The 72,089-nt window shown below is 38.4% G+C and overlaps 3 protein-coding genes across 4 annotated transcripts; all 3 read left to right on the plus strand.

Moving 5' to 3' along the window:
• The first annotated feature begins 6,114 nt into the window (after positions 1 to 6,114).
• LOC120112863 (putative serine/threonine-protein kinase PBL7) lies at positions 6,115 to 10,717 on the plus strand. The gene is made up of 6 exons (XM_039132835.3): positions 6,115 to 7,176; positions 7,305 to 7,546; positions 8,562 to 8,953; positions 9,039 to 9,171; positions 9,667 to 9,756; positions 9,887 to 10,717. The coding sequence occupies exons 1-6, from the start codon at positions 6,873 to 6,875 to the stop codon at positions 10,046 to 10,048; spliced, it is 1,323 nt and encodes a 440-aa protein (XP_038988763.3). The 5' UTR covers positions 6,115 to 6,872; the 3' UTR covers positions 10,049 to 10,717.
• A 4,068-nt stretch (positions 10,718 to 14,785) lies between these two features.
• On the plus strand, positions 14,786 to 55,412 carry LOC103699094 (endo-1,3;1,4-beta-D-glucanase-like). 2 transcript variants are annotated; one of them, XM_039132834.3, is made up of 7 exons: positions 14,786 to 15,014; positions 35,043 to 35,064; positions 38,254 to 38,374; positions 47,600 to 47,690; positions 47,811 to 47,900; positions 48,046 to 48,146; positions 51,145 to 55,412. In XM_039132834.3, exons 1-7 carry the CDS (start codon positions 14,864 to 14,866, stop codon positions 51,283 to 51,285), a joined length of 717 nt encoding a protein of 238 aa, XP_038988762.1. In that variant the 5' UTR covers positions 14,786 to 14,863; the 3' UTR covers positions 51,286 to 55,412. The 2 variants fall into 2 exon arrangements, with proteins under 2 accessions (XP_038988762.1, XP_089784430.1); XM_089928304.1 differs by lacking the exons at positions 35,043 to 35,064; positions 38,254 to 38,374; positions 47,600 to 47,690; ... (1 more) ...; positions 48,046 to 48,146; positions 51,145 to 55,412 and adding an exon at positions 21,360 to 33,841 and having other exon boundaries at positions 14,819 to 15,014.
• Positions 38,414 to 45,908, plus strand: LOC120112928 (putative serine/threonine-protein kinase). The gene is made up of 7 exons (XM_089928305.1): positions 38,414 to 39,100; positions 42,473 to 42,589; positions 43,940 to 44,101; positions 44,281 to 44,491; positions 44,588 to 44,825; positions 44,947 to 45,271; positions 45,386 to 45,908. Exons 1-6 carry the CDS (start codon positions 38,780 to 38,782, stop codon positions 44,966 to 44,968), a joined length of 1,071 nt encoding a protein of 356 aa, XP_089784431.1. The 5' UTR covers positions 38,414 to 38,779; the 3' UTR covers positions 44,969 to 45,271; positions 45,386 to 45,908.
• Positions 55,413 to 72,089: the final 16,677 nt, after the last annotated feature.

The following is a 72,089-nucleotide window of genomic DNA, read 5'->3' on the forward strand; positions in this document are numbered from 1 at the left end:
TGGGAAAACAGTACCAATTTTTGCTGTCTGTGACTTGTGAGAGCAGCCATCCCTCCTTTCCAACCAACCTTGACCATCTCAGGCGATGTCCATTTTATCAAGCAATCTGCGTTCACATGGCTACCCAGACCTCGTACCCGCAAAAGGTTGCCCTCCCTTTTTCTTTTTCTTCTTCTTTTTATTCTTTTTTCCCCCTCCCTGCGAAAAAAAGTAAAGAAATACTACCTACCGTATGGTTACTTAGATCCAAATACTTGAAATATATCATTCAAGGGTCAAATATAAAGGTGTTACTAAACAGAGAGATGTGACCACTAGAGTAAGCCTTAATTCATAGAGATTGTTCGTTTTTATCCGCTTTCTAACAAACTTCAACTGTAACGAAATTAATTGCTCTTTGATTGTCAAACTTAAATAAGACATGTTTACACAAAATCAAATATGAATGAGTTTTAATAAATCATTCATTTGGTTGCTTATCACATAAAATTGCATGGAAGAGTTAAGAATTTCTAGTTTCGAGGTTCCAATTCAATCATTCATAGCCCTTATCTTGATCAGCAGTTGGAGATTGAATAGAACTGGTGAACTGGTGGCAGTTGCCCGATCATCAACTGCTGAACAATCGAGTCTAGTAGTGGCCTCTAGTTAGAAATGTTGTGGGATGGGGTTTCCAGTTTAGTCCCACATCGGCTAATCAGTGGAAAGGTCTGCGCCTTATAATGAGGAGGTGCAAACCTTTCCTCCAGAGGGCCCTTTGTGGGGCAAAACCGTGAAGGGGGGGCGGCAGCCGCTGGGCCGGTTCACCCGATCCCTGGAGCGGGCCCTGACGGGGACAAAACCGTGGAAGGGACGCAGATGCTTTCCCTGCTCGGCCGGTGTGCGGGCTGGTGTCGGGGTGCAAATCCCGCATCAAGAAACATGATCTAAAATACCTTAATTATGATGACCGATCGGTAATAAGCTATACATCGAGGTAGGCCTATCAATAGATTTTATTGGATTGATAAGCTACCACGTTCATGATCTAAATGTATGTTAATGCAAAACCGATTTCATATAAAATGAGGTGTTAATAAAATTATGAGGACCCATGCGGACGTGTGTTTAGTCCCACATTGGTTATTCACTGGGTAGATTTTGAATACTTATACAGGATCAAGAAATCTAAATAATACCTTCTCGCTAGCCATTTTGGATAAGGTCGCGGGTTGTTACAAATGGTATCAAAGCGAATCCGGCCCATAATCTATATGAACTAGGGGATACTGCAGTATGGATCTATTAGGACTGACCACAGGTCAATCATGGTTTTTGTGATTAGATTTGAATGTATTTGAACTCTTAGCCTGATGAGGACATCAAGCCTTGAATGGGAAGAGTATGTGAGGATCCGTGCGGGTGTGTGTTTAGTCCTACATCGATTATTCGCTGGTTAGATCTTGGGTACTTATATATGATCAAGAAATTCAAATAATATTTTTCGACTAGCCATTTTAAATGAAATCTAGAGTTGTTACAAAAATATGTGTTAATTATAATATGTTAATAACACTCATAGGCAACCAAATGGTTCCCACCATTGTGCCTTAAAAAGGTGTGCCACAGCTCTTTATTCACAATTTGTTTTTTTTTATTGCTCTCAGGTTCATCCAGAATTAGAAGGCAGCACAAGGGGACCAAAGGGTTCAATGCATTGGAGAGGACCAGTTGCTCTGCAACGTGCACTCTGCCCTCCCCTTTGGGGTACTCAAGGTGGGGACTGCGAGAATGACTCGCAGAACAATGAATTGCGTCAATACTGACAGGTAGGCTGGCAAAGCGTTCCAAAGAATCGAACAAGTGGTAGGAGATGAGATGAATGCGGTCTAAGGGATCGTCCTCCTTGAGGACTGCTCTTGGATGCAATTCTCCCACTAGGAGGGGTATGAGGTGGCTCCGTCTGGATGTCCTTATGAGGCACGGGAGCACGCTTGGATGATGGCTGAATTTTTTAAATCCTAGCAGGTATTTTGCAAAAATAGCCATTTTGATTATCTATTTTTACAAAAAAAATTTTCTTTTGATTTTGAGGAGATAGTTTGTGGTAGCAGCCGGTGGTCGAGATATGTTGATAATGGTGGATGGTGGTGGAGATCATAGATAGTAGCAGACAATGATAGAAGTTAGTGAAGATGGAAGTATTTGGTAGCAATAAAGATCGTCGATGATGATCGGTAGTGGTAGAGATCATTAGCTATCGTAAGTAGTGATGGAGATCATTGATGATGGTGGGTGATGGTGGAATCATTTGTGATTGTGGGCAATGATAGATATTAGAAATGGTAGTGAGCGGTGGTAGAGATTGTTCATGACGGCAGATGGTGATGAGGACTATTGGCGATAGTGGACGATAGTGAGGATCATCGACGGTGGTGGATGGCGGTGAAATAGTGAGTGATAATGGGTGGCGGTGCAAGGTAAGTAAAATGGAAGTCCATTTTTTGCAAAATGCCCAATGCTAATCTTTGGAAATCTTGTCATCTTAGAGGTTAGATCTCGGAAAATTTGCAAGAAAAAAAATTCATTTTCTTGTTTTTGAAAAATATTCTCTCTTGCACATGTTCTCTTCATGAGGCCTAATGTACTCGGCATGACTCTTCAGCAGATAAATAAAGAAAGAGAGTGTCTTAACCTACGAATGGACACCTGCTGCTCACTGGAATTCGCAGGATAGTGAGAGATTGCAGTTCCTTTCAGGCTGTGCATGTATTCCGAAAGACGAATAGGGCTACAGACTAAGTCGCCTTTTTTACTGTTTAATACTTGAGAGAGGCCCTTTAGATATGTTATATAACTTCCCCTTCACCCCTGCGCTACATCCTCTCTGCAGACTCTTTTAGCTGTACTCACGCTAAAGCTGTGTGAGTAGCTGTTGTACCAAAAAAAAAAAAAAATTCTCACTTTTGTCTAGAAATGTTCCACTCTGGACTTTAGCGATCATTTTACTCCTCTGTTCGTAATTAAAATAAGAATAATTTACGTTTGCATTGACCATTGGATCATAAGCTAATGTGCATTCATTTGCATATAGAGCATAGTGGTTTGTGAAGCTAAAATGGACAATTTTGCCAAACAAGAAAAGAGATAAAAGAAGGGAAAAGTGACTTGTTTTGTAAAAATGAAATTATACTGGATTTTCTTGAAAAACTGAAAATGCCATTGTATCTTTTCACTCTTGCCAAATTTTTCTCTTGAAGTTGGATGGGGACCGGGCCAAATTGATCAGTTGGATGCGATGATTTGGATGGTTCCTAAAGCTCGCTTGCATTTGGTTGGACGAAGCCAATTACAATGAAACATATGCTTGCAATGTACACTTTGCATCATCTAAAATGTTTATCAGGGAACAAGTCTTTTGAATGGAGACAAGAAAATGACAACATGCAAATGGGCAAACTTGTCTCATGACACCACATTACTTGATAATCCATGTCTGGAGCAAAGAGTCATCTCTACCTGAGTGGTGGCCCATGCACACAGGTGGATTTCCATTTAGTTGGTGAAGAATTTCCAATTCAAGGGTGACTATTGGTGAGGAAAATTGAAGCAAATGGAACCAAGATATAGTTTAAAATGGCATTGGGGTTACTAAATCCACTTAACCAATAGAATATTTACACTAACAACAATATAGAGTCTTTTTAACTCTTGGTCTGGCATGGCCAAATTTCTTGTCATTTAAATATTTAATTTATTTAAATAAGCATATACCCTAAGGAGAGGAAAAATTGAACCAAGTGGCCTTAGGAAGATATCAAGACTAAATTGATTTTTTTACTTATCATTTGTAAAACTGAAAATTTGATGTTTTTTACTTAAAATATCAAATGAAAGTTTTTGTAATAAGCCTCAAGTTATATCTACTATGTTTTTCTTTTACCCTTCTTTTAATTGAGTAAGAAATAAAGTACCTTGAATAATCTCTTTCATACAGTTATAAAGAATGATACTCAGTTTCTTAGGCAACAAATTCTCATGTTTCTGATAGGTGGTGCTGCTTTTGGCTTTAGTGGCTTTATTAAAATAGATTTGTTTTTTTTTTCTTTTTTTCTTTCAAATGAAAAGTTAGGCACAGCATTTCAAAAAAACACCTAGGCATACAATGCCTAACCAAATCCAACCATGACCATAAATACTTTGTAAATACATAATAAGAATCTAGCATGAGAATGATTGGTAGTAGGTGTGTGCCATCTCACATTGGGACCATCCCAAATACAGCTTAAAAAAGTCAGTCATATAAAACCAGTCACAGACTGGGATTCTGAACTTTTGTGTCAAGCTTTTTGTGTGTTATCAAACCAGCTCTGGCATCCATTACTGACCTTCTTATGTACTTCGATTTACTAGAAACCCTTGGAAGATGGTAAATTTTATAGAGACTCCTTTGGGTAAAATGAGGCAGTATAAGACTTCCAAAGATTATACATAATAAACAGATGACTGGTTTTCTACATAATTTAACCAAATTATATATGAAGCTGTCCCTGTTGGTAAAAATGACTCTTTCTCCATTTCAGGACTCTCAGTAAGTTCCTAGGACCACATCTCTAACATCATAAAATTGCATTGGTAACTGTAGGTCCAACATCTTGTTCAATTGAAGTAAATTGGCTTCCTAGGAACAAAAGTTTGCAAAGGTAGCAGGCTCCGTTGGAGAAGTGAACCGATAGCATAGTTCGTTGGGAGGTGCTAGTTTAGGCCATTGAAAGATGTCTCTCCTCCAACTAGGAACTAAATGAAAGCAATGATTCGGAAAATTTGTTTAAAAGATGTTTTTGTGTCTTTATATTTAATGAATGACATGAAGTAGATCTTGGTCTCCTATGCAGCCTGGCATACAAGATAAATGCGAAAAGAGAGTACTGGGTGGGTCTCTTCCTTCTATCATAGATGTTGCCAAATTGATTTAATTGGTTTGTCTGCAAGCATACATCAGAGAGAGGGATGGAAGGAGGGAGGGAGGAAACTCTCCAAATCTTCTAATGATGCAATAGATTTCTTCCCAAGCTTTTTCTTTGCTTAATTTTTTTATGTTGGCATGGTAGGGTGTGATTGGAAGTAGATCAAGTTTTAAAAAATATTTCAGATAGAAACTGCTACATCAGTACATTTTTTAGAAGAGAGACAACTTCCCCTCTAAAGGTAAGACTTGAACCAAGGTCTCTTACATGAACACTAAGAGACTTTACCTATTTGATCATCGCTCGAATATTATTTTACCAATGTGATTCTTTCCCGAGTGGCATGCTATTCTCTTGGTCGAAGATGCTACAAATTACTTGTGACATCAGAAAGTGATTTCTTTTCTTAAAACTGTTCTTCAAGCATATTTTGCTCATTGTGATTTTTAATTAGCATAGTTGCAGCCTTTGGCTAAGCATCTTGCTATTGAGCAAGTTAGTTCTTTTGGATCTGCCTTCTGCTTGTGCTCTCTCATCAAATGACCAATTGAATGCTTTTTTCTCACTCTATTCATGGTTCAACAAACTTATCCGTTAGATCTAGGGATTTGACATTTCTAAGAACTCCAACATTTAAATGCCCTTTCCAACATGTTTGGCAAAGAGTGGCAATTGGGGAATCCCTCCAAGAGCTGCACATACCATAGGGACTATATTCATTTCAATTACACAAAAGATTCAATCTTTTTGGCCTAAAGACAAATGAAAATATAACAAAACAACCAATGTAATATAGCCATTGAACTACTTCATAGAATGGCAACTGATACAGATCGGATTTACCATCCCTAAAATCTGACTTGACAACTCAACCTGCCGAATCAAACAATAATAAATGTCCAGGCAAACCAATGGCCCATTAAATCTCCGAATAATCAGCGATCAGTTACAACTCAGCGCGATCTCAATTCACCTAAAAATGAATATCATAATCGACCGACTGATAAGGAAAACACTCAATTATAACACACACGAAAAGGAATATTCTTACCATCCCAATCAATGAATATAGAAAGAGCTCAATTGCTTGTCTACCAATCTCATGACTCTAATCGTGCAAATTCGTATCCTCTCCTCTATAAATACCAAGTATGGAGATCTCTCATGTATGACAAAGAAAACTTCCATCACTATATTCTAAAACTTTTTTCTCTCTTTTATCTTTCCTATTTCTTCTCGAAACTCTGCCTGACTAAGGCATCGGAAAGTTCCTAGTCAGGTACGCTCCGGTGATCTTTGATCATTTTTTGTGGTTGCAGACCTTCACTTGGCGAAACAACTCACCAGTCAACCTGTTTATCTGTTAAGTCAAATTTTGAGCAGCAGCAGCAGCAAAGGGATAAGTCATCCATTTTGTAATCACTAAGACATCAACAGTAAAGTTCCATTAATTTGGTTGATGTGGTTGCCTATCCAGAAATCAGCTGGAACTGGGAAGTTATTATGGTCCCAAGTCCTAACCATCAAAAAATCAGCAGCAGCACTAGCATGGCAGGGGTAGCGCATTTACTGCCCCAGCTGAACAAAGGCATTTCACATTAATGGAAACCGTTGAATAGGTGGAGGGAGGAGCCACCAGCACCCACATTTCAAAGGAAGGGACAAATTAATGGATCGAGTAAACTCCAAAAATTAAAGATCACGAGAATGAGCGAGGGGCAAGAACATTTCAGGGAAGGTGGGCGCAATGCATGTGAAAGAAGCTTGGATTCATGTGTGACTTTGTACAGGTTGACCCCCCAGTTGAGGAAGCCAAGCTCCTCCCAAATCCAACGCACTACATGCTTCCAACCTTAAATTATCAGTACACGTTTCCCCTTCCCTAATCTCTCTTCTCCAACTCTAGTCTTTCCTTCGTGGGAGTTGATGGCAATCCAACCTATTGCTCCTCCTCCACAGCCTCCTTCTTTCCATGCTAGTAGCCACCATGGCTCCCAACACAGCCACCACCATGGGATCTTTGCCTTGAATTCCACCATACTTATTGCTGCACCCATTGTTGTAGTTCTTGTACTACTTGTAGCCTTCTCACTTCTGCTAGTATTTCATAGAGCAAAGGCTAAGAACAGCAGCAGCTACAATAGCAGCTTCAGGAAGAACAGCTTTGACAGGAAGCAGCTTTCCAAGTGTGGTTTTCATATCAATGCCAACGCCATCGGTTATAGCCCTGGTAACTGAAATACTTGGTTTAAATTTTGGATGGTGTGAATTATGGTTGTAAGGCGAGTATATTTTCTGATCTCATGGGGTTGTCTTGTTGGTTTTGTTGTTGTGATTTGTGTTTGATTTGTAAATCAGATGTTAGGAGTTGCATTTATGGCGGGAGGTTGGGATTTCCATTGCAAGATAGGGAAAGAGAAGCCCAGGTTTTCACCTATAAGGAGCTTGAGTTGGCCACAGATGGATTCAGTGAGAGCAATGTCATTGGGAATGGAGGGTTTGGTGTGGTGTACAGAGGAACTTTGAGTGATGGGACTGTTGCAGCAATCAAGCTGTTGCATAGGGAGGGAAAGCAGGGGGAGAGGGAATTCAGGATGGAGGTAAGTATCACCACTCACTCCTTTACGCTTTAAACTGTTTTTTTCTTTACTTTTTTTTCTTTTGGTTGCCAACCTTTTGAGCCTTCTGATATATTCATTTCCTTCTTTTATGTGAAATTTGGGTACTTTGGCTGGACTTCTCCTAGAGAATAGATTTGATACCATTTCTGCTAATCTTTGGGTATAAAAAAAATCAGTCCTCATTACAAATGATTGAAGAAGAAATACAGATAAAATGCTGCATCTACAGTGCTCCACTTCCACTTCTTTTTTCTTCTTCTTCTTGTTCTTCTTCTCTTTCTGCATCTCCTTTTGGATCCTCAATATAGTTTCTTTTACTCCTGACTTTATCACCTAGAACTCGTTATCGCAAAACGATGAATGCATAAGCATAGCACAAATTCTATCATATTAGTTAGAATTTTTTGGATAAATCCCAGTGGATTATTCTATTTTATTTTTTTTTGGGTCAAAATTCTTGATTCTAATTGTTATGAGCTGAGCTACATCCCACCAACTCCCCTGCTTTCAGAACCTTACTACACTTTCTTCCACTCCAACCACCACCAATTGTTACCATGATTTCACCATATAGCACGGTATGCACTTCCCTTTGTCAATAATCTTTCCCTTTTGAGCCAAAACAATGAAATCTCTGTAAAAACATTGTATATAACAACTTCAAGGTTCAAAGGACCAAGAAAATTATGATATCCATTAAAAATTAATCCTAAGTTGGAAAATCATATTCTCCTCTTATTTTCTCTAATTGGACAAGACTAATTGGCGATAAACTTTGGTGCGTCCTCGAGAAAAAAAGATTGTGTCATACCATCAATGTCCATTGGTAGCATGCCCTTTTGCCAACCATGGTTTCTTCTAGTGGATGACTACATTTGCAACTTTCACTGCTGCTTGCAGCTAATTGTGCTAATGATCAGCTCTACAAGCTATTCTCTTGAGAGTATCATCATGATGAATGACCAAAATAACACTATGATTTTGATCAATGCAGGTCGACCTTTTAAGCGGATTAACCTCTAGATACTTGGTCAGGCTACTTGGTTACTGTGCTGATCAACACCATCGGCTCCTTGTGTTTGAATTCATGAGTAACAGCAGCCTGCAACACCACCTCCACTCAGCTTCAAAAAACAAGAATCACCAGCCTCTTGATTGGAGCACCAGGCTGAGGATTGCCTTGGACTGCGCTCGAGGCCTTGAGTTCCTCCATGAGCACACTGTCCCAGCAGTTATTCACAGAGGTTTTAAATGCAGCAACATCTTGTTGGACCAGAATTATAGAGCCAAGGTCTCTGATTTTGGCATGGCTAGAGTAGGCTCTGATAAGATTAATGGTCAGGTCCTGACCCGTGTTCTGGGGACTTCTGGATATGTCGCACCCGAGTGAGTGATCAGCAAATCATCCTTATTGTCTTTGTCAGTCCATACGGTTTAATTTGCACTCATGGAGATTATTTCGTCGGTGTAGGTATGCATCAACTGGCAGGTTGACTACAAAATCAGATGTTTACAGTTATGGCGTGGTGCTTCTTGAGCTTCTGACCGGCCGTGGACCAGTTGATACAACAAGGCCTCCTGGAGAACATGTTCTTGTCTCATGGGTATGTGAAATTCTGTGCTCTCTTTCTGCTCCTCTAAAGTTTCCAGCAGCTATTCGCTACTACAAGTAAGGTTACAGGTATAGTTATTCAAGTAGAGCTTTGATGCTTAAATTGTGCTCCATTTTGCTAAGATGCCACATGGTTAATTCTACTAAACTTCAAAGGTTCAAAGTTGTCATATAACTAGTTTACGACTCTAAGGACCAGATTTACCAAAAGTATCTTTTTCAACTCATCCATGCCATCATAGAAGTGAACAACTCAACTGTCAAAGGAGAGGACATTTTGTATGACAGAAAGTTATTAACTTGTTGCCTGCTTGCATATCAGAGCTTCATGAGATTGCCTTGTAACAAAGTTCCAAAGAAAATGCCATTTCGAGAAAGTATTTGGCATAGCACCGTTGGTGACCGAAGAATTCATACTTCTCCTTTTTTTTTCATAGTTTATGGACCAAGTAATATTTCTATTAGTTAACTATGTTTAATATCTTAGGCTCTTCCTCGACTTACCAACCGAGAGAAAGTTGTGGAAATGGTGGATCCAGCTCTGCAAGGCCAATTTTCAAAGAAAGAGTTAATTCAGGTTAGTTCAGTAGATTTGTGAACATAAGCGCCATCAGCTCATAGGCGATAACAACCACAGTTATTTTTATAGGTTCTGCAACTTTCACAAGACCTTCAGTTTATAATCATGTCATATTTTTATGTGATAGATTGCTGCAATTGCTGCTGTATGCGTGCAATCAGAAGCTGATTACCGGCCTCTCATGGTGGATGTGGTTCAATCTTTAATCCCTCTAGTTAAAAACCCGGTCACATCTTGCCCTACTACTCCTTCAAGATGTCACCACCAAATTGCCATTCCTATATCATAATCCAGATTGAGTTACCACTGGCTATTGTACAATCAATCATGTGAATCTTTGTGAGATAACTGCACACTGTAAGAGCTTTTTTTTAAAAAAAATGAAAAAAAAAATCCAACCTTGATATCATTTGACAGACGAAAGCTTTATCATCAAAATGTGCTATGTAGCATTTGCAAGTATTACTTTTTTCTTTTTTGATCTTATCAAGGATTCCATGTATTATATGCAAAATGGATAACAATTTGAAAAGTTAAGTTTAGAAGAATCAGAGAACCAATGTTGTTCTTGCAGCACTGCAACATTCCATTATATGTTCGGCTATTTGAATGCTCAAAAATATGTTCAACTAGTTGTATCATATATATCTGCTTTCTTAGTCAAACAACTACAAGCATTAAATGAAAAAGGAGGGGAGGGAAAAAAAAAGGTAAGAATTGTATGTTCATATCTGATGCCAAGAGCTTCTCCAAATGACCCAGATCAGGTGAGATGTTGGTGATTTAAGGCTCTTGAGAGTTGATCTTGCAATCAATCAGTCTCATAAATATCATGACTTCATAATGCAATATCAAGCAGAGATAAGCTTTAAGAATTATCCGACAAACATATAGCCAGAGGAGAACTTGTGAATTAACCTCAGAATTTACACATCCCTACCATCTTTTGCATAAGATTGCCAACATTAAAAAGATGTCTGGTATTATTCATTCTCTAGTTCTATCCTTTTTCTGCCATGTAGTTCCTACTGGCTGTGCAGAATTACTACAATTATGTAAGGTTAATCAATTATCTCTTAAGACATTCAACCTAGCTAGTTGCACCAAATGAGCTTGTCCAGGCACTGAGCATAGCTTCATGAAAAGAAATAGGCTTCACGATGCTTAGATATATGAATCCTCATGGAAAGAAATAGGCTGTGCAGAATTACTACATACTAAGAAATATGTATCCTCAACATGATGATCAAAGAACAGAATACTTGATCAAAACAACTAATAGATTTATGGTCTCGACATGATGCTTAGATAAAAGTCTCCTTTGATTCCTCTTTGGTGATTCAAGTGATGATTCAATAGTCTTCGCATTAGAGAAGCAAGGTTAACTAAGAAGAATGACAACATCTGGCATCTGCACTGTAGCAGTAATATTATAAACCAAATGATATCTATGTCGTTTTGGATGAAGCTTGTAGCTTCGAAGGCCTTCATGGATTGCCGTTTGGAAGGAAAATAATCAGTATTCAGTGGAGCAAGTATTCTCTTTGATCCCTGTGTAAGAAAATTCCTAAGATATCCGAACATGATGCTTGGCTCGCTTATTGAATTCCCTTTTTCTGAATTTTTGGAAATTCAGCCTCAAGTACACGATGCAGCTGAATCTTTTATAGAACACTAGCTCACCAGTAACCATACCTTTATATAAGAACATGACCTATAGAATTCTTAATAAGATGTCATCTATGTGAGACTAGCTATTCTAGTACTCTTTGAATATGCTTGGAATTTTTTAGGATTTGTTCAAAGACAAACGCTTGTTAAGGCTTGCTTTGGACTGCAAGTTGCACATTTTAGCCTATGCACCATACCATGGCATCAAAGGTCATGTTTATTGATGATAGTTGACTTCCTCTATGGTTTCAAAATTGACCATCCTAACTCATTTCGACTTGTCTAGTGAATTTTCTGAGAGCAGTATAGAAAACCAACACTTCCCTTAGTGTATAATGGAAAGCTTCCCGAATTATCATCCACGATGGTTTAACAAAGATGAATCAATAAGCTTACATTTGTCTTATATCCAAACACCAACATGGATATCCTACGGTTGACATCTCGGGAAGGGCATCTGATAACATTTGCAAATGCTTCTTTAAACTTTCAAGATCAAATTGTGGGTGTAATTTTGCCCCAAAACCCTTCAATATGGTGCATGTCAAATCGCGTTCTCTTGTAAAGCCTTAATACAGCAATGCAATCCTCTTAGAGCTCATGTATGCCAGATTATATCTCGTATCTGCAACAATCAAGGATTTTATCAGTACACAGGTGGCTATTTAATCCAAGGTTTCCTTGTGCTTTAAGTGAATTGAGAAGACCTGCACTCTCTAGATTGACTAGCTTGTCGCATAATTTGCAGAACATAACAACTACAAGTCTACAACATCCGATTACTGTTTTCCAATATTCAAGAGCTTTTGGTCCAAGAATCAGAAGAATGAATGGGATAATTGAGAATATGAAATCAAGCTTTATATGCAATGAAAATTGCCCCATGTGTTACGCGCGATGAGACAAAAAAGACCAGGGTAACGATGAACTGGTTTTCAGCACCTTGTATTAGAATACTACTAACGAAGAGTACGATAGACAATTTGATTGTTTTAATTTTCTATACTGCAGTATCTTCCCAAATAATCACATTAGAATGGTGTCATTCAGAAAACCATCAAGCAGAAAACTGAAGTCAGAAAGAGTAATGAAGAACATGAGACATTTCAAGTACTGGTTTGGTGAAAGCCTTTAAAATTTAAAAGTCATTTTATCCATTAAAATACAAGATACAGGGAATGGCATAACAAGTTCTTATGTAATACCAGAAGTTGCATATGCAATAAAAACAAAAATAACTCACCCTAAGTAGGTTCTTGTGAGGTTCTTCAATGATTGGCACTTCCTATTTGTCTTCAAAAGTGGAACGTATTTGGTTGTATCGCTGTAGATTGACCCAAGAATCAAGAGTAAGACGTAGTGAAACATATACATATACAGATATACATGATTGTGATTATGTAGATATATACATATGCAGATATAGATTTGCAAACAATACGAAATTTGGACATGAAGTTTGTCAATGAGAACTCAAACCATTTGACATAATTTATGTGGCCTAGAATGCATACAAGCAAAAAAATCATATACTTTAGAGACAACTTGTCTATCCATCAAATTGTTTTGAGCTATTACTTTTCATTCTCTGATACAACATTACGATTTTGGGACCTCTTGACTTATAGACAAGGATCTAAAACTCATAAGTATCCCAACACCAAAACATTGTACCTTGGAATCAAAGCACATGTTTGGGCATGCTTAGGATGACTTGATGGATATGCAAGGGGTCTCCAAAACATATCATTTTTTTATTTATATACATGTAAGGCTTTATAGATCATATCCAGTAATTCGAAATACATAACTATACACATGCGCGCGCGCGCATATATACACACACACACACACACACACACACACACACATATATATATATATATATATATATATATATATATATATATATATATATATATATATATATATATATATATATCAAAGCAACATAAACATGACTTATGATGCATGCCATAGAAAATTAATAAAGTTATCCCTTCTAATAATTTTTTTTGTCTCCATCATTCAGTCATGAATAAAGTGGGAGGATAATTTTTTTTAATAAATTCAACAAAAATAAAATCTTTTGCATTTATCCCCCAACCTTGACACCTCAACTAAACACCAAAAACCCTTAGTTCCATGGAATAACACCCATCATTTCAATAGCGCTAAAATAAGTTTTCGTTATCCCTTCAAAATTTATTCGGCAAGCTAACGCAGACTACCCACTACTCTACTGCATATCATATTCCACCTAAATTTTATTACAACTAACTTTGAGAATCGGGTATGCTATATCTGACCTCTCCTCCTGTTAAGCCTTTTGGGGCTTATAAGCGTTGTTTGTTATAACTCACGATACAAAACAAAAGCATTGTAAAGTTGTTTTTCCAGGATAGCATTGCTAACACTTTTGCGACGCTTTAGCAAATCTATTAAAAAGTGTCAGCAATGCCAGATGTTTCTGTAGTGTCTAGGATTTCTTTTTGGCCTCATTCTTATCATTTGACCTATTTTGTTTGCAGAATTTGAAGCTATTTATAAAATAAAAATATATATTTTTTTAGACTGTACAATAAGACATAAGTAAAAAAGATAATCGTTATTATGTGTTACAACAGGCCGTGTTATAACATTAAATAATATGTTATAATGGCCATTATTTGATCAAATAATGTGTTAAAACTGTTATAATTGAATGTCATTATCCAAACTTTGTCAGGTCTAAAAATCTGGTCTTGGCCTCTATCCTGCCTAAGATTTTGAATATTTACGACTGTTATCCATTTTAAAAATAGTAGATCAATTTTTTAACGTTGAGTAAAATTGCTATAATGCTTATTATAATGTATAAAAAAAACAGAAAATAAAAAAAAGAGAAACTGTGCAATATTTCCATTCACCCACTTTTTTCTAAATTAAAAATATTATTTATTTGGACTGTAAATCATTTTTGAAAGAAAATTGAATAAAAAATTTTAAACCTTGAAAAGATAATATTTTATATTGAAGAAGGTGTAAAAGACGTCAGCAGGCATCATCTCTTTTGACGTAGACCTTGTTCTGAGCCGCCTGTGACTTCTGGCTCGACGTAGGAGACGTAAGCGAACGGCTTCTGAGATAACAATTATTATTATTATTATTTTTATAATGGACCGGTATACGGTTGTCATATTCCTGTTATTTTATAGATGATGTAATGGAGGAGACCCATTCTAATGGCTGCTATTTTAAATATTACTATTTCTACTTCTAAACTGATGAATTAATGTTTCCATGAAATTATTTTATTATTGTGATTTTAACAATAAGCGAACGGCCTCTGAGATGGTGATCTCAGCCGTGATGTCACAGCCTCTAAAGCCTCCCGGTTTGGCCCTCTATAGATGAGCTCAGCTGCGTCGTTTCCACCAAGCGATCTCAAAAGATGGCGAGCTCCCAGTGCTGCGCGAACCCGCCCACCCTGAACCCGGCCAGCGGCCAAGGGTGCGTGGTGGACGACCTGGGGGGCCTCAAGGCCTACACCGCCGGCCCATCAGACTCCAAACTCGCCATCTTCCTTCTCTCCGATGTCTTTGGTAATTCCTCCCTCACCTATTCCTTCTTTTTGCCTTCTGTTTCTGGGATGAAGGTTAGAGAATTTGGCATGGTGGTTTGTGAAGTATAGCACGTGCATCACTGTCTTCTTTTTTTACTCTATATTTGGTATGCTTTTTTTCTTTCTTTCTTCCTTCATTCCTTCCTTCCTTTCTTTCTTTTTTTTAAGTTTGTTTGACCTCACCCAAAATAACTAGCCAGATAGCTGGTCACAGTGTCTCTTAGTTTACATAAGTTATACCATCTGCGACAATTCATAACTTCATTCAAAATAGCTAGTCAGAAGGTATTATTTACGTTTTTATTTTATTTTATGTGAGTATTCAAAATTTATCCAACGAATAATCGATGTGAAACTAAACACATGCCCGCATGAGCCTTCATATACTCTCTCTCTCTCTCTCTCTCTCTCTCTCTCTCTTAAAGGAACTGGGCTAAAGACTTGATCATGAGTCCTCCTTATTCCTTTCCTGAACACAGTTTAGTCTGGTCTACTAAACAAAAGCTATCCCCTGCATCTTCTTTACCTCTATACACAAACATCTTCTTCTCATTTTATCAATTCCTTTCATCACCCAGGTTGGTATCCATAATACTGACATCCAGTAGGTAGGAATGGCTGAAAGGACTGCATTAGCTAACACCAACGTTCCCTCTAATGACAAGGAAGCATCCTTCCACCCTGCCAGTCTCTATTCCATCTTATCTTTAGGAGGGCATTGTGATGCAGAGGTTAGACCCAAATAAGTTATTGGAAAGGAACCCAAACTGCAGTTCAACAGCCCAGCTAGCCTGCTCTCTCTGCCCTGCCTGTTACCCAGCCATCACCAACAAGCTTTTTTTTTTCCCCTTTCCCTAGAGTTAATTCAAAACTAGAAATGATCTCCCACCCATACGAAATGATCTTGAGGTTATGGATCTGCAATTCTTCAGCCTTCGAAAATTAAGATATAATCCCATATACTAATAGGTAGGTGAGACCTCCCACTACATGTGCATGTCTCAGTCCTCTGATTATTCCTTCGATTTTAGCTTTCAATAGAATCTTGCTGAAGACATCCATGATCAAAACAAAAAGGTAGGGGGAAAAGCAGATCCCGTTGCCTAAAGACCTTGCGACATACAATTGTTCTCCCTCGTTGTCCATTAAGAAGAATAGAGGTCTTACTGAACCTCAAATAGAGCCCCAAATTCCCTCACCGGAAGCACCTCAAGCAAAAAGTTAAAGTCTATCATAGGACTCTGTAAAGTCTTGCTTCAAAATAGTGCCTTCTCTTCTCGGCTGCTTGGAGGAAGAAAAGACCTCATTGGAATGAACGTAGCTATTTAGGATGTTGGTTACGACTTTGGAAAAAATTCTAACATACCTTCTTCTTCTTCTTCTTCTTCTTCTTCTTCTTCTTTTTTTTTTTTTTTTTTTTTTTTTTTTTTTTTTTTTTTTTTTTCTGTACAACGGTAGCTCACGTCAGTCTAGCATGAATAGTACCAGCAGAGTAGGGACATAGGTTTGTAATTCATCTAAGAGGAATCACTTTTCCTTAGGGATAAGAGTGGTGAGGGAATAAGAAATCTATTTGGAGTGATTTTATTAAGCTAAATACTTGAATAAAGCCCTGTGACAGATCTAATGGTTAAAAGATTGTTCATTTCTTACTGGGTGATTCAAATTTACTAATTGATTCACTAATATAAAAAAACCTACACTAAATTTAATGGTCCATATTCTGCTTATTGCTCGATGGTCTGAATTATTGTGTAATTGATTGATTGATATAAAGTTATGGTAGATCTAATGGCTGGCAAGTCATTGGTTACTTGATGTACGATGGCTGTTCGAATGGCCCTCAATATAATCTTAATGAAAAATTCCACTCTCATGGATATTTTTCATGTAGGCTCATTGCTCGGTAATGAAGCATTGCTTATAGAAGAGCACTGCTCCATAAGCGAAGTACTAGTTTAGTTCTTCTGATACTACTCTCATTTCAATATAGGAGTATTGCTCCATATATGAAATACAACAAAATTTTATGGGATGTCAATCTCATTCAATCAAAATTCTTAGGACAAAACATTATTTAAGTTTTGCTTTTTATATCTTCATGGGATTCTTGTTCAAAATTATCACTTAAATTCTAGAGTGAAATTTCATTTTTATTCACTCTAAGAAATTTTACTAATTTGAATAAAATTTAGAAAAAATATATTAAGTATAATTTATTGAAAAATTATCTAATATGGATTCATATATTTGTTGGATTTCATATAAGGATTACTCCAAAAAATTTTATTGAAGTTGAAGATATAAAACTTCATTTAAGTGTGCAGGATATTATTCCTTGAATATAAAGTTCTATTCCTTGAAACTAAAATTATCCTTGTGAATTTCAAGGACTTCATTAATAAAACTTATGCATACCAAATCAAAAATTATGATATCAAATCAAACTTGCAAACTAGGACAGTTGTTTCTAACAATGATAATGAATTCTTAAAATATTAAGAAGAATTAATAGAGTGCAATATGTATTCAGTTCTAATCTAAGTCCATAGTGTTAAAAGTTATGTCTAACTTAGTTTAAATCACAATAACCTGATTGAAATTATACAAAGTTATATTTATTTTAATATTCTGATTATATTTAATCTTAGCTAGTACTTATATAAAACCTCTTAATCAAAAGTTCCCTTGTCTAAAAGGAGTAATTAAAAATAGATTCCGGAATCTTTTGGATGTCTCGAACCTAATTATCAGTAAAACCCTGTTATGGGCGAATTTGAAAAGATCTTACCAATTTATTTGTATTATATATCTATCCTAAGGTTAAAAACCAAGGAATAGATTTGTGATCCTACAAGATCTTATCCATCTCCACTTTTCTGTTGCACAAATCAAGCATAGGCCGGTAAATGTTATCTTGTAAGAGGTGCCAGTGCTTCTGATAAAAGAAAGGGAACCCATATGGGCCAGTCACCTTGTCTGGATTAACAGCAAACAAAGCTCCCTTAAACTCTTTCATGAAAAATATTATTAAGAGCAAAAATATTCACTACCATCTATGTGTACAAGGAAACCCAGTCTACAGTGATGCAGCTACCCTCTAATTTTTCAAGAAGGTTGCTGTAGAAAGAATGAAACTGATCAGCAATAGCTTTCTGGTTTTCCAATAGGTACCCATCTACTTCCAAAGCATTTATAGTGTTCTTCCTTGTTCCTAAGCACAATGGTGGAAGAATGATGTCTTTTGGTATCCTGAAAAGTGCCTAAAAATTGAAGACTCACATTGTTGATCATGACCTACACTATTAAAAAGGCCTAAAAATTAGAAATCTTATGTTTTGGGATGGTCACTACTTATCACATGTGTGCAAATTATTGGTATTAATTGTGCTAGTGTGCTAACATACATGTTAGGGAAATACAAAGTGATAAGACATGTACACAAAGATACATATACTCATGTATGAGTATAAAGACACATACCTAGATACACACGCAACTAATAAACCTTATGTGAAGATACAGAGATATCAGGGAATATTTGAGATTTGCAAGGCATCACACATAGCCAAGTAAGAATAGTCTTTAACAAACAAAACATAGTACCAATGCCTTCTTGAGGCTTTTTAGCTTGGATTTACTTCACTACAAAGAAATTTGTTTTTCAAATTTTGTAAGAAATCTGGAAGGGCAAAATAGTTAATGGAGTATACATATTAGTGCAACCACTTCTTACATTTAACATACATCAAAACCTAATTGATGACCCAAAGATTGATTCATAGATTGATTTTGATGATCACAAAACCTTGAAGTATAGATACTAATGTTTATGTTGCAAGGAGAAAGATATTTATTTTGCAAGGAACATAGCAAGTTGGGAGAACACAAGAAGGCCTCCAAAGCTCTCAAGTTGGAAGAAAGCTACAATTTATTGGCCCAAGCTTAAAGTTCAAAGGATTCAAATTGGAGGAGTAAAATCAAAGAAAAAAATTCAAAAGAATAGTCTTCGAGTCGACTCCTGAGGAATTCGAGTCGACTCCAATGTTTACCGAGTCGACTCCGGGGAAGTATGAGTCGACTCCTAGGAGTCACAGGCAGAAAAGTCAGAGAGCAGTTTTCGGGTCTGAAATTCGAGTCGACTCCAGTGGAACGCGAGTCGACTCCGATGGTTGGTAGGTCGACTCCAAAGAAAGCAAGAGTCGACTCTCAGCGGAACACAAAGAAAAAGTCAGAGAGCATTTTTGGGACTCTGAGATTCGAGTCGACTCCCGCATTGCACGAGTCGACTCCGAGACTGCGCGACCATCAACAGACAGAAGATCAAGTTACTGCCTCTGAGATTCGAGTCGACTCCCAGACAGCTCGAGTCGACTCCACGATAGCTTCACGTCAAAAGGGAGAAGACCAACTTTCAGAAACTGAGAGCCGAGTCGACTCCGAGGAAGTTCGAGTCGACTCCAAGACTGGATGAGCCAAAAGATAGAGGATCGGGAGTTCGGGCTCTGAGATTCGAGTCGACTCCCAGGACAGTCGAGTCGACTCGAGTGGATCAAATTCAAAATTGGATCCACGGACTTCAGTGGATAAGCCGACTCCGAAATTGCCAAGTCAGCTCCAGAAGTTGGCGAGTCGACTCCAGGTTAAGACGAGTCGACTCCCAGTCAAGGCATGCACTTTAATTCAAATTTGGAACAGTGGCCGAGTCGTCTCCAGTAAAGCACGAGCCAACTCCTGCAACAGGCGAGTCGACTCCTGATCGCGCGAGTCGACTCCAATCCCAACGGTAATATTGTCAGAAAGTGCAGACTGTGTCCAACGGCTCTATTTTTGTCTCTAACGGCTATATTCTTGTTTACACGCCATCTAAAGCTATAAAAACAAGAAGAGAGCTAGGAGAGAACTGATGGAAGTGGGAGAGATCATTTAGGAAAGAGATTCCAAAGAGATTACAAGGGAAATCTCCCATAAGCACAAAAGGGCCATTCAAAGTAAAATAGAGAGAAGAAGAGCATCCAAGTGAATCCCAAAGCTTCCTCTCCATCCGTGTGCTGCCTCGGTGATCCTCTACTTCGTGCCAAATCAGAAGAGGGTCAAGTAAAGAAGAAGCCGAGCTCCTTCATCTTCAAAACTCGTTTGAGGGCTTCTCTTTACTCTATTTGTTTATATTGTCATATTTGCTTGTTTAAGAAGCTTTGTTTTGTTTTATACTTTGTTTTAATATCTTGTAACTTGATTCAATCAAGGGATTGAATCAAGGGGTTAAGGTTTGTTGGTGAGCCAAAGGGAAAACCAACTGTGTAAGGTTTGTTGGTGAGCCAAAGGGAAAACCAACTGTGTAAGGTTTGTTGGTGAGCCAAAGGGAAAACCAACTGTGTTAGGTTTGTTGGTGAGCCGAGGGTAAAACCAACGAGTAGGGTTCGATTGTGATCCCGGGAAAACAATCGGAGTGGTTCTAGTCGGTGAGCCTGGGAAAACCGACCGAGTTCGTTGTGCGCTCGTAAAACAACAAGTTGGGTTGTGAGCTTGTAAAACAACCGGCTGTAATCGGTAGGATTATAGTGAAATTCCCAAGAGGTCTTGGGGAGTGGATGTAGGTGCTGGGGTGCACCGAACCACTATATGTCCTTTGTGTTTGTAATGCCTCTAGTTATTGTCTAACTAACACACTTACTTACTTAGATAAATTGCTTGCTTAATTCTTATCCGCACTTCCTTTAGTTGCAAGCATATTTAATCAAGTCGAAGTCTATACATCAAACCCTTGCTAAGTTTAACTTTCACTGTGCATCTATACAACTTAGCATAGCTAATCAAAAAGTTTTAGAAGTAGCATAAAAGTTTTGAAAGACCCAATTCACCCCCCCTCTTGGCTTGTATCTACTGGGAAACAAGTGGTATCAGAGCAGGTGCTCTAAGTTTAATCATTGATCTCACGATCAAGAGCCAAAGATCATGACAACTCAAATAGATAGTTTTCTAGGAGAAGGACAATCAATTAATACACCTCCACTATTTAATGGCATAAACTATACACATTGGAAAATACGCATGCGCATCTTTATTCAATCACAAAACTATTACTTATGGAAAATCATAATAAATGATCTTCACATACTCTCTCAAACTTTTAATGAAAAGGACTTAGCACAATTGAATGCTGATGCTATGAACATATTATATTGTGCTATTCAAGAAACAAAGTTTAATGAAATTTCTGCATGCTTATCTGCTAAGGAGATCTGGGATACTTTAGAAAATATTTATGATAAATCTCAGATTAGCTCTCATGTGCTTCAATTACATTCTAACAATGAGACTGCAGAAAAAGGTGTTGAATCTCCCACCTCAGTCGAGTCGACTCCAAGTATTTCAGAGTCGACCCTCAAGATAACCGAGTCGACTCCAATAAGGTCCGAGTCGACTCCGAGGCAAATCAGCTTCCTAAAGACAAAGAAAAAGAGGAAGCAAGAAGAAAGGAAGAAAGAGATAAAAAGGAAGAAAGCCTTGACCAAGAAAGAGTCAAGCCATAAAATAAAAGTTAGGAGCAACAATGATGATATTAGCTCCAAGAAACTACAAGAGGTAACGGACTTGTGCTTTATGGCACAGGAAGACAAGGTAAAATCTGAATCTACTTTTACCTCAAATGATTTTCAAGACGAATTCTCTTATGATGAATTATTAAATGCTTTTCACGATTTGTATAGTGAATGTAGAAAATTAGCTGTAAAGAATAAAAATCTTAAGAAACTAAATCTGAAAATTTCAAAAGAAAATCAAATTCTAATAGATGAAAAACTGAAACTAACTAGTAAAACTGAAATCTTAATGAAAGAAAATCAAGAACTAAATCAAAGAGATCAATCTCTCACTAAAAGTCATGATAAACTTAAGAAAAACAATGAATTACTTTCAGAAGATAACAGAAGATTAACTAAAGAAGTTGACAAATTAAGACCTGTTGTTGAAAGATTTACCCTCAGCTCTGAAAAATTGAACCTAATGATAAATAATCAAAGAGCTGAATTTGATAAAGCTACATTAGGATATCAACCTTGGTACACCCAAAAATCTTTTAAGAATATGTTTGTTAAAACAGTTTTTAATTATTCTAAAACAGATTCTTATAATACTGATAAACAAAAGCTAAGTAAAATCTCTTCTGTTGTTCCTAAATCTATACATTACAAATTTGATGAACCTAAAAGGGAAAAACAGAAAACCGAAAGTTTTTCTACTACTCATGTTCGATCTAAGTTTGTTAAATTCAACAAGAGGATACAGAAATACATCCCTTGTAATCCTAAAATCTGTAAATTCATGGACAAAATAGCTATTAAGAAAATATGGGTTACAAAAGGAACAATTATAGCTAACCTACAAGGACCCAAAAGAGCTTGGGTTCCTAAGTTGAAAATATGATTATTCTTCAGCAAGTATGTCTAGCTATCCAAGGTTCTAATAAAAGATGTTATCTAAACAATGGGTGCTCTAGACATGTGCTAAGGAATTGAATTTAAAATGTAATTAAGAAGAATGAGTTAAATAAAAGAAATAATGATATAAGTTATTATTGCATCCTCTCATATTGAAATTACTTTAGTATTCGATTAAAATATGAATTGCATGTATTGATCAATTTTGAGATATAGAAAATACTTTTGGAAATATAATCAAATCACTTCATTTTATAGTATACTTTACTCACTATTGGATAAGTTGCAAAATGATTAATTTATTAAGAATAATTCTATGAATTCTCTATATGCTTGATTGAGAGTTTTTATCCATGGCATTATTGTTTATTGATCATAGATATGATAATGTGTACTTGGTATGTTTTTGAATATATGCACTATGAATACCAAGATTAAAGAAACCATCTTTAGCATACAAAATCAACTCATGCTAGTATGTACTTAATCTCAAAAGACCTTGCCATTGGCTTACTTAAAATTATCTTCTTAAAGGTCAAAGTTTGCTATGTATGTTAACTAAGGAAACAAACAAGAATCAATTTCTAAATCTAAAGATGTTATTTCCAACACTAAGTTTTCAAAAGCTTACATTAGCCTTGTTCTTGGCACTCAAATTGAAATATTTTCTGCATTGGCACAAACTCACAAAAAGCGATCAAATGATAAAGGTTTGCAAACTATGAAAGTAATGTATCATGGCATAGTTCTGAAAACCAATTTTATGTCAAGTTGTGCACAGAAAATAATATTAAATTCGATTATTTCAGCACCAAGGACACCTTAGGTAAAATAGGATTAATAGAATCTTTGAAGAATTGAAAAAGGCAATGTTGTATGATAGTCATCTTCTTAAATGATTTTTAAAAGCTATCATCACTGCTTGTCATACATATGACTTCTATTAGATCTATCTTTGATGAAAACTTCTTTTGATCTTCTGAAAAATAGAAAACGAACTATTGCGTATCTCTCATATTTTTCAGTCGTACATGTTATGCTTGATATGTTCTCTTGAAAAATAATGCCAAATCTAATAAAGATATTTCTATCCTTGGATATCATTCATCAAGCAAAGCATATAGAACATTCATGAAAAATTCTAGTTGTAGAAGTATCAATTCATTTTATTCTTTATGAGACTAATGATCTATTATCAAAATACTAAAATCAAATTATATGGTTAAATCTTTTACATATAACAATCTGAAAAACTTGTTAATTAGAACCAAATTGGATTTTTCAGATATACACTTAATGATGACTACTAAAAGATTAAATCAAGAAAAGATGAAATAGATCTTGATAAGATTCTTGCATGATTAGAAGTAAAAATCACCTTTATCATTTGTGTGCTTTATAAACGTTATATCCTATCAAATGAGTGTGTAGAATGGACTCCTATGTGCTTACTTTATATATGTTAGATAATCACCATATTTGAAAACACTCATTACAAATATGATAAAGCATTATATGATTTGAAACAAGCATCAAAAGCTTGATAATTATCTTAAGCAAATAGAATCTAAACTAAATTGATTTTGGAAATAAGAAATTGATTTGACCTTGATAAATCTTTCCATTGCCTCACATGCTTGTCCTTGAACTATCTTGGTTAATGAAACTATTTCTTTAGTTCAAGTGATATGTGCTTGCTTATATTTAGGCAATCTCTTGAGTAAAGTGACTCAATATTCAACTATTATCTTATCTTAAATTGAGTCATCTAGTTAGAAATATGTTGGATGAATGGGTTGTATCTTAAAGAAACTAAAGACTTTCTTTCAAGAAAGAAAAGGAGTTTGGTAATAATGCAGAATCCTTGAGCAAGAAAATGAGTGATTTTAGCTTGAAGGACACCTCCACATAAGATACAATAAACATTCATATGCAAACAAGAGAGAGGATCTTCTTCAGCCAAAAGTTCACACATAAGAAATCTAGTTTGGCTTGAAGAACATATAATGAATAAGTAATTCTAGATATCTTTCTCATAAATTAGCTGAGCAAAGTCAATAACTTTAAATCTTATTATGACATGATTAAAATCATTAATTGTTAATCGTTTGATATCATGTCCATATATGTATTCATTGACTTATGCTTTCAGAAATTGATTCATGGTTTGCTCAAATTAAAATGCACCTTTGCCTATATCATAACCATGAAATACACAAGTATATGCTTAAAATTTTGATGTAAAATAACTTGTGAGAAGTTATGAATCCTTGAACACAATGAAAATATTGTTTGCATGATATACATCTATATGATACATAAGATTATTTCTTTATTCTGCTCTTTCATGTAGATTACTTGAGAATAACAAAAAGTGAGAGAGATAAAGAAAAGAAAATGGACATTGTTCAAGAGATGAAAAATCTGAGCAAAGGCAAGTACTTCAATCTTAAGGAAAAGCAAAACAAGCATAATATATTCGGCACATTTGGAAGGGATAAAATCTATAATTAATTACACTCAAACAGGAAGAGTTTGAAGTAAACATTTTAACCTTTCTATATTGCTCATCATAGGGATGGTGCCAATGGGGAGGCTAGTGGTAGTACCCGGCACTATTTGACCCAACTATTCGGTGTAGGGCATATTAGGGACGGCACAAGAGGGAGGCTAGTGGTAGTACCTCGTGCCCCTTCCAACTCCACCGGATAGGGAGCAAATACAGTATAGAGCATAAGAAAGTAAAAATGAAAGACAAAGTAAATGAAAATATATAAGAAGAATCAATTCAATTCCTTTGTCACTTGGAAACACACCTTAAGGATGAAATCAATGCAAGATTATATTTAAATAGGGGGAGTTTATTTGAAAAGAATTGATTTTGATCCTTGACATGCTTGTTCTTAATGCATGACTTAACACATAATATATGTTGCATGTGTAATGATATTTTGAATTATGGGTTCTCAATATTTTGTAATGCTCCATGCTTAGATAATTTAATTGAATGTTTGAAATACTGCATAAATTTTTGGGTATTATTGAAAAGAAATTTCAGATTTGTCGTTCCCAATCATCTTTAAAATCTGAAAGTTAATTAAATTTGTAAAAAGAAGAAGAGAAAGATATCTCTATTTAGGCAGAATGAATTAATCTTGATCTATCTTTCTACTTGCCTAACTTTGATACATAATGTCCTAATACTTATTAAAATATCCTCCATTGTGTATCGAAACTCAATATTAAATATAAAGATTCTGAAAGTGCTCTAATGTTATTGAAATATGTGTTTTCAATCTTAGTGATTTAAGATGAGCTTCAGATATTCAGTATCTTTTTTTATGGATTGTTTTTAATGAACTTCCTTATATTGCACGACTTGCTTTAATTATATAATGAGTTTATACCTTGAGATGAGTTCTATAAAGGCTGTCTTATCTCAAACCTTGAGTCTTATGAAAATGAGCTGAAACTTCTAGAAAATATATTTTTGAGATTGACAATTTTATTGAACATTATCTTCAAATTCTAAACTCTTAAATGGAATGATCAATAGAGGGAGAGAAAGAAAATTTCAGAAGGAGAGGTCTCACAGAACTTAATCGCGTATATCTATAACTAAAGGAGAGAGGAAGAATACAAAATGAAAAATGATCCTAATACTCTCCAATATGTATCATCTGAAATTTAATCTGAAAATCTTTATGATACACCTTGAGGCGTGTTATTTGGTTAGTATATCTTATGCATAAATTATGAACCAAATTGCAAGTTGAGCTTAAAGAGCCTCTAACTTAATGAAAAAGGGGGAGAATAACGTGTAAAATTTTCTTGAGCATCTTTTAGAAAACCTATTTTGATATTCACTAATGAGTCCTAATTGACTTGATCTTTAGAACTTAAATTGTGTGCCAATTCATATTTTTATGTATCAAATTGTGCTTACTTTCTAAAGAAATAAAAGAAAGTCTTTAAAAGAGCTCTAAGATGTATCAAAAAATTGCATGATTTCATATTTTGGTATTTGTGCTCCAATGCTCTTATTATCATAGAAGAACTTTGAAGTCATAGAAGAATTAATGATCCAACATGATGATATGTCTTTCACATATATAAGTTTTGATCTTTTACTCTGAAACTTAATTAAATTGCTCTCAAAATACTTAATAGATTGGGCAAAAGGTCTTAAATGAACAAGCTTTCATACTTATTGAAGAGGTTAGATTTCCACTCATGTCTTGAATTAACCTAAGGAAGATTCCACCTACACTTGATTAGAAAACTATCTGTGGTATCAAATTAGAAAACCTCTTGAATTCACACTCGATGTGTTCTGCTCTGATCTTTGTGCTTAATGTTTCACTATCTTTTTGATGTTGTCAAAAAGGGGGAGAAATATCTAAGTATATGCTATATATACTCATAATGCTTTATTACTTTGAATTGAATACAAATCAGCTTAAAATTTAAATATGTTAATTGTGTTAAGCTGATTAAATCTAAAGCATTATCATGAAGTATGTTTTTACATATATATGTTTTCTACTTCATGCAACTTAGCTATGTATTACTTCTAGAAATCAATATCTTTTATATTGCATATACTCCAAGTTTTGTCATCATCAAAAAGGGGGAGATTGATGACCCAAAGATTGATTCATAGATTGATTTTGATGATCACAAAACCTTGAAGTATAGATACTAATGTTTATGTTGCAAGGAGAAAGATATTTATTTTGCAAGGAACATAGCAAGTTGGGAGAACACAAGAAGGCCTCCAAAGCTCTCAAGTTGGAAGAAAGCTACAATTTATTGGCCCAAGCTTAAAGTTCAAAGGATTCAAATTGGAGGAGTAAAATCAAAGAAAAAAATTCAAAAGAATAGTCTTCGAGTCGACTCCTGAGGAATTCGAGTCGACTCCAATGTTTACCGAGTCGACTCCGGGGAAGTATGAGTCGACTCCTAGGAGTCACAGGCAGAAAAGTCAGAGAGCAGTTTTCGGGTCTGAAATTCGAGTCGACTCCAGTGGAACGCGAGTCGACTCCGATGGTTGGTAGGTCGACTCCAAAGAAAGCAAGAGTCGACTCTCAGCGGAACACAAAGAAAAAGTCAGAGAGCATTTTTGGGACTCTGAGATTCGAGTCGACTCCTGCATTGCACGAGTCGACTCCGAGACTGCGCGACCATCAACAGACAGAAGATCAAGTTACTGCCTCTGAGATTCGAGTCGACTCCCAGACAGCTCGAGTCGACTCCACGATAGCTTCACGTCAAAAGGGAGAAGACCAACTTTCAGAAACTGAGAGCCGAGTCGACTCCGAGGAAGTTCGAGTCGACTCCAAGACTGGATGAGCCAAAAGACAGAGGATCGGGAGTTCGGGCTCTGAGATTCGAGTCGACTCCCAGGACAGTCGAGTCGACTCGAGTGGATCAAATTCAAAATTGGATCCACGGACTTCAGTGGATAAGCCGACTCCGAAATTGCCAAGTCAGCTCCAGAAGTTGGCGAGTCGACTCCAGGTTAAGACGAGTCGACTCCCAGTCAAGGCATGCACTTTAATTCAAATTTAGAACAGTGGCCGAGTCGTCTCCAGTAAAGCACGAGCCGACTCCTGCAACAGGCGAGTCGACTCCTGATCGCGCGAGTCGACTCCAATCCCAACGGTAATATTGTCAGGAAGTGCAGACTGTGTCCAACGGCTCTATTTTTGTCTCTAACGGCTATATTCTTGTTTACACGCCATCTAAAGCTATAAAAACAAGAAGAGAGCTAGGAGAGAACTGATGGAAGTGGGAGAGATCATTTAGGAAAGAGATTCCAAAGAGATTACAAGGGAAATCTTCCATAAGCACAAAAGGGCCATTCAAAGTAAAATAGAGAGAAGAAGAGCATCCAAGTGAATCCCAAAGCTTCCTCTCCATCCGTGTGCTGCCTCGGTGATCCTCTACTTCGTGCCAAATCAGAAGAGGGTCAAGTAAAGAAGAAGCCGAGCTCCTTCATCTTCAAAACTCGTTTGAGGGCTTCTCTTTACTCTATTTGTTTATATTGTCATATTTGCTTGTTTAAGAAGCTTTGTTTTGTTTTATACTTTGTTTTAATATCTTGTAACTTGATTCAATCAAGGGATTGAATTAAGGGGTTAAGGTTTGTTGGTGAGCCAAAGGGAAAACCAACTGTGTAAGGTTTGTTGGTGAGCCAAAGGGAAAACCAACTGTGTTAGGTTTGTTGGTGAGCCGAGGGTAAAACCAACGAGTAGGGTTCGATTGTGATCCCGGAAAAACAATCGGAGTGGTTCTAGTCGGTGAGCCTGGGAAAACCGACCGAGTTCGTTGTGCGCTCGTAAAACAACAAGTTGGGTTGTGAGCTTGTAAAACAACCGGCTGTAATCGGTAGGATTATAGTGAAATTCCCAAGAGGTCTTGGGGAGTGGATGTAGGTGCTGGGGTGCACCGAACCACTATATGTCCTTTGTGTTTGTAATGCCTCTAGTTATTGTCTAACTAACACACTTACTTACTTAGATAAATTGCTTGCTTAATTCTTATCCGCACTTCCTTTAGTTGCAAGCATATTTAATCAAGTCGAAGTCTATACATCAAACCCTTGCTAAGTTTAACTTTCACTGTGCATCTATACAACTTAGCATAGCTAATCAAAAAGTTTTAGAAGTAGCATAAAAGTTTTGAAAGACCCAATTCACCCCCCCTCTTGGCTTGTATCTACTGGGCAACACTAATTAGATCAGAGGATTGGGACAATGCTCCTTTCTCTATGCTGTCCCATCCTTCCATTTACTCGACCTAGCACTACCCATTTGGTAATCAATGGTGATTGGTAGATTCAATAGAGGAAGTGATCCGATTCAGGCTCTGTCCACTTTAATCATTCCCAATTGATTGGTTGAACCCACTTGATCTAGCAGTGGGTGATTTAACAATGGATCACAGACATGAACTATGTAAACTTCTACTTTTGCCTATATCTTGATCCCCTCTCATTTCCTTGTCTCTCATGAAAATAGTGGGATAGCCGATAGAGTGACAATAAACCCCATAGTTGGAGCATGCAGATTGAAGATAGAGATATGATGAGCTTAGTAGCAGCCTATGTGCCCATCCTACATTCCCAGAGTTGGATCTATGGGAACTGAAATATGTTGTTCATTGGAGGGTGTCTAAAATGTCTCACTAGGGAATCCTGATGAGGAGCTAAAATTGGTGGATTCTAGCAATCTCATTAAAGGTAGAGGTATATGATTGGGCCAAGGGCACATGATGCCATGTCTCAGTTCCTAAAGAAGCACTAGCTTTTCTCAGGGCCTATGGCATGGTCTTGTTCCTTCATGAGTTTGATGATCTTTAGGGTACTTCCAACTAAGGTCCGCCGAACCGGTACTAGGACCCATACCGGTCGTCACCCGATACGATTCAGTGCCAGTTCAGTACTGGCCCACCCAATTTTTTTGAGAGTTTTCAAAATAAAATTAATTAGTAATCACTCTTTTTGAACTTTTTTAATGGATTTAAGTCTAATTTGATGCTTTTTGATGTTTCTATAACTCCTAGATGATGCATCTTATTGTTTTAAAATGATACAAATTATAAAATGAACAACATAAAATATTTTCAAATCAAGTAGTGACGTAAAAAAATTAAAAATAATACAATCAATTACATATATTTAAAGTCCAACATACATACTGATATCTAAAATTAGATCGAGTGGCGATACCTCTCGTAGACATCCAGATCATCAGCATAGTTAGGAGGCACACCAATCCATCCATCTAATCAAGCGGCATTGTAGTCTTGTACGTTCATCTCATAATGAACGCATGCCAGGTTATAAGCAATCTCGGATCTCTTGCTAAAGCTCTAACTCTAAGACGTATCCTCTAGCTGATAAAAAGGTTGTGGAGGAGCCCATCCAATTATTCTGGCAGCAAAATTCGACCCGTAAGATGCTCCGGGCTGCATAGGATAGTAGCCACCAGAAGATGCCTCATACGCACCAGATTCATATTCGTATCCATATGGATCTTAGGCTGCCAATGGCTGCGGGTAATAGAATTCAATTGATGATTTAGAACCTGGTCCGTCTATAGATCCTACTTTATGTGCAAGGTCATCTGCAGCTGCATCATATTCTTCTGAATGACTTCGAGGAGCCCATCTTCTATATGTAATCATATCCTCGCGGGCTCTACCAGATCGTGCATCGTGGTTCCTATTCTGTATAGTATACATAAATTGGGACTCATTAATGAATCGAAGACTACCATGTGGCTGTCTCATAAACAGTGATCTTTTGTCCTCCACTCCCTCTCTGACGGGTAGATTCATGGCTATCAAAACTATCATTGTTGTTGCTCCTGGTCTCTGAATCCGAGTATACTGACTCTCTCTCCACACTCTCCATTGGAACTGTAGGTACCTTTTATTTTTTTTTGGTGTGCTGGGTAGCTGCTGCCTTCTTACCCTTTGTGCCCATCTGCTGGGCTATGCTGAGAGAATGTATATCGCCCTCCTAACCGAGTTAATTGGGTAGCGTAGTGGCCTCGTCTAAGCACCTCTTGATCATATCTCTGAGAGAATATTTAAATATCATAAATTTAGAAAAATATGATTTTTATCTCAGAAATTACTTTTAAATTATGTAAAACATACTATTAATTTTTTATAATTTTTGGTATTATTTAAATATTTTTAATTATTTTTTGAGTTTAAAAATAATTTTTAAATATTACTATTTTAAAAAAATTATTTCAGCTCAGATTTATGTAGAACCCAATAATGGATGCTACATACACTTTTTTAGGCATTCAGATGCATCAAAGGCTACTTATTTCTCAATTTTTTTCAAATTTAAGCGTAGGCTACTGTGTGCATGATCACATCAAAACTTGAATGAATGGACACCAAATTTTTATGAAGAGTAGCTTGCATGATTTTAAATACCTTTTTAATTTTACATTTTTTTTACTTTTTTATTTATTTTAAATAATTATTTTTTAATCTAAGAATATATTTTTTATTTTTCAAAATTATATATAATCTAAAACTTAAAATTTTTTATGTCAGCATGTAGATCGGCCATATATCTACAATATATAAAAAATCAAGTCTAAATCGAGAATTTGGCATAGTCTCTCCTTGTTTTGCAATTTTTGAGCTATTTTTTCAAGCCAAAAAATGGAGGAAATGAGGCAAGAGAGAGGAAGCTTACCTTATTTAGCTTTGGATCTTTCTTCTGATTGTTAAATGTATGCCCTAGAAGCCAATCTGGCTGACACATTATTAATTCTGGGACATAAATTTGTACTTGACTTTATTATTATTGAATAATAAATGGGCATCTTTTCATTCATATTGTTTATGTGTCTATGAATCGTCCAAGAAATTAATAAGATGATGATACATATTCTCAAGAGTTGAGAATTTGAGCCATGTATCATTGGTGATTAATTTTTAAATGCTCCTGATCAATGGACCATCACGAGGACGGTGATCGATTCGATCAGTGCACAGATCGCTTTCCTTATAGATGGACGAGACTCGAGTCCACAGTATAGGGACACTGAAGTGATAGTGCAGGTGCTTGTTAGAGAACAAGGGTACTGAGCGTGACCAAGACAAGAAGTCACTTGGATGTCTATCCACTCGTCAGTGACTTGCTTGATGTTGCAGTGTATGACTGGTCCTTTGACCTGCGGTGCTTCGGCTGCTCACAGTGAGGTTATTGTAGTTTGACTGCACATACACATGGTCTCTAGTCATATGGGTCCTTGTAGTGTAGATTGGCTGCAGTAAGTTTAATGTAGAAGTAGGGTACACACCTACATGGAATCTATCGATCTTGATATATGAGGAGTGATCCTATGTGATTTATTAGACTGAGTTCTAAGACCTTGGCCAGGGCAGTAATATACAGTGGAGAAAGAGTTTTTCACTATCGAACTCAAATCAAATAAATCTAGACATATGACAGACGACGGGGTTTGACGAGTTATCCATGACCTCCGGTCTGTAGGGATCCACGATAGAAGGACTGTATCATACGATAACTGCACCTAGAGGTTCATCATTCTATTCTGCTGGGTGGCCACTACATACTGCTAGGTGTCACTGGTGGATGGTGAGACTCACAGGGATCATCTTGATGGTCGATAAACCCTGATGAGTTGAGTTGAAATTGTTTCAACCCATTGAAAGGAGTTTTCGATGATATTGTGATAGAGATCGCAATATATCTCACTACCATTCAGAATGGAACCTATGGGGTCACACACATTAGAGTTAATGACCGATCCGATGGTTGAATGTGATTAGGAATCACAAATAATCAATTAGATTGATAAATGGATAACCCGCTAAGAGTTAGTAGTTGGAAGAAGGAACAATTGCAATCGGATTGCAATTTAATTTAATTAATTAAATTTAATTAATTGGACTTGATCATAAGTCCTACTTGGAGTAGGATCCTTGGAGTCCTAATTGGATTAGGATTTTAAATTAAATTAAAATCCTATTTGAAATAGGATTTCTAAAGTCCTAATTATCTTAGGGCTGAAATTTAATAAGTCCTAATTAAATTAGGATTATTTTAAGTCCTAATTAATTTTAAATTTAATCTAATTAATTTCATGACTCCTAATTGGATTAGGATTGAAGAGTTCAATAGAGTCATGGTTCAATTAAATCTTAATTAGATTAGGATTTGGAGGAAATTGAAATGGGTTCATAAAAATCCTATTTTGACTAGGATTAGACTCATGCAATGGACCCAAATTAAATCACCTTTTAATATGATTAAATGGGAGATATAATTGGACTTGAGGGAGAGTCCCACGCCCCTCCCCTTGGGAATTGCGATGAAGAAAAAGGAGGGGCGTAAGCCCCTCCTTGCTGCCGAATTGGGGAGATAAGGGTGAGCTCCTAAAAATTAGGAGCTCATCCTTATCTCATGGAGAAATAAAAGGAGGAGGGGTTTGGCCCCTCCTCTTATCCTTCTTTTGGTGTTCACGGCAGCAAAAACATCCCCTTCCTCCTCATTTCATCCGCAAGCAAGAGAAGAGGAACAAGAATCCTTGGTGGCTCTCCTCCTTCTTCATTCTTGGTTCCAACAAAAGAAAAGGGAAAAGGCTGAAAGTGTTTTGTTCTTGTTCCCTTTGATCCATCCTTCTTCCTCCATCTCCCTAGGCATTCAAGAGTTGATTGAAAGGGAGGACTTCAGCCATCAAAAGCCATCTCTGCAAGGGAGCTAGCACCCCGGGGAGATATGTAGGTTCGATCGAATCATTACCTCGTGTGGATACCCGTAGAGGCCGGACGCGTGTGCGGCTTCCATCGAACCTTCTACAAATCCACGTGAATCAGATTGGCGGAGACCATCTACCTGCACAAGGTGAAGATCTAATCTTCTTAATGATTTTAAATAAGGTTTAAAATAATTTTATTCTAATCTATCTACAAACGAATGGTTTTAAAATACGTTCATGCGATGAACGGATCCCGCATAGTTTTTTCGCTGCAATCTGAAAATTATTTTGAATTTTCATGGCATATGTGGGATCCTAACACTGATAGCCTAAATCGGTGTTATTTGTAGAGTTTTTGGGAAGAGAAAGCGCAAAGCCGCATTCAAAATTTTGTTGAGAAGGCCGAAGGCCTTCCTAATAGGTGACCTAATGCTTTTAAAAAGCATCAAGTAAAGTGCTACAGTGGCATAGTGCTACAGTGCCAGAATGTTTGGAACCGGGTTGATTCGGTTCGAACTGGCTGAATTCGCATTGAGTCTGCACCGAATCGACCGGTTCCAGCCTGTTTAGGCACTTATCGGTCAATTTCGGTTGGTAAATGACTGGTTCCAACCAGTTCTATATGGATTCCTTTCGGTACGGGGCCAGAACCGAATGTAATAGACGAACCGATCCAGTTTCGCACCAAGTTAATTCAGCACTGCCCGAACCGGATAGTCGGCCCGGTTCCGTAGTCCTTGCTTCCAACTGATGCTTGCCAATGGTTGGAAGGAGGCAGAGAGGAGAGCTGTCATGGCTAGACAATGATATTATTTGAGTACATTGGCTATTGTGGAGAACTTTGGTTGAAGTGGGGAGCGGAAAGGGAGGCATGGTCCATTGGTGTACGGGATTCTTGAATTAAATAGAGAAGAAGAAAAGAAAGGAGGGGTATTCTTGTTTCCTATTCATGCGATTAGAATGCCTAAGTAAGCTGCTCTTTTTTCTTTTACAAAAAATACCGCATTACCCAGTATCTTTTACTAGTACCACAAGCTTATTCTAGGCAATTGCCAATTACCACTGCTATACACATTGCAATATCAAAGTTGTTAGATCAGATTAGGTGGATGTTAAAGCAATTTCCTTATAATAATTTAAATCTTAACTTTGAATTTAGTTATTAACTTTGTTGGTAACACGCCTACATGATTGCTAATCTTCACTTTTGTCATTTTGATCATGTTGTTGTTTTGGTTGTCAAAATCAAATTTCTCATATCCATACTCATCATTCAAGATTTCTTATTTGACATATTCTATCTCTTTGCAGGATATGAAGCACCAAAATTGAGGTGCGTATCACTCTTTTACATATTTTTGGTCCAGTATTCTGAATTTTCAAAAGAGAGTTGGAGAGTCCTATACTCACACACCTTAGATTTATATTGAATATTTGTATATTAATCTTTTTTTTTGTTTCATGTTGCTATGAATTATTAAATGGTGTGTTTTCCTTAAAAATTACAATCCAATGGTTGAATTGGTCTATTATTGAAGTTATTGGTTACAATGATAAATTTACATAACACATTGATTTAAAGGAAAATTGTAAAACGATATGCTTCTCTCCCTCTTTGTTCTTATTGTTTCTATTGTTATTCTTGTTTTAGTGTGAATTGAAGGGTAACCCAACCCAACTTTTCTAATGGAAAAAAGTTTTGTAGTATACTTTGAACTGGTGTTGTTTTCCTTCTCTGTAAAGGCCGATACCATATTAGAATTTATTAATGTAGAACAAAGTATATGTGTTTGCTCATATGAGATAATTTCTAATTGAATTTCTATATTATTATGCTTACTTAGTGGACTTGGCAATTAAGGGAATCCTTGGCCCTTTTGACAGCCTAGGAACCTTGAAAATCTTGTGCACAAGGAGAACTACAGTAATAGAAAACTTTTTGTATATGTCAATAAGTTGATATGTGGTAAAAAGAGTAAATGTTGGGGCTGATTAGATAGTGATGACAATAGCTGCAACACTTTTGATATGGAATAAATAGGAAGGGGTAAGCTCTATCTTTGAATCACCAATCTATCCATCCTCTTAAGTAGTAAGATAAGACCATACTCTATAAGGTCCGCCGAACCAGTACTGTGGCTTCTACTAGCTGGCGACTAGCATGATACGATACGGGTCTGTGCCATGCTATTCTAGGATGTACTAATTTTTTTTTTTTTTTGAATACTTCGAACTAAAGTCGGCAAATGGTTTGCCGATTACACTTCAAACCATTTGCCAATTTTAATTTTTTTGCCAATTTTGAATTGAAATTGGCCAATTGTTTGCCAACTACAGTTTGAACTATTCAAAAAAAAAATTATAAGGCATCCCCTATTTCAAAATGAAATAGCAAAACCCCTTGCCGACGAGCCGAAAGGGCTTTCGAGCCCTCTCTTTGTTGCTCTCTTGGCCTCTCTCCCCCTCCCTTCCTCCTTTCCTCTCTCCTTCTCCCCCTCCCTTCTTTTTGAATTGATGGACTAAACTGTGTCGGTAATCGATTGACTTGGTTTGGTATGCCCCAAACCGGCATTGTTCAACAGACCCTGATATTCCGTTTCAAAAAATCAACTTTGACTTTAAAATCTGCTTGAAACCATCTCTCTGTCTCAGTATGTGTGTATACGTATGCATGTATGATATGACTATACTCCATTTCAAGAAATCAACTTTGAGATTTGATTTTAAAATATGCGTGAAACCATCTCTCTCGATGTGTGTGCGTGTGTATATTTATGAATGTATTATATATACATGTATGTATGTATGTAGAAATCAACTTTGAGATTTGATTTCTCACTAACTAAAATTCTCTTCAGAGGAGAGGATACTACTTCTATTGATTTCAAAAATCGATAATGGGACATCTAAATTGAGGATCCATGCCATTGATCATGATCTATACTTACAAAAATGCCTAAAACTAAAAATCACATGTTTGAAGGCTTGTAACCTATGTGTGGGTGCAAAAATGAATGGTTAAAATAATAAAAAAGCCATGTTTCTCTATGATTCAAGCATTAAAGTCTAGTGATTTTCAATGTATACATAGTTTAACATGCATAGATTATGATCAATAAGGTGATTTTTCAATTCAAATGATTGATCATATATTTTAACACACTAGCACAATAAATAACATTTATTTTTATGTCTACATGATTCATACTACCAAATTTGGTTTCAGGGCATTTTTAGTAGTATAAAGCATGTGAATCTTTATTTTGGATGCCTCATTATTAATTTTGGAATCAAGAAAAGTGATACCCTCTCCTCTTGGGATAAACATAGTTCTATATATATATATACACATGCTTACACACACACACACACACATATATATATGTAAGTATTTATACATGTGTATAGAGAGAGTTTGACTTAGCTAGACTCAAGTAGATCTTCGTTCAAATTTGGTTCAACCAGGATTGGAAGAAAGGGTCCCACATTGATGGTCTGAGTCGTTGGATATGTTTTACTACCTCTAAACTACTTACACACCAAAAATTATGTGATTTTGAGACTACTAGCCTATTAGTCATAAAAATATGCATTGTTTCGTGCTATTTAAACTATCTAATTTTATGACCACTTGATACAGTGCCCGTCGCCAAATCATGTAATTTTTGGTGCATAAGCAAGGTAATGATCACATCCAACAGCTCTAGTCGTTGTGCAACCCCCATGGTTCAAACTTGACCTGACCGAATCTATATAGAGATCTTCTTGAGTATAGCCAAGTCAATTTCATACACACACATACCTATATATACACATATATATACACAGACACACACACACACACACACATATACACATACATATATATACACAATACGTATAGGCATACATATATATGTATATATGTATGTATGTAGAGAGAGAGAGAGCGCTAGACTTGACTACACTCAATTGAATTTTCATTAAAATCTGGTCAGTTTTGGATTGAATGATAGAGGTTTCATATCGATGATCCGAGTCATTGGATGTGATTTACTACCTCGAAATGATAGAGCCATTTAGAGCTCTAAATTGCTTACATACCAAAAATCATGCAATTTGGAGACTCTTAGACTATGCATCGGTCAAAAGATTGGACAGTCTAAAATAACATTAATATATATATATATATATATATATATATATATATATATATATATATATATATATATATATATATATATTGATCACTTGAAGCATAGGCTAGGATCTCCAAATTGTATGATTTTTGGTATGCAAGCAATTTAGAGATAGTAGATTAGATCAAGCGGCTCAAATCATCGATGTGGGACCTCCGATATCTAGTGTGGACCTGATTAAATCTGAGTGGAAATCCACTCGAGTGTAGCCAAGTCCAACTATATATTGTATGTATTTATGTATGTATATATGTCTAATTGTCTCTTGTTAAGTTCAGCACTATGTTTCTTGGTATACATGCACGGTAATTAGAAGTATGCCTGTGACATTTTATCCTTTGAAGGAAACTGGCAGACAAAGTTGCAGCTGCTGGATTCTTTGTGGTTGTTCCTGATTTTTTTTATGGAGATCCATATGTACCAGATCAGAAGAGTATAAAGACATGGTTTGAAGGTCATGGGATGGTATGTTATAATCATCTTAAAATATAAACCTACAGCATTATTAGAAGTTCATTATTTAACAACCTATGTCAAGGAATATGTTAGCTAACCTGTTAATAGTATTTGCAAAATCATTTTTGAAGATTTTGCATGTTATCACTACAAGAAAATGGGGTTTCACCGACCCTTTTTTGCCGACGCTTTTTACAAGCGTCGGCGATTTTCGGTCCAGCCCCAACATATGCCGACGCTTTCTAAAAGCGTCGGGCATAGACGACGCTAATTAGCGTCGTGGTAGATTGTGGCCTAAGACGACGCGTATACGCGTCGTCAGAACTCAAATTCACAACAAAAATCAAGCGGGCCGTTCCCCTCCTCATTCTGCATCCCGATCTCAAGCCTTAGCTCCTCTCCTCCTCTCCGGCGATGAACTGCCCCCCCTTGTCCTCTCCGGTGCCGAGCGACGTCCGACGGAAAGGTCTTCTCCTCCTCCCTCCTCTCCGACGACGAGCGGCCGACCTCTGTGCTCTCCGGCGCCGAGCGACGTCCGACGGCAAGCTCCGCTCCTCCTTCCTCCTCTCCGGCATTTTATTGCAGGTGGGCGGCGGACGTGGTGGGAGGGAGCGGGCAGGGCGGGAAGGAGGAGGAGGAGCGGCTGCCTATGGTGTTCACGCCAGAGCAGCAGCAGTACACGCTGGAGCTGGACCAGAAGGCGGCCTCCCTGAGGCGCTCGATCCAGGATCTACGGCTCCGGATAGAGATGGGCACTGGGCCGGGCCGCCCACGGCCCGGCACGGCACGGCACGAAGCGGGCCGTGCCTGGCACGGCCCGCCAGCTACAGTGCCGGGCCGTGCCTGGCACGGCCCCTTTGAGAGGGCCGTGCTGGGCTAGAGGGTCCTGGCCAGCGGGCCGTGCCTAGCACGGCCCGCTTCTGGCCTGGGCCCGGTCTAGGCCCGCGGGCCAAGCACGGCACGGCCCGCGGGCCAGCACGGCACGGCCCATAAGGGCCTGGGCCGGGCTGGCACGCGGGCCTGGCACGGTCCGGGCCTGGGCCCGGCTCGGCCCGATAAAAATTAATGCTTCATAAATTTTTTTAATAAATTAATAAATATTGAACACTAAGAATTTATGATTTATGAATATAAAGCCACCTTAATGGTGGGGGGTTTGGCATAGACCCCTACCAGTTTATTAATTTAAATCAAAATGGTACATGAAGGGAGGTTTGGACCTTGGTCTGACCTCTAGAATACAATAAGAAACTAAGAAAGGGCCGAGGTTTGGACCTTGGTCTGACCTCCAGAATACAATAAAAATGTACAATTATAAAAAATTAAGAAATCTTACTAATCATCAGTGATTCAGTGAATCAGTATTCACTCTTCAGTTTTCAGTCTTCAGTCTTCAGTAGTGTTTGTATCATCATCATCAGAGGATGTTGTATTATGTCCACCTTTATCTTGAAGTCTTGCCTCAGCATCCAGCCAATCCTTGAAGCAGAGAAGCATCTCCACCGTTTCGCCCGTCATCCTACTTCTCTTTTCGTCAAGAACACGCCGACCTGCACTAAAAGCGGATTCCGATGCTACCGTGGACATCGGCACAGCTAAAATATCGCGTGCAATTGCAGACATAACAGGATATTGATTTCTAACACTCTTCCACCAAGATAATACATCTAGATTCTCTATTTGATTTTCATCATATGCAGAATGAAGATCATTTCGTAAATAAAATTCTAGTTCACTACTTAAAGATGAAGAAGATGAAGAGGAACTTGAAGCATGTGTGTGTCTTCTCTGTGCAATGAATGAAAAAATAGATGACGAACGAGAACTACTAGAAGGAGAAATAGAGGTTTGTATTTGTGTTCTAGATCCACGAATTTTTTCATCATATATAGCATAAATATCATAAAGAAGTTTTTTTACCTCATCTTTAGCAGATTCAGCATCTTGATTCATATTTTCAGAGTATGCATCAAGTAAAATTAGCACGCCATTTAATTTAACTCTAGGATCAAATACAGCAGCTAAGTTATGCATAGGACATATCCTGTCCCAATACTCATTCCATTTAGATTCCATTAGGTCAATAATAGGCATTAAAACATCATCATATCTATGTTCTGCAAATTTTTGACTAATTATATATGCTTGTTGTAAAAATGAACATGAAGTAGGGTAATAAATACCAGAAAGAACATTGGTAGCATTATAAAAACTAAGCAAAAAATCTTTCAAAATTTTTTCTTTATTCCAATCAGTTTCAGTCAATGTAAATCCTAATCCACGATCATTAATATATGCACTTAATAAATTTTTATATGGGTATGCATCATGTATCATGCTATATGTGGAGTTCCAACGAGTAATTACATCAAGTTTAAATTTTTTAAAACGTTTACCATGATTTATGCATAATTTCTTAAATTCTTGAAGTCTTGATCTAGAAGCATGAATAAAAGAAACTGCATTTCTAATTTTTGAAATCACATCTTGAATCATGCCCATGCCAGCTTGAACAGAAAGATTTAAGATATGACATGCACATCTAATATGCAGTAAATTTCCATCTAATATGGGATGCAATGAGTCTTTTAATAATACAACAGCAGAATTATTATTAGATGCATTATCAAAAGTAATAGACATAATTTTATCATTAATATTATATGAACATGCAGTTTGATAAATTATATTTGAAATTTGTTGCCCAGAATGTGGAAAATCAAAAGCACGAAAAGCAAGAATACGTTTATTTAATTGCCAATCATTATCAATATAATGAGCAGTAATGACAATAAAACAATTACTACCTACAGATGCTGACCAAATATCAGAAGTTAATGAAATTTTTACATTTAAAGTAGAAAGTGTTTCAATTAAATTTTGTTTCATTGCTAAAAAATTGGTCATAGCTACTCTTCTAAATGTACGCCTACTAGTTCTTTTGTAAGCAGGTTGTAGGTTTAATTGAACATATTCTTCAAAATTAAAAGATTCACATAAACTAAAAGGTAATTCATCCTTAACTATCCATTTTACAAGTGCTTTTCTTTGATTTTCATGATTATATGCAAAATTACCTACAAGTAATCCCCCTTGTATATTAAGGGTACTTTGAGTTTGAGCATGAGAATCATGCATCCTATGACTCTCTTAATGTCTTTTTAAATGCCCTGTTCCCCCACTACTACTACAACTATAAAGTTTGTCACATTTTTTACATTTAGCTTTCCAGACTCCCTCAACCATAACTCTATCAAATTCATTCCATACAGTACTAGTCCTCTTACGAGAAGAGGTTTGACCTTCACTCGGTTCACCAGTTCTAGAGGAACTAGGAACAGGGGGTTGGGGATTAGTTTCTTCTCCCTCAGAAACAGGAATGCCAAACTGACTTTCCTCAAAAGATGACATATCTATGATTAATTCAAAAAATAAAAACTAACCGCAAGGAGGAATTGAGTAGAGTGTCGGAGGGCAGAGGCAGAGCCGAGATTCCGAGCTTCCTCTTGTGCTCTCAACAGAAGCGACCTTCTCTTCTCAACAGGAACCTCCTCTTGTGTAGCACTTGAACAAACTAAAAATTAAATTACTAGAAGAGCACTTTGAAGAGAGAAATAATAGCAGTAGAGAAGGAGAGAATGAGAGGTTTGGTGTGGTGAGAATGAGGGAGGAATGGGCTATTTATAGAAGCCCAAAATTTTTTTTTCCCAAAATACCCCTCAATTCAGCCGTTATTGGACTGTTGGAAGGGGTAAAAGGGTCATTTTCACGAAAATAGCCGTTGGAAACGGCTATTTTCCTCCCCCCTCTCCAGACGGGCCGTGCCTGGCACGGCCCGTCTGGAGCCGTTGCGGGCCGTGCCAGGCACGGCCCGTCTGGAGACGTTGCGGGCCGTGCCTGGCACGGCCCGTTTGCGCCCGTTACAGGCCGTGCCTGGCACGGCCCGTGGCGTGCCGTGCCCGGCCCGGCCCACCAATAGAGGGGCCTGGGGCCGGGCCGGGCTGGCCTTCCGTGCTGGACGGGCCGTGCCAGGCACGGCCCGTTTAGTCTTTGGGCCCGGGGGGCCCGGGCCGGGCCGGCCCGGCACGGCCCGTTGCCCACCTCTAGCTCCGGATACCTCCCGCACACATCTCTCAGCGCCTCCCCCACCTCCACGCTCACACCCTCACCTCCAACGCCGCCCTCGCCCTCCAACTCAACTCCCACTCCGCCACCCGAGAACAAGTATGTCTGATCCCTCCTCCGTCCATTCCCCAAATCAATTTATATACCATACAAAATTCCATTTAATTCCATCCCCCCTTTTCAATTTCGTGTATACTCTGTTGCATTTGTAGGGATCTCGTGAAATCTATGTACGCCTTTCTTTCGTTAAATTTCTTTATTTGGGTTTTGGGGCATTGGATCGGACAACATCAGATCTCTCTCTCCCTCTCTGTGTGTGTGAGTGATTAGTTGATAAAATTATGTAAATTAGTCCCAGAGCAACTGATCCATCATTAACATAAATTCATATAACTCATAAGCGGATGCCCCATGACCATGTCTCATTCATTTCCCGGGGTTTCTTTGTTTCATTTTTCAATTTGTTGAGTTAGGGTTAGTCGCGGCTACAGAATAAAAGAAGGTACCTGGTTCATTTAGATTTGGGTTGCAGGATTTTAATTTCTTTCTTATAAATTTAAGATTGTTTTAGCTCAAAATAGTTCAGAAGAATCCTACAGGTACTAGTGAGATGTTGACATATCATAGATCAACTTTATATAAGCTCATGCATGATGCATGTTGCTACTCCTATATTTGAGGTAGGAAATTGTTGTACTATTACGGGAGAGATTATTGGTAAAATAGAGAGGAATTCTGAGCCTCAAGGCTTTTTAAGATCCAAGAATCATGAGGGTGTTTGAATGTTAGGTGCTATCCAGGCTTTTCTTTGATTTTTTTCCCTTTTAGGTTCTTTAATTACAACTGGAGTATCCTCCTGAGAATAGTTGCTTGGAGGATTGGGAAAGATAAAATTAGGTCTTTTTGAGTACTCAATTCTTCTACTGGAAAAAATATTTGAAAGCATCAAAAGAAATGTGATCTTTTGGGCCTTTCCCTGGCCAATAATGCCTTAGGAGCTGTTGAATCGTGACAACTCTGGGGCTTCCTGCTTCGCGGGATGATTAGGAGCACAACCAGCACAATTTTCCTTGCATGCTAAAGATTTGCAAGAGATGTCATTCACCATTCTAAAATTGGATTCTGGAATTATTCCTTGTATTTCTACTTTCATCTCCATATGATTAGAGACATCAGGGTTGGGGGTGGCTCTCCTTGGAGTAAGGAGTGGGAGAGCCATGAGTTCATGATAGAGTGAAGGGAGGCAGAGAGCAGGACAGCAGATTAAATATTCCAGTAAACAGTCCTTCAACACGTTAAGCCCCTCTAGTTTTGGGGCATTCTGCTATTATTTGATGTTTTCTTCTTTGTTAAGTTTGTGTCTTGGAAATATTCTGTGTTCTCATATTATGCTTCTTATTTTTTATTCCTAGACTTTCTCTTTATTCTAGATCCTCTTTTATATTTCAGAAAAATTCAGATGTCTTTAACATGAAAGAAAGTGCAGGTGTTGGTTTACCACAGGCACCAAAAAATGTGCGGCTTTTTTCCTATAATGAGTTGAAGTCAGCAGCACGGAACTTTCATCCGACAAACAGAATAGGTCGTGGAGGGTTTGGAGTCGTATATAAAGTGAGACTTTGGAGTTCTGTTGTAGTTGATTACTTTATCATTTTATTCATCTGTTTATTACTAGTTTGGGTAGCCAAACAATCATTTCGCGATGATGGTTTGTTTTCTACTCAACAAACTGATTTCAGTTCAATGGTTCTTTGTCATATGCTAAGCCGTTGTTGTTATTCTATATGCAGGGAACATTGAGGGATGAAACAGAGGTTGCAATAAAGACACTGTCTGCTGAATCAAAGCAAGGAACGAATGAGTTTCTGACTGAGATTGATATGGTATCAAATATTAGGCATCCTAATCTTGTTCAACTGATGGGGTGTTGTGTTGAAGGCAGGAACAGGATTTTGGTTTATGAGTATCTGGAGAACAATAGTCTAGCAAATGCTCTACTTGGTAATTAAGTAGTGAAATCATCATTTTGAACAGTTCGATTCATAATCTTCGGGAACATGTGACTCATAGTCTCATATAAACCATCTGGAATGTCAGGTCCAGCGAATAAGCGGATTGCTTTGGATTGGCCCAAAAGAGCTGCTATTTGTGCGGGTACAGCTCAGGGTCTTGCATTTCTCCATGAGGAAGCCGAGCCACATATTGTCCATCGAGATATCAAGGCTAGTAATGTTTTACTTGACAAAGACCTAGCCCCAAAAATTGGAGACTTTGGTCTAGCTAAGCTTTTTCCTGACAATGTCACTCACATTAGCACACGTGTGGCAGGAACTATGTAAGTGTTATCTTGACCCTTTTTTTTTTAATTTTGGGGATAGGTACTTAGTAGCTTATTTACTAGATTTTGGTAGGAATTTAGGTGCATTGATTCAGGCTAATTTTTGTTTGCTTTTCAGGCTGATTGCCCTGATGCATTAGCTCTGCAACTCCTAAAGCTTAAAAGATATTTAAACATTGTGTATTGTTTAAATGATGCCTAGTGCCACGTCTGTTCTTTCTTAACTTAGTAGTCATTTCTTGCCTGTTCTTTGCTGCAGTGCATGTACATTTAATTATCTCAAGTCAGTTAATGAAATCTACATTTCTTTCCAAATTAGGCATTTTGCCTAAAGGAATCCAAAGCCTGGAGAGATGCTATCTAAGCAAAATATTCCCTTCAACATCCATGGTGCTCCTATCATTTTGCCTACTTCCTATGAAGATATGGTTCAAAAATACCAGGTTTGCCGCTGAAACTTTAGATTTCTTAATTTACACTGTATTTCTGCACTGCTAATATAATCTCACATTTTTCACCATGAAGTGTTTGGATCTTCACCATGTTTCCTGCTACAGGCCGCGTTGCAATTGCTTGGAGCTTTCCTGCTTCAGTTTGTGTTGCTGCAATCAGGGTGTTTCATGCTTCAAACCACAATGTTGTAGCTGGGGATTCCCCTGCTCCAAACTACAATGTTGTGGCTGGGGGTTTCCTTTCTCCAGACCATGCTGTGTCCTTCCAAGCCTCTCCTGCCCTAAGTACTCCTGTGGCTGTATCTTATCCTGTCCAAGATGTACAGAGGTACGCCTGTGCCCAAGATGCACCAAACCTGGCTGTACTACCGGATGTCTATGTTAGGTTAGATCATGTAAATGATCAATGTAAATATTATCTACGCTATGTGGCTTGTGACGGATCCATAGCCCACCTGATCAATGTAAATGATCGAGTTGTCAATATCCTGCTTTAGACTTTATGTCTAGGTCTTTTTTATGTGGATGGATAAAAATGCAGAGAGGTATGTCGTGTGATACCATGAACGTAGACAAATAATGAGTTTTGTAAACATTTCTTATCTTGTAATCAGTGTTCAAGTCTGCACTATGAAGTGTTTGTAATACAGGTTCGTATTTTTATTTACATTCGTATTTTTATTTTTTTTAAAAAATAGCAATCCCGATGCTTTAAAGCGTTGGTAAATAAAAGTTGTGGCACGCCTACGCCGACGCTTTAAAGCGTCGGTAAACTGTACGTCTACGCCGACGCAAAAAAAAGCGTCGGGAAAGATACATTGGCCGACGCTTTAAAGCGTCGGCGAATGTTGTTTTTGCCGACGCTTTTAGTAGCGTCGGGGAAGCCGTGTTTTTGCCGACGCTTTCCCCTAGCGTCGGCAAAAACTTTTGCCACTCCGATATCGTCAACGCTTTTGCGACGGTTCTGTTTACGTCGCGGGAACTTTAGCCGACGCTTATAAGCGTCGGAAAAGATTATAAAAAGCGTTGGGAAAGATGAATTTTCTTGTAGTGTATGCATTCTTTTACGTATTTGCTTACACATTGCATCCGTAGCTTTGCAGTGAATGCATTATTGCATATATGCGATACATATTTTCATTCCTCTAATGTATTTGAGTTTTGCAGTACTTCATTACCTTTCAATGATTTTTTTTCTTTCATCCAGAACTTACTGCAGACTCCAAAGTGAGGTTGGCAGTCATGTTACCTTCTTTGAAATTGTAATTCTTATGAGCAGTTAAAAACTTTGTGGAATTACAAGTTTACGACAGATTTGTTCCTTTAGCTACAGTTAATAAATGTCTAGAGCCAGTTACCTCCTTACAGTTGAAAAATTGGTGTTGTAAAGTCTCTAATTCCTTCTGACAGATATAGGACATTGTAGCCAATCATACCTTTTTCTCTTTCAGCTTGTCGACAAAGTGCTATATAAAACTGCTCTTTTTTGCTTCTCTGATTAAATCAACTCTGAAGACAAGAATCTGATCAGCACTATACTCCCAACAATCCTTTGGCTTTATGTTCTTAAGGAATTGAATATTTCAGTTTCACTCCATATCTGAACCACGAAGCATGACTCTACGCAACATGGAGCAAGTAGCCTCCAAGAACTCTGGTGAATAAGTTGGTTCACGTTCCTAATGTGACCGCCCGCAAGATTTTCAAAAGATATTAACAAGCCAAAGGTCCTACCATAAATGGATTTTTCCCATTCTCAATTACAAAACCTAACATCTGAAGATATTCTTTTGTGCTTGGAAAACGCTGTCACTGTATCGAATCATATCTTCAATGTAACTTGACATAATTTCTCACTGCAACAGCTGCCGGGCATTCTATGTAATTGTGCAAAGATGTGATAGAGATATAATAGAGCATACTGCTTCATTCACCTCTTTAACATACAATTTCTGCTTTTGCGCATTTAATTGTTGGAGTGAAAGGCGGTTATGCTTTCCTTCCACTTGTACCAAGGTGGCACTGGGGTGACGTACCCACACGTGAGGCGGTGAACCCAGTGGGGTGAGCCCACGGGTCGGGGAAGGCACGCGAAACCTGCGACCTGTATCGAACATTCCCTAGTGGAAGGGGGGCTCAGTAATGGGGCTGCTACGCGGGTGGGCTGGTCCCTCCCCCTCCCCTCCTATTTTTTTACCAAAAAAAAAAAGGTCTTTTATTTTCTTTCTTAATACACTTGCTTTTTGCGGCTTATTTGTTTCTTATAGTTAGAGAATTACGATTCTATTTCAATTTTCTTCGTGTTGCAACTTTTTGCAGGAGAAAGGGTTTGAAGATGCAAAATTGGTAATTGAGGCTTTGAAAAATAAAGGTGTGTCTGCAATAGGGGCTGCTGGATTTTGCTGGGGTGGTATGTTAGTATATCCTTATGACCTGAGTTATGATTTTCTAGCTGGAATATACTTGAAATAAATTTTTGGGTTATGATGATTTCAAGGATTTCTAAAGGCAAATTTTTGAATCTTCTCAGGCAAGGTAGTTGCAGAATTAGCAAAGTTCGATTACATTAAAGCTGCAGTTGTGCTACATCCCGCATTAGTGACTGTTGATGACATCAAAGGTATGTATCTTAATAGCAACATAAAAAGTACATGATTTTGATTATTAGATGGGAAAACTGATCATTCTTTGAATTTCTTTATCTAATTTTATGATTAACTAAAATTCGCTATATTTTGATCTTGCAAATATTCAATTATTTTCAGAGGTTAAATGCCATATTGCTATACTTGGAGCTGAGATTGACGAGCATGCCCCACCTGAACTGTTGAAACAGTTTGAGGAGATTTTGTCCGTCAAATCTGAGGTATGAAAATTCTTGAAAGACTTGTCATTCATTCTATATGTTATTGGTGATCCAAGCTGTGCTCGAATCTCTCTCTCTCTCTCTCACACACACACACACACACACACACACATACACACACACACACATGCATGAGCACACAGAATGAGTGAGAGATATTCTTCTTTGAGGAGGATTGAGGCTTCAAGCCTACTTGTGCAAAATCAGCAATCAATGTTTTGAATTGAGGATCCACACTATCATCAAGATCTACATCTAAATGACCTACAAACCAAAGAGTTTTAAAAGTCATATATCCAAGCATCAAGTGATCTACAACTGCACAATTTCAATGGCTTAGTAAAATGTATTAGTATGATCTATGATGCGTAAATCATGTTATAAGATCTTGAACCACGATAAATGGTATGTCCCAAAAAATTGTGTCATTATCCATTTTAATAAAATAGGACTATTGACACACCATCCATTTGTGTCCGCGTGATGCATAGGTAAATGTGTCACGTCTCAAATTCGGAACATAACACGGTCATGCTACCGAGAGGTTCAACTCACAATAACACGAAGCCAAAGATTTTATTTATAAAAGTCCAATTTCTTTATCTATTAAATTCAACCAATATTAGTTCAAAGCATCTAAATTCAAATATAAATACCAAACCTATAATCATCAAAATTTAGAAAATTACTAAGCTACAAATTCATAATCAACTGAAGAACTAAAGTTCTACTATATAGATCGCCAAGCTAGCAAGAACTAGAATTCTACCAATAGGTCGCCAAGTTTGCTAGCACGAACAACAAGCGTGGACCATCCTTCATCCCTACTGACCCTATTCGTCTAGAGAGAAATAAAAATAGAGATATATGACGACACATCTCAGTAAGTAAACCTTTCACTACCTTACTGGATCAAGCATAAGTTTTTACATGCATCAATAAATCATTTAGAGAAGATAACTACCATTAGAAAAAGAACATTTCATAATAACAATACAATCATAAATCAATCATGCTCATATGCATAAATCATGCAAATTATATAAATGTGGTTCCCGGTGCATAAACAAAATCATAAATCGTGCTAATTTTACAAAATTATAAATCATTTGTCATTTTGCCATATCATAATTTTATAATAATTCTCTCAGACTAAAAGCTAAAGTCACCTTATACCTGTGATAGGGTCATAATCAATATGATGCCAACTACTATAACCTGCTGGTGAGGGTCGTATGCCAAGCTACTATAACTTGCTGGCGATGGCCGTATATAGCTATCTTAGAGTCTATAGTCAGCTTGCTTAAAATAAATTTTCTTAAGTCATATTTTCTTAAATCATACACGAATAAATTGCTGAAAGATTATAAAGAGTTTGTAGTCCATAATTAAACTTTTAACGATAGAATAATCATACAATTATTTTTTTCATAACAAAATACAAATTTTGTAAATATGGAGTTCCTAGTTCATAAATAGTGCTTAACGATAAAATAATTATGGAACCATTATTTCGCAATAAATCATGTGTTTCATAATATCGTATGCTTGGTCCTCGATTTTAAGAAAACATGATATTATCAACATTTAATACTATTTTCGTATTTTCATAATACTAAAAAATAAATTGAAATTTGAAAACTAATAAGAAGTGTTAGGGTTATTTATCTTTTCCGTTTTAGACTTTCAATCTTCACTAGGAAAACTTGCTAAACTTATTTAAAGATATTAAGAGTAAGATGTTCCCATTCGATAATTTTAATAATATTGAAATAATAAGACAAAGGGAACGGTTGGCCAGATGATGGTGGTCAGGTTAGGTTAGGTCTAAGTAACTCAATCAATGAATTATGGGGCACGGACTAGATTAGAGCCAAGGCCATTCGATAGGCTTCATAGCCCTTAACAGGGCTAGGGTGACAGTCTGGCAAACTACTCAGGCACCAGGGCAGATCTAGGCCCTTTGCAGGGGTCAACTCGGGTCCATAAGATAGAGAGATAGGACTCGGTTCATGAATCCATAGGTCTTCTTAGAGAGAGAAATAGAGAGATGAGAGAAGGAAGAGAGAAATAAGATATGGATGGCTCTCTCCTTTTTCTCTTTCTTTCTTCTTTCTTAGCAAAATAGAGGATGAAGGAGGCTTTGATTGGTGGCTGACCATGGTGGTCTGGTAAGGTGGCAGCAAGCGATAGAGACATGAGGCGGAGGGCGGCTGATGGCTTCGGCGACAAACGCCGACAATGGGCATGGCCGAAAAAAGGAAAAAGAGGCAAAACAGGGGATCTTATCCAGTCGATTTTTGGCCAATTTCGCGGTCGATGGCCATGATTTCGGGTCATGAGAAGTAGAACAAGAAAGGGGAGGAGGATCGGAGCATTACCTTAGCCCAGACGGTGTCGTTGGCTTTGATTTTCGGCGAGCACAGTAATGAGATGCCGTGATTTCAAAGCGAGAAAAGAGAGAATGAGGTGCCTTGGGAGGCTGGGCTTGGCTAAGGTGGCACATCGGCCACTAGAGAGGGAGTGTGGAAGGAAGGAGATGGGTAGGCGAGCAGGGAAGGGTCGATCGAGGGGAAAGAGGGGTTTAAATAGGATCCTTGAGAGAGAGGATAATCGCGGTGCCAACCGACCATTTGCTGGTTACAACAGTCTCCAATGGCCACCGGCTGTTCACACGGGCTGCGCCACCCTCGGTCGCGCCTTAATGACTATCGTTAGGACATGGGATCGAGATCCCTTGTTCAGATTTTTTTTTTTGAATTATTTTATTTGAAGCTGGTTGGGCTTGCCGACTTTGGTCTAGGACAGGCCCAGTTCTCACATAATGGCATCCAAAAAATATGATATCAGTATGTATAGTTTGTTGTAGATTATGACCAACAATGTTAGTCCTCATTTAAAATAAATAGATTTCTTATACAAGGTCATTCATCATGAGACCAAAATTAGTGATTTCTACAACTTAATCAAGCTTTATATATCAACCTATTTGATGCAGGTCCATAGCTATGTAAAGATCTTCCCTGGTGTTGTACATGGATGGACTATGAGATATGATACTAGTGATGAACCGGCTGTGAAGAAAGCTGAAGAAGCTCATCAAGACATGTTAGAGTGGTTTACTAAGCATCTTAACTAAGAAATCATACAATGTGAACATTCAGTGGCAGATTAATAGACCATTCCTACATACGTCGTCCGGCTCCTCATAAATTTTTTTAGGATCTTATTATGAAAAAGGCTATGTATAACTGAGGATTTGTGTGCTCTTTTATATGTTGACCTCCTAGTCAATGTATCCTAAACTTCGTAGTTGGAACTCATCACCTCACCACCACCGCCACCACACAATCAGACCAACAAAACCGCGATACCTCTCGGAAATACAAACCCAGATCCCAAACCAACCACACGAAACCCAGAACAAAAGCTGAATCTAATCCGATCCGATCTGAGTTGAAGTCTTTCAAGAACGAACAAAGCACCCAAGAATCCAACCACCCGAAACAATCCAAACCACCAACCCCCTCCAATCCTTCGGATCGAAGCGAAACCCTAACGACCCCAACCGCTGCAACCCAGCAGACGGAGAACCGAGGAGGAAGCCGAGTTCGTAAACCTAATTCCGGCGCTGATCGATCCCCCGAGGCCGCGACCCGGCCCGTAAATTAATCCCCTGGAAGCTCGGCGAGCTCGCTCTCTTGGAGCTCCGAGCGATCGATGGGGTCCGGATACCGCCGCCCCCACCCCTTACCCACCTCTCTGTCTCTCTCTAATAAATTTCTTTCAATTTTTCATTCTGTAGAAAAAGAATTCCAACTTTCCAGCAGCCTCGAATTCCGAATAATTTTTTAATCTGGGGAAGCGGGTGACCTTTAGACTATTGTGATGACAGATAATGTTTAGCTTTATCTAAAGTCTTGTGGCCTGGTTCTTTCTGTGCAGCATTAGCAATTGTTTTATTTGTCGATGTTCTTTTTTTTCTTTTTGACTGTGGATTTCTGGATTGGTTGATAACTAAGAATGCGTTTTTCACCTCTTTTTCCACCCATCATGCTCTTCATAAGAAAATTAAAATATTTAAATAAATCTATCTCATCCTATCAACTTAAATTTTTAGGACAAGTGGTGATTCCAACAATCTTCAAATCCTCTGAGGAAAGCAAAGGTATTTTTAACTAGTTTCCAAACAAATCCTAATGTCAAGAGTGATGCAGGGAGACTGCAATTCATGGGTGATATCAGCTGATCTAAATCTGCTCAATGGCACATACTCAGTCTATGTGTAGCCCATACAGACTTGATTGTCAAAATTTTTATCATCCCTTCTAGAGTTGCAGGTGGATGGGATCAACACATTTCTAGTGATGCATATCGACGGGCTCGGCCCAAGGTCGTCTCAAGATCCAACCTAGTTACTTGATAATTTGTCCATCCTTAGTCCAGCATGTATTCAGCCCAACATTTGGAGAGCCCAAATTCGGGGCATAATTTTTAAGGAACTTGAGGATGGTCCAAATTGGCCTTGGAACTTGGCTTTCGGTAACAAATAAAAATATTTGAGGAATCCTCTCATAGAATCTTTGGTACCTTTAAGGGCTCGTTTGGTTCACAGGAAGCATTTTTCCTCCTATGAATATGATTCCTGAGAAGCAGATTCCTAGGAAGAGGATGCTTGGAAAAGTACTTTTGGCATATTTGGTTGACCATGGGAAAGTGACAGATTTACAGAGTGCTTATGTTTGGTTGACCATCCACTTTCTAGAAAAGTTATGTGTAATTCCTGTTATACCCTTAATAAAAATTAGGTCTTTAATGCCTCTTTAATGCTGAAGAGTCTTTTTGGAAAAAAAAAAAATGGAGTGATTCCTGGCTCATGTAAAAGTAACTTTTCCATGTTTCTCATGGAAAAGACTTTCTCATGAAATGTGGAAATTATATTCTCATGGGAATACAACTTTTTCATCTCTCTCTTTTGAAAATTCCAACCAAACAAGAGGCATCTTATTACTTTTTTGTTGACCACACTTTCTCCCTTTCTTTTTCCACGAACCAAATGAGCCCTAAGTTGCACACATTTCTGACCGTCGGCTGAGTGCACGGTGCGCTTTCATTGCCTAAAGTTGATGTCATACTTTTCCTCCATTTAAAGTCACTTTCTAATGCCGTGTTCCGTGAGGTCTGCGGTCTGGAATTTGCACCAAGCAGCAAGTATCTGCCCCATATGTGATAAAAATTTTCTACGAGGATTGTTAATTTAAATGCTATTTCTCAACTTGGCACCGAAAGGGAAGCAATCACGGTTTAGAACATTCTAAGTGGGACAATTTACTCCTCATCTTATCTCACGTAGTTCCTCGTAGATCATTTACGTACTATTAACAGAGAGAGGATCAATGTTTTATTCTGCAGATGAGATAATGCAAGCATTATAAGGATTCTTGTTGCAGCATGGCAAATCCCATTGTAACAACTCAGGACTTTATCCAAAATGGCTAGCCGGAAGGTATTATTCGGGTTCCTTGATCCTGTATAAGTACTCAAGATCTGCCCAGCGAATAATCATTGTGGGATTAAATGCAAGCACGCATGAGTCCTCACATACTTCCCCATTCTAGCCTTGACGTCCTAGTCAAGCTAAGGGTTCAAATCCATTCAAATCTATTCACAAACACCACGATCGGCCCGTGATCAGCCCCAATAGATCTATGCTACAGTGTCTCCTAGTCCACATAGGTTATGGGCCGGGTCCGCTTTGATACCATTTGTAACAACTTGGGACCTCACCCAAAATGGCTAGCCGGAAGGTATTATTTGGATTACTTGATCCTGTATAAGTATCCAAGATCTACCCAGTGAATAACCGATGTGAGACTAAACATACACCCGCACGAGTCCTCACACCTATATTATCCCAAAGGTTATATAAAATTAGAGCATCACTATTAGCTGGTTCTTTTCCACTTCAGGGCACAAGGTAAAGAGGGCCAACCAAGCAGGTTGCGGAAATAGGCAAACTTGTGGAAGAGATGTATGTTTTGTTGGCTTATGACCAAAGGAGATTTGAATCAAAATGATCAAGATAAACCTAAGCTCTATGGTTTTAAACATGAAATTAAATACGACATTAGGGCAAATCACAGTTAAACATGTCACAACTTTTTTTTTTTTTTTTGTTTTCTTTAGCAATTTAGAATTTATGTTGGACACTGCCTCATCAGTTATGAATGCAATTGTTTTGGAATTAAATTTAAAAGGATTTGAATGCATTTTCCAGTATTGATCCTTCCAATTGCCATAATGTTGTGAAAAGTTGAATAATTAGGATTCTTTGTTCTCTGTATGTGATCTTCCTTAGGGGGTTGTCTGATAGATGACTAAACTAAGTGCATGAGGTGACCACGAAGAGCCTATCATTGTTAAAAAGAGTTTAGTATGTCAAAAGTCAATGACTACCATATACATACACAAGTGCTGCTTTGGGAGCAGAGGAAATAAAATGCGGTTCTTTTTTGATGTTTCGGTGGTGAGACAGTTTTGTTTCTTTCTTCTAACCATTTGCAGCAGACATGATTAATTCCGAATGAATGTCTAAAATCTCTCACCATCGCTGTGGTTGATCTGAATGAGCTATTCTTCGAATCAAAGAAATTTTGATGGTAGTTATATACAAAAAACAGTGCCCTCTGGAGTAAATGGGAGGAGCTGTCTGGAGTGGATGAGAGGATTCTTTTCTTCTCAGATTTGACAGTTGATATCTTCAGCATTTCTAAGATATGATAATGCTTTAGAAGTTACCAAGGGAGGCATTAGTGTTTATTGCTATTTCGTAAGATTTACCAGGTGACTTGTGATTAGTAACACATATCCATTAGGATAGCTGATGCTACAAATTATGGCATGGGGAACATTATGTTTGATCTGGTATGATTGTGCATGGTTACTTACAGAGCCGTATAGCTCACATCACTCAATTTATTTTCTTACAGATAAATAAGATTGCTAGGAGCAGAGATCTCGATGTACTTCATGGGTTAGGAAAAATTGTAATTTCAAAATGTTCAAATTTGTAGAGCTCGTATTGAAAACATTCTATGAATGAAATGACATTTTGTATAAATTGCTAATGTGGCTTCGTATTATTGTGGGCAAAGGCTTGCAATAGGATGGCCGTGTCACGAGCCGGATCGGGGCGTAACAAGTACAACCTATAGCTATTTCTATTGTTGTACTTAACCAAACAAGGAATTGAGTATTTATCCCAAAGGTACATCCAGACTAGCTTTTTGCCCCAAGATGCTCTGTATTGCTTATGATCTCTTAGAGATCAATATGAGAACGTTAATCCATTGATTCTGAATGGCCTAACACCTTTTCCAAAAATCTCCTCGACCTGCAAACATCTTGCAAAACTAAGCCCTTAAACAAGTGCATAGGAACTCTACCGAAAAAACAAGTGCATTCACCCACTACACCAAAAAGCCTTGAATGGGTGATTCCTGATTGAAAGTATCATAGTTGTTACAATTGCTGCATAATTGTGATTCTAGTGAATAATGATCACCCACTACACGACAAAGCCATGAATTCTGCATCAAAAAGGTAGAGTTTCAAGCGTTTAGCTAGTTTGTAGCTTTAACATGTCACCTAATTGTCCACCATGAAGGCTGGCAAAATCTTGTGGTATTTAAGCGAATGGCCAATATTTATATCCATCCTTCATTAGTAGCAGAGGATTGGAGTACATATAATACCCAACATGGAATAGAAAGCAAACTTATTCTTGGAAAACTCACGTTCTAACTGATAAAGTAATCTTGTACATACCAGACTACCAGGGCACAAAATTAAAATGTAAAGCAGAATATAAATACAATCCGATATGGGACATCTAGGTCATCTGTAAAGAACCTTTGTATCAAAAAAGAGGCCAATCCATGTCGTTGAATTCAAGAGGAGGCAATTCGTAGTCCACACCCAAATCAGCGCTTAATCTCATCAGGATGCCAGGAAAATTTGGATAATTTGGAAGCCATTGGTTTGTCGCATCCGAAGTGCTGGCCTGATCTATCTCGTTCTCTTGGTTTCCTGCTGTCATGCGGATTACACAGAGGGCTTTCTGCACTCGTGAACAAAAAAGAATGGTGCAAAAAGCCAAGAGAAAATATGATCAATCGTAAATTATAATTAGCTACAGATAAAGCTTTATAGGTTTGGTTCGTGTAACTAATGAAGACATTTGGCTTTGTAAGTTTGGTTCATGGGGTAACGTACTTATACGAGTACCATGGCTTGTATCAGGAGGAAGAGTGTACTCTGTCATAACCCATTTCGTGGAGTTCGAGTTCGAGTGACTTGGTCCTAAATAAAATCTGAAATTTCGCCCGCCATCCTCAAGAATGGGCCATTTATCCTTCATTAGTAGTAGAGGATTGGGCAGACGGAGGGAAGGAGTACATATAATACCCAAAATGGAATAGAAAGCAAACTTATTCTTGGAAAACTCACGTTCTAACTGATAAAGTAATCTTGTACATACCAGACTACCAGGGCACAAAATTAAAATGTAAAGCAGAATATAAATGCAATCCGATATGGGACATCTAGGTCATCTGTAAAGACCCTTTGTATCAAAAAGGAGGCCAATCCATGTCGTTGAATTCAAGAGGAGGCAATTCGTAGTCCACACCCAAATCAGCGCTTAATCTCATCAGGATGTCAGGAAAATTTGGAAAATTTGGAAGCAGTTGGTTTGTCGCATCCGAAGTACTGGCCTGATCTATCTCGTTCTCTTGGTTTCCTGCTGTCATACGGATTACACAGAGGGCTTTCTGCACCCGTGAACAAAAAAGAATGGGACAAAAAGCCAAGAGAAAATATGATCAATCGTAAATTATAATTAGCTACAGATAAAGCTTTATAGGTTTGGTTCGTGTAACTAATGAAGACATTTAGCTTTGTAAGTTTGGTTCATGGGGTAACGTACTTATACGAGTACCATGGCTTGTATCAGGAGGAAGAGTGTACTCTGTCATAACCCATTTCGTGGAGTTCGAGTTCGAGTGACTTGGTCCTAAATAAAATCTGAAATTTCGCCCGCCATCCTCAAGAATGGGCCTTTTATCCTTCATTAGTCGTAGAGGATTGGGCAGACGGAGGGAAGGAGTACATATAATACCCAACATGGAATAGAAAGCAAACTTATTCTTGGAAAACTCACGTTCTAACTGATAAAGTAATCTTGTACATACCAGACTACCAGGGCACAAAATTAAAATGTAAAGCAGAATATAAATGCAATCCGATATGGGACATCTAGGTCATCTGTAAAGACCCTTTGTATCAAAAAGGAGGCCAATCCATGTCGTTGAATTCAAGAGGAGGCAATTCGTAGTCCACACCCAAATCAGCGCTTAATCTCATCAGGATGTCAGGAAAATTTGGATAATTTAGAAGCAGTTGGTTTGTCGCATCCGAAGTGCTGGCCTGATCTATCTCGTTCTCTTGGTTCCCTGCTGTCATACGGAAAACACAGAGGGCTTTCTGCACCCGTGAACAAAAAAGAATGGGACAAAAAGCCAAGAGAAAATATGATCAATCGTAAATTATAATTAGCTACAGATAAAGCTTTATAGGTTTGGTTCGTGTAACTAATGAAGGCATTTAGCTTTGTAAGTTTGGTTCATGGGGTAACGTACTTATACGAGTACCATGGCTTGTATCAGGAGGAAGAGTGTACTCTGTCATAACCCATTTCGTGGAGTTCGAGTGACTTGGTCCTAAATAAAATCTGAAATTTCGCCCGCCATCCTCAAGAATGGGCCTTTTATCCTTCATTAGTAGTAGAGGATTGGGCAGACGGAGGGAAGGAGTACATATAATACCCAACATGGAATAGAAAGCAAACTTATTCTTGGAAAACTCACGTTCTAACTGATAAAGTAATCTTGTACATACCAGACTACCAGGGCACAAAATTAAAATGTAAAGCAGAATATAAATGCAATTTGATATGGGACATCTAAGTCATCTGTAAAGACCCTTTGTATCAAAAAGGAGGCCAATCCATGTCGTTGAATTCAAGAGGAGGCAATTCGTAGTCCACACCCAAATCAGCGCTTAATCTCATCAGGATGTCAGGAAAATTTGGATAATTTAGAAGCAGTTGGTTTGTCGCATCCGAAGTGCTGGCCTCATCTATCTCGTTCTCTTGGTTCCCTCCTGTCATACGGATTACACAGAGGGCTTTCCGCACCTGTGAACAAAAAAGAATGGGACAAAAAGCCCAGAGAAAATATGATCAATCGTAAATTATAATTAGCTATAGATAAAGCTTTATAGGTTTGGTTCGTATAACTAATGAAGACATTTAGCTTTGTAAGTTTGGTTCATGGGGTAACGTACTTATACGAGTACCATGGCTTGTATCAGGAGGAAGAGTGTACTCTGTTATAACCCATTTCGTGGAGTTCGAGTGACTTGGTCCTAAATAAAATCTGAAATTTCGCCCGCCATCCTCAAGAATGCGCCTTTTATCCTTCATTAGTAGTAGAGGATTGGGCAGACGGAGGGAAGGAGTACATATAATACCCAACGTGGAATAGAAAGCAAACTTATTCTTGGAAAACTCACGTTCTAACTGATAAAGTAATCTTGTACATACCAGACTACCAGGGCACAAAATTAAAATGTAAAGCAGAATATAAATGCAATCCGATATGGGACATCTAGGTCATCTGTAAAGACCCTTTGTATCAAAAAGGAGGCCAATCCATGTCGTTGAATTCAAGAGGAGGCAATTCGTAGTCCACACCCAAATCAGCGCTTAATCTCATCAGGATGTCAGGAAAATTTGGATAATTTAAAAGCAGTTGGTTTGTCGCATCCGAAGTGCTGGCCTGATCTATCTCGTTCTCTTGGTTCCCTGCTGTCATATGGATTACACAGAGGGCTTTCCGCACCCGTGAACAAAAAAGAATGGGACAAAAAGCCAAGAGAAAATATGATCAATCGTAAATTATAATTAGCTACAGATAAAGCTTTATAGGTTTGGTTCGTGTAACTAATGAAGGCATTTAGCTTTGTAAGTTTGGTTCATGGGGTAACGTAATTATACGAGTACCATGGCTTGTATCAGGAGGAAGAGTGTACTCTGTCATAACCCATTTCGTGGAGTTCGAGTTCGAGTGACTTGGTCCTAAATAAAATCTGAAATTTCGCCCGCCATCCTCAAGAATGGGCCTTTTATCCTTCATTAGTAGTAGAGGATTGGGCAGACGGAGGGAAGGAGTACATATAATACCCAACATGGAATAGAAAGCAAACTTATTCTTGGAAAACTCACGTTCTAACTGATAAAGTAATCTTGTACATACCAGACTACCAGGGCACAAAATTAAAATGTAAAGCAGAATATAAATGCAATCCGATATGGGACATCTAGGTCATCTGTAAAGACCCTTTGTATCAAAAAGGAGGCCAATCCATGTCGTTGAATTCAAGAGGAGGCAATTCGTAGTCCACACCCAAATCAGCGCTTAATCTCATCAGGATGTCAGGAAAATTTGGATAATTTAGAAGCAGTTGGTTTGTCGCATCCGAAGTGCTGGCCTGATCTATCTCGTTCTCTTGGTTTCCTGCCGACATGCGGATTACACAGAGGGCTTTCTGCACCCGTGAACAAAAAAGAATGGTGCCAAAAGCCAAGAGAAAATATGATCAATCGTAAATTATAATTAGCTACAGATAAAGCTTTATAGGTTTGGTTCTGGTAACTAATGAAGACATTTAGCTTTGTAAGTTTGGTTCATGGGGTAACGTACTTATACGAGTACCATGGCTTGTATCAGGAGGAAGAGTGTACTCTGTCATAACCCATTTCGTGGAGTTCGAGTTCGAGTGACTTGGTCCTAAATAAAATCTGAAATTTCGCCCGCCATCCTCAAGAATGGGCCTTTTATCCTTCATTAGTCGTAGAGGATTGGGCAGACGGAGGGGAGGAGTACATATAATACCCAACATGGAATAGAAAGCAAACTTATTCTTGGAAAACTCACGTTCTAACTGATAAAGTAATCTTGTACATACCAGACTACCAGGGCACAAAATTAAAATGTAAAGCAGAATATAAATGCAATCCGATATGGGACATCTAGGTCATCTGCAAAGACCCTTTGTATCAAAAAGGAGGCCAATCCATGTCGTTGAATTCAAGAGGAGGCAATTCGTAGTCCACACCCAAATCAGCGCTTAATCTCATCAGGATGCCAGGAAAATTTGGAAAATTTGGAAGCAGTTGGATTGTCGCATCCGAAGTACTGGCCTGATCTATCTCGTTCTCTTGGTTCCCTGCTGTCATACGGATTACACAGAGGGCTTTCTGCACTCGTGAACAAAAAAGAATGGGACAAAAAGCCAAGAGAAAATATGATCAATCGTAAATTATAATTAGCTACAGATAAAACTTTATAGGTTTGGTTCGTGTAACTAATGAAGACATTTAGCTTTGTAAGTTTGGTTCATGGGGTAACGTACTTATACGAGTACCATGGCTTGTATCAGGAGGAAGAGTGTACTCTGTCATAACCCATTTCGTGGAGTTCGAGTTCGAGTGACTTGGTCCTAAATAAAATCTGAAATTTCGCCCGCCATCCTCAAGAATGGGCCTTTTATCCTTCATTAGTAGTAGAGGATTGGGCAGACGGAGGGAAGGAGTACATATAATACCCAACATGGAATAGAAAGCAAACTTATTCTTGGAAAACTCACGTTCTAACTGATAAAGTAATCTTGTACATACCAGACTACCAGGGCACAAAATTAAAATGTAAAGCAGAATATAAATGCAATCCGATATGGGACATCTAGGTCATCTGTAAAGACCCTTTGTATCAAAAAGGAGGCCAATCCATGCCGTTGAATTCAAGAGGAGGCAATTCGTAGTCCACACCCAAATCAGCGCTTAATCTCATCAGGATGTCAGGAAAATTTGGATAATTTAGAAGCAGTTGGTTTGTCGCATCCGAAGTGCTGGCCTGATCTATCTCGTTCTCTTGGTTCCCTGCTGTCATACGGATTACACAGAGGGCTTTCTGCACCCGTGAACAAAAAAGAATGGGACAAAAAGCCAAGAGAAAATATGATCAATCGTAAATTATAATTAGCTACAGATAAAGCTTTATAGGTTTGGTTCGTGTAACTAATAAAGGCATTTAGCTTTGTAAGTTTGGTTCATGGGGTAACGTACTTATACGAGTACCATGGCTTGTATCAGGAGGAAGAGTGTACTCTGTCATAACCCATTTCGTGGAGTTCGAGTTCGAGTGACTTGGTCCTAAATAAAATCTGAAATTTCGCCCGCCATCCTCAAGAATGGGCCTTTTATCCTTCATTAGTAGTAGAGGATTGGGCAGACGGATGGAAGGAGTACATATAATACCCAACATGGAATAAAAAGCAAACTTATTCTTGGAAAACTCACGTTCTAACTGATAAAGTAATCTTGTACATACCAGACTACCAGGGCACAAAATTAAAATGTAAAGCAGAATATAAATGCAATCTGATATGGGACATCTAGGTCATCTGTAAAGGCCCTTTGTATCAAAAAGGAGGCCAATCCATGTCATTGAATTCAAGAGGAGGCAATTCGTAGTCCACACCCAAATAAGCGCTTAATCTCATCAGGATGTCAGGAAAATTTAGATAATTTAGAAGCAGTTGGTTTGTCGCATCCGAAGTGCTGGCCTGATCTATCTCGTTCTCTTGGTTCCCTGCTGTCATACGGATAACACGGAGGGCTTTCTGCACCCGTGAACAAAAAAGAATGGGACAAAAACCCAAGAGAAAATATGATCAATCGTAAATTATAATTAGCTACATATAAAGCTTTATAGGTTTGGTTCGTGTAACTAATGAAGGCATTTAGCTTTGTAAGTTTGGTTCATGGGGTAACGTACTTATACGAGTACCATGGCTTGTATCAGGAGGAAGAGTGTACTCTGTCATAACCCATTTCGTGGAGTTCGAGTTCGAGTGACTTGGTCCTAAATAAAATCTGAAATTTCGCCCGCCATCCTCAAGAATGGGCCTTTTATCCTTCATTAGTAGTAGAGGATTGGGCAGACGGAGGGAAGGAGTACATATAATACCCAACATGGAATAGAAAGCAAACTTATTCTTGGAAAACTCACGTTCTAACTGATAAAGTAATCTTGTATGTACCAGACTACCAGGGCACAAAATTATAATGTAAAGCAGAATATAAATGCAATCCGATATGGGACATCTAGGTCATCTGTAAAGACCCTTTGTATCAAAAAGGAGGCCAATCCATGTCGTTGAATTCAAGAGGAGGCAATTCGTAGTCCACACCCAAATCAGCGCTTAATCTCATCAGGATGTCAGGAAAATTTGGATAATTTGGAAGCAGTTGGTTTGTCCATCCGAAGTGCTGGCCTGATCTATCTTGTTCTCTTGGTTCCGTGCTGTCATACGGATTACACAGAGGGCTTTCTGCACCCGTGAACAAAAAAGAATGTGACAAAAAGCCAAGAGAAAATATGATCAATCGTAAATTAAAATTAGCTACAGATAAAGCTTTATAGGTTTGGTACGTGTAACTAATGAAGGCATTTAGCTTTGTAAGTTTGGTTCATTGGGTAACGTACTTATACGAGTACCATGGCTTGTATCAGGAGGAAGAGTGTACTATGTCATAACCCATTTCGTTGAGTTCGAGTGACTTGGTCCTAAATAAAATCCGAAATTTCGCCCGCCATCCTCAAGAATGGGCCTTTTATCCTTCATTAGTAGTAGAGGATTGGGCAAACGAAGGGAAGGAGTACATATAATACCCAACATGGAATAGAAAGCAAACTTATTCTTGGAAAACTCACGTTCTAACAGATAAAGTAATCTTGTACATACCAGACTACTAGGGCACAAAATTAAAATGTAAAGCAGAATATAAATGCAATCCGATATGGGACATCTAGATCATCTGTAAAGACCCTTTGTATCAAAAAGGAGGCCAATCCATGTCGTTGAATTCAAGAGGAGGCAATTCGTAGTCCACACCCAAATCAGCGCTTAATCTCATCAAGATGTCAGGAAAATTTGGATAATTTGGAAGCAGTTGGTTTGTCGCATCTGAAGTGCTGGCCTGATCTATCTCGTTCTCTTGGTTCCCTGCTGTCATATGGATAACACAAAGGGCTTTCTGCACCCGTGAACAAAAAAGAATGGGACAAAAAGCCAAGAGAAAATATGATCAATCGTAAATTATAATTAGCTACAGATAAAGCTTTATAGGTTTGGTTCGTGTAACTAATGAAGGCATTTAGCTTTGTAAGTTTGGTTCATGGGGTAACGTGCTTATACGAGTACCATGGCTTGTATCAGGAGGAAGAGTGTACTCTGTCATAACCCATTTCGTGGAGTTCGAGTTCGAGTGACTTGGTCCTAAATAAAATCTGAAATTTCGTCCGCCATCCCCAAGAATGGGCCTTTTATCCTTCATTAGTAGTAGAGGATTGGGCAGACGGAGGGAAGGAGTACATATAATACCCAACATGGAATAGAAAGCAAACTTATTCTTGGAAAACTCACGTTCTAACTGATAAAGTAATCTTGTACATACCAGACTACCAGAGCACAAAATTAAAATGTAAAGCAGAATATAAATGCAATCCGATATGGGACATCTAGGTCATCTGTGAAGACCCTTTGTATCAAAAAGGAGGCCAATCCATGTCGTTGAATTCAAGAGGAGGCAATTCGTAGTCCACACCCAAATCAGCGCTTAATCTCATCAGGATGTCAGGAAAATTTGGATAATTTGGAAGCAGTTGGTTTGTCGCATCCGAAGTGCTGGCCTGATCTATCTTGTTCTCTTGGTTCCGTGCTGTCATACGGATTACACAGAGGGCTTTCTGCACCCGTGAACAAAAAAGAATGGGACAAAAAGCCAAGAGAAAATATGATCAATCGTAAATTATAATTAGCTACAGATAAAGCTTTATAGGTTTGGTTCGTGTAACTAATGAAGGCATTTAGCTTTGTAAGTTTGGTTCATGGGGTAACGTACTTATACGAGTACCATGGCTTGTATCAGGAGGAAGAGTGTACTCTGTCATAACCCATTTCGTGGAGTTCGAGTGACTTGGTCCTAAATAAAATCTGAAATTTCGCCCGCCATCCTCAAGAATGGGCCTTTTATCCTTCATTAGTAGTAGAGGATTGGGCAGACGGAGGGAAGGAGTACATATAATACCCAACATGGAATAGAAAGCAAACTTGGGCCTTTTATCCTTCATTAGTAGTAGAGGATTGGGCAGACGGAGGGAAGGAGTACATATAATACCCAACATGGAATAGAAAGCAAACTTATTCTTGGAAAACTCACGTTCTAACTGATAAAGTAATCTTGTACATACCAGACTACCAGGGCACAAAATTAAAATGTAAAGCAGAATATAAATGCAATCCGATATGGGACATCTAGGTCATCTGTAAAGACCCTTTGTATCAAAAAGGAGGCCAATCCATGCCGTTGAATTCAAGAGGAGGCAATTCGTAGTCCACACCCAAATCAGCGCTTAATCTCATCAGGATGTCAGGAAAATTTGGATAATTTAGGAGCAGTTGGTTTGTCGCATCCGAAGTGCTGGCCTGATCTATCTCGTTCTCTTGGTTCCCTGCTGTCATACGGATTACACAGAGGGCTTTCTGGACCCGTGAACAAAAAAGAATGGGACAAAAAGCCAAGAGAAAATATGATCAATCGTAAATTATAATTAGCTACAGATAAAGCTTTATAGGTTTGGTTCGTGTAACTAATAAAGGCATTTAGCTTTGTAAGTTTGGTTCATGGGGTAACGTACTTATACGAGTACCATGGCTTGTTTCAGGAGGAAGAGTGTACTCTGTCATAACCCATTTCGTGGAGTTCGAGTTCGAGTGACTTGGTCCTAAATAAAATCTGAAATTTCGCCCGCCATCCTCAAGAATGGGTCTTTTATCCTTCATTAGTAGTAGAGGATTGGGCAGACGGATGGAAGGAGTACATATAATACCCAACATGGAATAGAAAGCAAACATATTCTTGGAAAACTCACGTTCTAACTGAAAAAGTAATCTTGTACATACCAGACTACCAGGAAACAAAATTAAAATGTAAAGCAGAATATAAATGCAATCCGATATGGGACATCTAGGTCATCTGTAAAGACCCTTTGTATCAAAAAGGAGGCCAATCCATGTCGTTGAATTCAAGAGGAGGCAATTCGTAGTCCACACCCAAATCAGCGCTTAATCTCATCAGGATGTCAGGAAAATTTGGATAATTTGGAAGCAGTTGGTTTGTCGCATCCGAAGTGCTGGCCTGATCTATCTCGTTCTCTTGGTTCCCTGCTGTCATACGGATAACACAGAGGGCTTTCTGCACCCGTGAACCAAAAAGAATGGGACAAAAAGCCAAGAGAAAATATGATCAATCGTAAATTATAATTAGCTACAGATAAAGCTTTATAGGTTTGGTTCGTGTAACTAATGAAGGCATTTAGCTTTGTAAGTTTGGTTCATGGGGTAACGTACTTATACGAGTACCATGGCTTGTATCAGGAGGAAGAGTGTACTCTGTCATAACCCATTTCGTGGAGTTCGAGTTCGAGTGACTTGGTCCTAAATAAAATCTGAAATTTCGCCCGCCATCCTCAAGAATGGGCCTTTTATCCTTCATTAGTAGTAGAGGATTGGGCAGACGGAGGGAAGGAGTACATATAATACCCAACATGGAATAGAAAGCAAACTTATTCTTGGAAAACTCACGTTCTAACTGATAAAGTAATCTTGTACATACCAGACTACCAGGGCACAAAATTAAAATGTAAAGCATAATATAAATGCAATCCGATATGGGACATCTAGGTCATCTGTAAAGACCCTTTGTATCAAAATGGAGGCCAATCCATGTCGTTGAATTCAAGAGGAGGCAATTCGTAGTCCACACCCAAATCAGCGCTTAATCTCGTCAGGATGTCAGGAAAATTTGGATAATTTAGAAGCAGTCGGTTTGTCGCATCCGAAGTGCTGGCCTGATCTATCTCGTTCTCTTGGTTCCCTGCTGTCATACGGATTACACAGAGGGCTTTCCGCACCCGTGAACAAAAAAGAATGGGACAAAAAGCCAAGAGAAAATATGATCAATCGTAAATTATAATTAGCTACAGATAAAGCCTTATAGGTTTGGTTCGTGTAACTAATGAAGGCATTTAGCTTTGTAAGTTTGGTTCATGGGGTAACGTACTTATACGAGTACCATGGCTTGTATCAGGAGGAAGAGTGTACTCTGTCATAACCCATTTCGTGGAGTTCGAGTGACTTGGTCCTAAATAAAATCTGAAATTTCGCCCGCCATCCTCAAGAATGGGCCTTTTATCCTTCATTAGTAGTAGAGGATTGGGCAGACGGAGGGAAGGAGTACATATAATACCCAACATGGAATAGAAAGCAAACTTATTCTTGGAAAACTCACGTTCTAACTGATAAAGTAATCTTGTACATACCAGACTACCAGGGCACAAAATTAAAATGTAAAGCAGAATATAAATGCAATCCGATATGGGACATCTAGGTCATCTGTAAAGACCCTTTGTATCAAAAGGGAGGCCAATCCATGTCGTTGAATTCAAGAGGAGGCAATTCGTAGTCCACACCCAAATCAGCGCTTAATCTCATCAGGATGTCAGGAAAATTTGGATAATTTGGAAGCAGTTGGTTTGTCGCATCCGAAGTGCTGGCCTGATCTATCTCGTTCTCTTGGTTCCCTGCTGTCATACGGATTACACAGAGGGCTTTCTGCACCCGTGAACAAAAAAGAATGGGACAAAAAGCCAAGAGAAAATATGATCAATCGTAAATTATAATTAGCTACAGATAAAGCTTTATTGGTTTGGTTCGTGTAACTAATGAAGGCATTTAGCTTTGTAAGTTTGGTTCATGGGGTAACGTATTTATACGAGTACCATGGCTTGTATCAGGAGGAAGACTGTACTCTGTCATAACCCATTTCGTGGAGTTCGAGTGACTTGGTCCTAAATAAAATCTGAAATTTCGCCCGCCATCCTCAAGAATGGGCCTTTTATCCTTCATTAGTAGTAGAGGATTGGGCAGACGGAGGGAAGGAGTACATATAATACCCAACATGGAATAGAAAGCAAACTTATTCTTGGAAAACTCACGTTCTAACTGATAAAGTAATCTTGTACATACCAGACTACCAGGGCACAAAATTAAAATGTAAAGCAGAATATAAATGCAATCCGATATGGGACATCTAGTTCATCTGTAAAGACCCTTTGTATCAAAAGGGAGGCCAATCCATGTCGTTGAATTCAAGAGGAGGCAATTCGTAGTCCACACCCAAATCAGCGCTTAATCTCATCAGGATGTCAGGAAAATTTGGATAATTTGGAAGCAGTTGGTTTGTCGCATCCGAAGTGCTGGCCTGATCTATCTCGTTCTCTTGGTTCCCTGCTGTCATACGGATAACACAGAGGGCTTTCTTCACCCGTGAACAAAAAAGAATGGGACAAAAAGCCAAGAGAAAATATGATCAATCGTAAATTATAATTAGCTACAGATAAAGCTTTATAGGTTTGGTTCGTGTAACTAATGAAGGCATTTGGCTTTGTAAGTTTGGTTCATGGGGTAACGTACTTATACGAGTACCATGGCTTGTATCAGGAGGAAGAGTGTACTCTGTCATAACCCATTTCGTGGAGTTCGAGTTCGAGTGACTTGGTCCTAAATAAAATCTGAAATTTCGCCCGCCATCCTCAAGAATGGGCCTTTTATCCTTCATTAGTAGTAGAGGATTGGGCAGATGGAGGGAAGGAGTACATATAATACCCAACATGGAATAGAAAGCAAACTTATTCTTGGAAAACTCACGTTCTAACTGATAAAGTAATCTTGTACATACCAGACTACCAGGGCACAAAATTAAAATGTAAAGCAGAATATAAATGCAATCCGATATGGGACATCTAGGTCATCTGTAAAGACCTTTTGTATCAAAAAGGAGGCCAATCCATGTCGTTGAATTCAAGAGGAGGCAATTCGTAGTCCATACCCAAATCAGCGCTTTATCTCATCAGGATGTCAGGAAAATTTGGATAATTTGGAAGCAGTTGGTTTGTCGCATCCGAAGTGCTGGCCTGATCTATCTCGTTCTCTTGGTTTCCTGCTGTCATATGGATAACACAGAGGGCTTTCTGCACCCGTGAACAAAAAAGAATGGGACAAAAAGCCAAGAGAAAATATGATCAATCGTAAATTATAATTAGCTACGGATAAAGCTTTATAGGTTTGGTTCGTGTAACTAATGAAGGCATTTAGCTTTGTAAGTTTGGTTCATGGGGTAACATACTTATACGAGTACCATGGCTTGTATCAGGAGGAAGAGTGTACTCTGTCATAACCCATTTCGTGGAGTTCGAGTTCGAGTGACTTGGTCCTAAATAAAATCTGAAATTTCGCCCGCCATCCTCAAGAATGGGCCTTTTATCCTTCATTAGTAGTAGAGGATTGGGCAGATGGAGGGAAGGAGTACATATAATACCCAACATGGAATAGAAAGCAAACTTATTCTTGGAAAACTCACGTTCTAACTGATAAAGTAATCTTGTACATACCAGACTACCAGGGCACAAAATTAAAATGTAAAGCAGAATATAAATGCAATCCGATATGGGACATCTAGGTCATCTGTAAAGACCCTTTGTATCAAAAACGAGGCCAATCCATGTCGTTGAATTCAAGAGGAGGCAATTCGTAGTCCGCACCCAAATCAACGCTTAATCTCATCAGGATGCCTGGAAAATTTGGATAATTTGGAAGCGGTTGGTTTGTCGCATCCGAAGTGCTGGCCTGATCTATCTCATTCTTTTGGTTTCCTGCTGTCATGCGGATTACACAGAGGGCTTTCTGCACCCGTGAACAAAAAAGAATGGTGCAAAAAGCCAAGGGAAAATATGATCAATCGTAAATTATAATTAGCTACAGATAAAGCTTTATAGGTTTGGTTCGTGTAACTAATGAAGGCATTTAGCTTTGTAAGTTTGGTTCATAGGGTAACGTACTTATACGAGTACCATGGCTTGTATCAGGAGGAAGAATGTACTCTGTCATAACCCATTTCGTGGAGTTCGAGTGACTTGGTCCTAAATAAAATCTGAAATTTCACCCGCCATCCTCAAGAATGGGCCTTTTATCCTTAGCTTTCCAAAAGCCACTGCCATCAAAAGTACGCCGACTTCGAGGCCTCAGGTTTGTGATGACAGATGCATGAATAAATCGATTGAATGAAAGAAAGAATGAACCGAAAGGTAGTGCCGGCGTCAATTTCTTCATTGATGGCTCCAAAAGAGGGTAGTGTGCGGCCAGCGACGTGGTGGTGCAGGCGCTCCACCAGTTCTTGATCATTTGGCACAATTTTGATCACCGCTACTTTGAACCTCCAATCGCGCCATCCCCATCAGCCGCTTTGGAAATGAGGATGGAAGAGCTCTGACATGGTGGTGGATTTAAAGAGCGGTTGGTATTTTTTGTCCCCAAGTGGTCCGGTGTGGGCCAGCCTACTAAATCAAGCAAGGCTTCTCTTATTACTCGATGTGGGACTATAAACTAGCCTTCACTTGTTTTTGTTTTAAAAAAAATTCCAATACGCTGGTCTCGCTCTCGGTCGAGGGAGAGGTATTGAGCCATTGAGGGAAGCGGTGGATCTCATCAGGATGTCAGGAAAATTCGGATAATTTGGAAGCAGTTGGTTTGTCGCATCCGAAGTGCTGGCCTGATCTATCTCGTTCTCTTGGTTCCCTGCTGTCATACGGATTACACAGAGGGCTTTCTACACCCGTGAACAAAAAAGAATGGGACAAAAAGCCAAGAGAAAATATGATCAATCGTAAATTATAATTAGCTACAGATAAAGCTTTATAGGTTTGGTTCGTGTAACTAATGAAGGCATTTAGCTTTGTAAGTTTGGTTCATAGGGTAACGTACTTATACGAGTACCATGGCTTGTATCAGGAGGAAGAGTGTACTCTGTCATAACCCATTTCGTGGAGTTCGAGTGACTTGGTCCTAAATAAAATCTGAAATTTCGCCCGCCATGCTCAAGAATGGGCCTTTTATCCTTAGCTTTCCAAAAGCCACTGCCATCAAAAGTACGCCGACTTCGAGGCCTCAGGTTTGTGATGACAGATGCATGGACAGAAAGGTAGTGTAGGCGTCAATTTCTTCATTGATGGCTCCAAAAGAGGGTAGTGTGCGGCCAGCGACGTGGTGGTGCAGGCGCTCCACCAGTTCTTGATCATTTGGCACGATTTTGATCACCGCTACTTTGAACCTCCAATTGCGCCATCCCCATCAGCCGCTTTGGAAGCGAGAATGGAAGAGCTCATTGAGGGAAGCGGTGGATCTCATCAGGATGTCAGGAAAATTCGGATAATTTGGAAGCAGTTGGTTTGTCGCATCCGAAGTGCTGGCCTGATCTATCTCGTTCTCTTGGTTCCCTGCTGTCATACGGATTACACAGAGGGCTTTCTGCACCCGTGAACAAAAAAGACTGGGACAAAAAGCCAAGAAAAAATATGATCAATCGTAAATTATAATTAGCTACAGATAAAGCTTTATAGGTTTGGTTCGTGTAACTAATGAAGGCATTTAACTTTGTAAGTTTGGTTCATAGGGTAACGTAGTTATACGAGTACCATGGCTTGTATCAGGAGGAAGAGTGTACTCTGTCATAACCCATTTCGTGGAGTTCGAGTGACTTGGTCCTAAATAAAATCTGAAATTTCGCCCGCTATCCTCAAGAATGGGCTTTTTATCCTTAGCTTTCCAAAAGCCACTGCCATCAAAAGTACGCCGACTTCGAGGCCTCAGGTTTGTGATGACAGATGCATGGACAGAAAGGTAGTGTAGGCGTCAATTTCTTCATTGATGGCTCCAAAAGAGGGTAGTGTGCGGCCAGCGACGTGGTGGTGCAGGCGCTCCAACAGTTCTTGATCATTTGGCACGATTTTGATCACCACTACTTTGAACCTCCAATCGCACCATCCCCATCAGCCGCTTTGGAAGCGAGGATGGAAGAGCTCATTGAGGGAAGCGATGGATCTCATCAGGATGTCAGGAAAATTCGAATAATTTGGAAGCAGTTGGTTTGTCGCATCCGAAGTGCTGGCCTGATCTATCTCGTTCTCTTGATTCCCTGCTGTCATACGGATTACACAGAGGGCTTTCTGCACCCGTGAACAAAAAAGAATGGGACAAAAAGCCAAGAGAAAATATGATCAATCGTAAATTATAATTAGCTACAGATAAAGCTTTATAGGTTTGGTTCGTGTAACTAATGAAGGCATTTAGCTTTGTAAGTTTGGTTCATAGGGTAACGTACTTATACGAGTACTATGGCTTGTATCAGGAGGAAGAGTGTACTCTATCATAACCCATTTCGTGGAGTTCGAGTGACTTGGTCCTAAATAAAATCTGAAATTTCGCCCGCCATCCTAAAGAATGGGCCTTTTATCCACTGCCATCAAAAATATGCCGACTTCGAGGCCTCAGGTTTGTGATGACTGATGCATGGACAGAAAGGTAGTGCAGGCATCAAATTCTTCATTGATGGCTCCAAAAAAAGGTAGTGTGTGGCCAGCGACGTGGTGGTGGTGCAGGCGCTCCACCAGTTCTTGATCATTTGGCACGATTTTGATCACCGCTACTTTGATGGGGCTTTGGAAGCGAGGATGGAAGAGCTCTGACATGGTGGTGGATTTAAAGAGCGGTTGGTATTTTTTGTCCGATGCCGGTCCGGTGTGGGCCAGCCTACTAAATCAAGCAAGGCTTGTCTTATTGCTCGATGTGGGACTATAAACTAGC

The sequence above is a fragment of the Phoenix dactylifera genome, chromosome 17 (assembly GCF_051530095.1).
Source record: "Phoenix dactylifera cultivar Ajwa chromosome 17, Ajwa_hap1_PhDact_Kaust_v1.1, whole genome shotgun sequence".
In the NCBI taxonomy this organism is placed as follows: Eukaryota; Viridiplantae; Streptophyta; class Magnoliopsida; order Arecales; family Arecaceae; genus Phoenix; species Phoenix dactylifera.

What these genes read in the sequence shown, in the direction of transcription:
- LOC120112863 (XM_039132835.3), top strand. Translation starts at nt 6,873, where the DNA reads ATGGCAATCCAACCTATTGCTCCTCCTCCACAGCCTCCTTCTTTCCAT. An exon ending in CGCCATCGGTTATAGCCCTG is followed by an intron (nt 7,177 to 7,304) that starts GTAACTGAAATA and finishes TTTGTAAATCAG; the next exon opens with ATGTTAGGAGTTGCATTTAT. An exon ending in AACATGTTCTTGTCTCATGG is followed by an intron (nt 9,172 to 9,666) that starts GTATGTGAAATT and finishes TTAATATCTTAG; the next exon opens with GCTCTTCCTCGACTTACCAA.
- LOC103699094 (XM_089928304.1), top strand. Translation starts at nt 14,864, where the DNA reads ATGGCGAGCTCCCAGTGCTGCGCGAACCCGCCCACCCTGAACCCGGCC. An exon ending in CCTTCTCTCCGATGTCTTTG is followed by an intron (nt 15,015 to 21,359) that starts GTAATTCCTCCC and finishes ATGAGACTGCAG; the next exon opens with AAAAAGGTGTTGAATCTCCC.
- LOC120112928 (XM_089928305.1), top strand. Translation starts at nt 38,780, where the DNA reads ATGAACTGCCCCCCCTTGTCCTCTCCGGTGCCGAGCGACGTCCGACGG. An exon ending in ACTCCGCCACCCGAGAACAA is followed by an intron (nt 42,590 to 43,939) that starts GTATGTCTGATC and finishes TTTATATTTCAG; the next exon opens with AAAAATTCAGATGTCTTTAA. An exon ending in TCTAGCAAATGCTCTACTTG is followed by an intron (nt 44,492 to 44,587) that starts GTAATTAAGTAG and finishes CTGGAATGTCAG; the next exon opens with GTCCAGCGAATAAGCGGATT.